The sequence below is a fragment of the Littorina saxatilis genome, linkage group LG9, assembly GCF_037325665.1.
Source record: "Littorina saxatilis isolate snail1 linkage group LG9, US_GU_Lsax_2.0, whole genome shotgun sequence".
Classification (NCBI taxonomy): Eukaryota; Metazoa; Mollusca; class Gastropoda; order Littorinimorpha; family Littorinidae; genus Littorina; species Littorina saxatilis.
This window is the reverse complement of record NC_090253.1, coordinates 62648830-62720918: the sequence shown is the minus strand read 5'-3', so window position 1 is coordinate 62720918 and position 72089 is coordinate 62648830. Positions and strand designations below refer to the sequence as shown.

Sequence of the window (72089 nt, the reverse complement as noted above, 5' to 3'; positions counted from 1 at the left end):
AGAATGTTTGACTTGAAAGTATTGAGTAGTCCTCATGACAATATTATACTATAGATCATTCTAACTGTTGATAACTCTGTTAGTAAAAAAAACACCCAGCAACCCCAGTGTGCATAACATGTGTATGAACGCGGTTTCATTGCAAGTTGATATGGATAGCCTCTGGTGTTGGTTATAACCCCTGCTTTTTATCTAAAAAAAAAAAAAATAAATTTAGTGCGGATCGCGGCTACAACTACAATTTGTACAGGGGTGGCCTCTAACTTCTCAATCACATTTCATCCTTCTCTTCCAAGCTTTGTCAATTTCTTAATTTTCACCAGTTGATTAAATTTCTTCGATTTAGGAGACCACACTATTTTCCTGAGACCAGTGCTTGTTTACATACTCTGACCGGTACTTTTAACAGCCACGCTGCTGACATACTTCAGGCGCCTGTGCGCAGCGAAAGGTACTGAACTCTTGCTGAACTGATTAAAACTGAGGGAGAGTACAGTCCCCTGGTGCTTTCAGCTTCAATGGCGAACGACCGAACTCGGAACTACTTTCGAAGGTAAGTAAGTAAACTAAACTCCAGACTGAGTGCTTCCCCACCAAATTCAACAAGTACGGTTATCTACAGGGAGAAAAGCCACAAGTATAGCAAATTCTGGTTATGTTTAACTTGAGCGTTGTAAATTCGGGGACGTTTTTCTACTGCAGTCGAATCCTCTGCTTTTGCAAACAGAAAAGGCTCTCGTACACACCGTCTAAACGCCATCCCCCCGTATGAACCCATTTCGATCGAAAATAGGGGGTGGGCGTTTACTAGGCACTGTACCATGCGCAGGACCAGTTCTGCATAAGAAATAGCAGTATTTGATCAAATGAAATAAACAATGTTTTAAAATAGTATGTTTCTGTGAAAAGAATGTCTAGTGTACCCTACTTCTCTCTGCCACAAACTTACATGTTCTCTTGCGTACCAGTGCCTTGCCAGAATGGAAACTAGAAACTAAACACAAAAATCCTTTTGTGTCATGGTTTTTGAACAAATGCACATGATGTAGACTCAATTTTAGGATCTTCTTTGTTTAACCATCATTAGCCACTAGCAGCGTATACATGTCTAAACAGAAATCACAAAATGAAACATGATATCTGCAGTCAGTTAATTTGGTCTGACCAGTCATCTAGGGGAAGGGGGGGGGGTATTTACGGTGTATTCAAGCAACTAATTTTTAACTCGATCCCTGTAAATTCCCCAAGGTTGAGCTCTGCAATATCAAATGGATCTCGCAAGAAATCTTCAATTTTAGGCATAGCTATACAGTGACTCATGCAGTTGCAAAGTTAAATCACTGGCATAACTGCAAAGCAGCATCCTGTCATTATTCACTCAAATAATATGTCCCTATTGCGTGCGTATTTAAAAAACAAAACAATTAGGAAAAGCAATTTCTTTTCCACCGTTAGTCCAAATGTTGGGGGTGGGCGTTTAAAAGGCAGGGGTGAGACTTTTCCGCGAATCCGCAGATTTCTGCGGACACAACTTACGAATTCCGCTGGGATAATATATTTTTCAGCGTCCCATTTCATCACAGTATCTTTGACTTGTTGACTGAATGATATGGAGAGAAGTGAAGATGGAACAGAACACTGGAGGCTTGAGAGTTAAATTGTGCTGACTGAAATCTCCTGATAACTAAATAATGTTATTTCAATTAAAACAAGTCTTCTCTTGATATTGTCAACACTGCTGTGGATGTGAAATTTTGTGATGAACAAGGAAGATTTGAAGAACTAAAAACCTGTGGTATACCGCCAGCACTAATCATACACACATGCACATACACACATGCACATACACACAAAAGAAAATTAAATAACAAAATGGTAAATAAAGAAGTAACATTACAAAGCAAAAGTGCTCCAGCATTTCCAGACAACTTCAAAATTGCAAAGATTGCATGCGTTACATCTGTCACTTTCTGTGTGATTTTGTAGAACTGAGAAGGGCTAGGAAATAAAGGACAGTGCACATGTTAATGTGCAGTGTCAACTGCATGTAATTCTCAGATTACTCTCATCACAAAATCCAAATGGTCCTGAAAGGGTAAACACTAAATGGTCCTGAAAGGGTAAACACTAAATGGTCCTGAAAGGGTAAACACTAAATGGTCCTGAAAGGGTAAACACTAAATGGTCCTGAAAGGGTAAACACTAAATGGTCCTGAAAGGGTAAACACTAAATAGTCCTGAAAGGGTAAACACTAAATGGTCCTGAAAGGGTAAACACTAAACACACTGTTCTATTTGGTGCGAGATTTGCACTTTCAGCTGAACTCGCTTACAGCTCGTTGGCTCACTTATAGCGTGCCGCGGCGCGGCCAGTGACCTTGATTCCCTTTCGCGCGCTGTCTCTAGCACACAAAGGCTCTATGGAGCTTGTGTGCGATGGCGCCAGTTTGAACAAAATACGTGATTCTTGGTGTGAAAAAGGGATCGTTTCAGTGACTTACACCTGGGATTATGTTCATCTTGTGTATTTTGTTACTTGAATATACAGGCATTGTGTTGGTGCAAACTGGAGTTTATTTATTCGACTCGTTTTGTTTGATTTTGTGGTAATACTAATATCACTGGCACTCAGCTCTTGTTCTTTGTTCCTGTTAAAAGAAACAGAATTTGCGCGTTGTATATCAGTTTATAATCACACTGAATACTGATAACAGCCCAACCGACTGTGTTTTTATTTTGCCATCAGTAAGTACTTAGTCTTAACTGTGTGATAGAGTGAAAACAAGTTAGGTTAAAGGTGTTTGTGTATGATTTCTGAAGCACTTTTGTGGGGTAAGTTGTGTGAATTAACCCACGCGCAGGTTCTCGGAACAGGCACTCGCTACAGTACGCTATTATATGCAGCTCTGTTGACTGTCGTGCATTTCATCTTGTTTGTTTTGTTTTGTGTTTTCCCCCTTCTTTTTTGTTCTTAAGCATGTGACGTGTTTATTCTTAAATTAATGTTGTGACTGTAGTTGTGCTTATGTTCTTGCCTGTCTGTATGTGTGTACATGGTTTTGCTTGTTTATTTGTGTCATTTTCTTTTAATTTGTAGTCACTCTATTTATTGATTTAAGGTGTCTCAGTTAAGAATGGCGGCAGTGCAACATACGGAAGATCTCCACATATTTAGGCTAAATGCTATGTGCAGAACGTGTGGCAGAAGATCAAAGACAGCGAAGGACAAAAATCATACCATTAGGCATTGCAAAAGCTACGCATCAGTGTTGTTTCAGTTTCACGGTATTCACGTTTCTGAAGAAGCCAATGGCACCACTTTCTCAAGTACACTATGTACATCATGCTTTGCTCGTCTCAGCCAACTAAAAAAAACTAACATTCCAACTCAAGGTGTGTCAAAAGCAATGAATAATAACCTTGAAAAAACAAAGGTGTTGTGGACACAATACAACTCCAAAGTGGAAGTAGCTGACTGTAGTGTGTGTAGAACGTTTGCCGAACAAATGGCTGGTAGTCGTAAGAAACCAAGAAAAGCCAGTGAAAAAGCTGCTAGCCCGCAAAGAAAAGGCACATGTGTTGACAGTATTGATGCCTGTACAAGCAATTCTATTGTTGAAACCTTTCAGCCACAGTGTTCTTCAACACCTGAAACAAAAACCGCAAGCCGTGTCGTCAAAAAACGTCTGTTCGACCTGCTGGCATCTCGCAAGGGTACGACTCAGAGTGATGTAAGTACTAACAATGACTGTAATGTGTGTACAATGTTTGCCGAACAAGTGGCCGGTAGTCGAAAAAAACCAAAAAAAGTCAGAGAGCTGCAACGAGAAGAACAGCGAGTGATTGCCGCACAGCGTCGCCATGACAACCGCCAGGAGAACAGATTACAACATGTATCTCGCGTCCACGTTGAGCCCAGACCTCCACAGCAACCTGTTGGACAAATTGGTCTCACCACCACTACACCTATTGGGCAAATTCTTCAGGACCCTTGTCTCACCACCACCACACCCCATGCTGTAGCCAGGAGTGGGCAAACAGCGTGTGACCCGCCAGTGGGCTATGCACATCTCACCACTACCACACCGCATGCTGTAGCCAGGAGTGTGCAAACAACGTGTGACCCGCCAGTGGGCTATGCACATCTCACCACTACCACACCCCATGCTGTAGCCAGGAGTGGGCAAACAGCGTGTGACCCGCCAGTGGGCTATGCACATCTCACCACTACCACACCCCATGCTGTTGCCAGGAGTGGGCAAACAGCGTGTGACCAGCCAGTGGGCTATGCACATCTCACCACTACCAGTACCCCACACCAGCCTCAAACAGCGTGTGACCCGCCAGTGGGCTATGCACATCTCACCACTACCAGTACCCCACACCAGCCTCAAACAGCGTGTGACCCGCCAGTGGGCTATGCACATCTCACCACTACCACACCCCATGCTGTAGCCAGGAGTGGGCAAACAGCGTGTGACCAGCCAGTGGGCTATGCACATCTCACCACTACCAGTACCCGACACCAGCCTCAAACAGCGTGTGACCCGCCAGTGGGCTATGCACATCTCACCACTACCAGTACCCCACACCAGCCTCAAACAGCGTGTGACCCGCCAGTGGGCTATGCACATCTCACCACTTCCACACCCCATGCTGTAGCCAGGAGTGGGCAAACAGCGTGTGACCAGCCAGTGGGCTATGCACATCTCACCACTACCAGTACCCGACACCAGCCTCAAACAGCGTGTGACCAGCCAGTGGGCTATGCACATCTCACCACTACCAGTACCCCACACCAGCCTCAAACAGCGTGTGACCCGCCAGTGGGCTATGCACATCTCACCACTACCAGTACCACACACCAGCCTCAAACAGCGTGTGACCCGCCAGTGGGCTATGCACATCTCACCACTACCAGTACCCCACACCAGCCTCAACAGCAGGTACAGTGGAACCTCTGCTTCAGTACCTCTGAAAAGGAGGGAGTCTTTGAAATGGGGTAAACTTCCAGCGGTTATGAAAGAAAAGTCTTGAAAGGGAGGGAGACTTAAACGTTGGGGGTCTTAACAGGGGGGGGGGTTCAGTGTACTTTTTGTCACAGGCCCTTCTATGCTGTGTGTCTGTCATGTGAAATCAATGATGACAACCCTTCTTTATGCCATCATACAATTGCTTTTGTCTGCACGTGTACGACTGTCATGAATGGTTAGAAATAGAAAATAGAAATAGCCTCTCGTCGTTTTTTTGTAAACACCTTACAATTCTGAACACAGTCAAAACGTATGTCACCATGTCTGGCTGCAAAGCCATCACAAGACGATGCAGACTTGGCCAGGGAGGTTCTCACTCATACCCTCACCAACGCTCTAGGAGCCTGCCTCTAATCATTTCTCATCGTATTAACTGGCTGAAACAGTCGAACCCCTGTAAACTTACCCCAATTTTTAAGGCTCCCTCATTTTTGACTCACATGCGAAGCAAAAGTGAGTCTATGTACTCACCCGAGTCGTCCGTCCGTCCGTCCGGACGTCCGTCCGTCCGGAAAACTTTAACGTTGGATATTTCTTGGACACTATTCAGTCTATCAGTACCAAATTTGGCAAGATGGTGTATGATGACAAGGCCCCAAAAAACATACATAGCATCTTGACCTTGCTTCAAGGTCAAGGTCGCAGGGGCCATAAATGTTGCCTAAAAAACAGCTATTTTTCACATTTTTCACATTTTCTCTGAAGTTTTTGAGATTCAATACCTCACCTATATATGATATATAGGGCAAAGTAAGCCCCATCTTTTGATACCAGTTTGGTTTACCTTGCTTCAAGGTCAAGGTCACAGGAGCTCTTCAAAGTTGGATTGTATACATATTTTGAAGTGACCTTGACCCTGAACTATGGAAGATAACTGTTTCAAACTTAAAAATTATGTGGGGCACATGTTATGCTTTCATCATGAGACACATTTGGTCACATATGATCAAGGTCAAGGTCACTTTGACCCTTATGAAATGTGACCAAAATAAGGTAGTGAACCACTAAAAGTGACCATATCTCATGGTAGAAAGAGCCAATAAGCACCATTGTACTTCCTATGTCTTGAATTAACAGCTTTGTGTTGCATGACCTTGGATGACCTTGACCTTGGGTCAAGGTCACATGTATTTTGGTAGGAAAAATGTGTAAAGCATGTGAGTCGTATGGGCTTTGCCCTTCTTGTTAAGACCTGATTTTCTCAGCTTTTTTGGAGGTTAAAATGGGGGTTCCACTGTATCTGGAATAATGCCCACCGGTTGAAAATATCCAATAACAGCATATTCCTCAGGGCTCCCCCCATATAATCAACATAGAGGGGGCCTGGACAGGGAGGATCATGTTCTTGCTTTAGGAAGAACGACGGGCGCAGTGGCGTGGTGGTATGACGTCGGCCTCCTAATCGGGAGGTCGTGAGTTCGAATCCCGGTCGCTGCCGCCTGGTGGGTTAAGAGTGGAGTTTTTTCCGATCTCCCAGGTCAACTTATGTGCAGACCTGCTAGTGACTTAACCCCCTTCGTGTGTACACGCAAGCACAAGACCAAGTGCATACGAAAAAGATCCTGTAATCCATGTCAGAGTTCGATGGGTTATGGAAACACGAAAATACCCAGCATGCCTACCCAACGAAAGCGAACTGAAAGATAGACCTGACCAGACTGGTCTGTTAGTGCATGTATTGTTCTGAACTGAAAGACACCAGCATGCTTGTGCGTGTGTGCTGTTGGGGGTTTTGTGTGGGGAATGTATGTGGGCGTGCGTGAGCGTGTGTGTGACTGAGATTGCAAGCGTGCATTTTGCATTTGGAAGGGTGTGTATGGATTGATTGATTGTACTCTGGCCAAAACATGTCCCTAGTGTACTGCACATGGTTGAAATAAAGTCTTATGTCTTATGTCTTATGTTATAGACCTGACCAGGCTGGTCTGTTAGTACATGTATTGGTTTGAACCGATCAAACTCAAAGCTGAGGAAAAAAGGATGATGTTGATGTGTATTTCACACCAGGTACAGGGGGTGACACCCGGCTTGTTTCACTTGTACTTGCAGGTTGTGCTTGGTGCCGAGAGACTGACCACCACCACACCATTCTGCCAGCAGGACAAGCCACACAAGGATCACTGTAAGAGACACTGCTCATTTTCTCATGAGTTCAAGAACAGTGGAACCCCCTTTGTAAGACTAACAAAACATCTGAGAAAATCAAGTCTTAAGAATAAGGGAGTCTTAATATGGAGGTACATTTACATGAGTTATCAATAAAATTAAAAATCAGAAAAATGAAAAGGGGGGTCTTAAAATGGGAGTTCCAGCCAGTGTTGTTGACATCAGGGACTGTAGAGTACACCAGACAGGACACACACTACATCAGGGACTGTAGAGTACACCAGACAGGACACACACTACATCAGGGACTGTAGAGTACACCAGACAGGACACACACTACATCAGGGACTGTAGAGTACACCAGACAGGACACACACTACATCAGGGACTGTAGAGTACACCAGACAGGACACACACTACATCAGGGACTGTAGAGTACACCAGACAGGACACACACTACATCAGGGACTGTAGAGTACACCAGACAGGACACACACTACATCAGGGACTGTAGAGTACACCAGACAGGACACACACTACATCAGGGACTGTAGAGTACATCAGACAGGACACACACTACCTCAGGGACTGTAGAGTACACCAGACAGGACACACACTACATCAGGGACTGTAGAGTACACCAGACAGGACACGCACTACATCAGGGACTGTAGAGTACACCAGACAGGACACACACTACATCAGGGACTGTAGAGTACACCAGACAGGACACACACTACATCAGGGACTGTAGAGTACACCAGACAGGACACACACTACATCAGGGACTGTAGAGTACACCAGACAGGACACACACTACATCAGGGACTGTAGAGTACACCAGACAGGACACACACTACATCAGGGACTGTAGAGTACACCAGACAGGACACACACTACATCAGGGACTGTAGAGTACACCAGACAGGACACACACTACATCAGGGACTGTAGAGTACACCAGACAGGACACACACTACATCAGGGACTGTAGAGTACACCAGACAGGACACACACTACATCAGGGACTGTAGAGTACACCAGACAGGACACACACTGCCTCAGGGACTGTAGAGTACACCAGACAGGACACACACTACATCAGGGACTGTAGAGTACACCAGACAGGACACGCACTACATCAGGGACTGTAGAGTACACCAGACAGGACACACACTACATCAGGGACTGTAGAGTACACCAGACAGGACACACACTACATTGGGGACTGTAGAGTACACCAGACAGGACACACACTACATCAGGGACTGTAGAGTACACCAGACAGGACACACACTACATCAGGGACTGTAGAGTACACCAGACAGGACACACACTACATCAGGGACTGTAGAGTACACCAGACAGGACACACACTACATCAGGGACTGTAGAGTACACCAGACAGGACACACACTACATCAGGGACTGTAGAGTACACCAGACAGGACACACACTACATCAGGGACTGTAGAGTACACCAGACAGGACACACACTACATCAGGGACTGTAGAGTACACCAGACAGGACACACACTACATCAGGGACTGTAGAGTACACCAGACAGGACACACACTACATCAGGGACTGTAGAGTACACCAGACAGGACACACACTACAAAAGGGACTGTAGAGTACACCAGACAGGACACACACTACAAAAGGGACTGTAGAGTACACCGGACAGGACACACACTACATCAGGGACTGTATAGTACACCAGACAGGACACACACTACATCAGGTACTGTAGAGTACACCAGACAGGACACACACTACAAAAGGGACTGTAGAGTACACCAGACAGGACACACACTACATCAGGGACTGTAGAGTACACCAGACAGGACACACACTACATCAGGGACTGTAGAGTACACCAGACAGGACACACACTACAACAGGGACTGTAGAGTACACCAGACAGGACACACACTACATCAGGGACTGTAGAGTACACCAGACAGGACACACACTACATCAGGGACTGTAGAGTACACCAGTCAGGACACACACTACATCAGGGACTGTAGAGTACACCAGACAGGACACACACTACATCAGGGACTGTAGAGTACACCAGACAGGACACACACTACATCAGGGACTGTAGAGTACACCAGACAGGACACACACTACATCAGGGACTGTAGAGTACACCAGACAGGACACACACTACATCAGGGACTGTAGAGTACACCAGACAGGACACACACTACATCAGGGACTGTAGAGTACACCAGACAGGACACACACTACATCAGGGACTGTAGAGTACACCAGACAGGACACACACTACATCAGGGACTGTAGAGTACACCAGACAGGACACACACTACATCAGGGACTGTAGAGTACACCAGACAGGACACACACTGCCTCAGGGACTGTAGAGTACACCAGACAGGACACACACTACATCAGGGACTGTAGAGTACACCAGACAGGACACGCACTACATCAGGGACTGTAGAGTACACCAGACAGGACACACACTACATCAGGGACTGTAGAGTACACCAGACAGGACACACACTACATTGGGGACTGTAGAGTACACCAGACAGGACACACACTACATCAGGGACTGTAGAGTACACCAGACAGGACACACACTACATCAGGGACTGTAGAGTACACCAGACAGGACACACACTACATCAGGGACTGTAGAGTACACCAGACAGGACACACACTACATCAGGGACTGTAGAGTACACCAGACAGGACACACACTACATCAGGGACTGTAGAGTACACCAGACAGGACACACACTACATCAGGGACTGTAGAGTACACCAGACAGGACACACACTACATCAGGGACTGTAGAGTACACCAGACAGGACACACACTACATCAGGGACTGTAGAGTACACCAGACAGGACACACACTACATCAGGGACTGTAGAGTACACCAGACAGGACACACACTACAAAAGGGACTGTAGAGTACACCAGACAGGACACACACTACAAAAGGGACTGTAGAGTACACCGGACAGGACACACACTACATCAGGGACTGTATAGTACACCAGACAGGACACACACTACATCAGGTACTGTAGAGTACACCAGACAGGACACACACTACAAAAGGGACTGTAGAGTACACCAGACAGGACACACACTACATCAGGGACTGTAGAGTACACCAGACAGGACACACACTACATCAGGGACTGTAGAGTACACCAGACAGGACACACTCTACAACAGGGACTGTAGAGTACACCAGACAGGACACACACTACATCAGGGACTGTAGAGTACACCAGACAGGACACACACTACATCAGGGACTGTAGAGTACACCAGTCAGGACACACACTACATCAGGGACTGTAGAGTACACCAGACAGGACACACACTACATCAGGGACTGTAGAGTACACCAGACAGGACACACACTACAAAAGGGCGTTCCAGTGTTGTTGACATCAGGGACTGTAGAGTACACCAGACAGGACACACACTACAAAAGGGCGTTCCAGTGTTGTTGACATCAGGGACTGTAGAGTACACCAGACAGGACACACACTACATCAGGGACTGTAGAGTACACCAGACAGGACACACACTACATCAGGGACTGTAGAGTACACCAGACAGGACACACACTACAAAAGAGAATTCTGAAGTCTGCTTTTATCACCAAGCTGACCGATGTAGACATTTCACTTTCGCTGTGTGAATTTCACGAGTAAATGAAATGAAATGAAATATCCTTTTGTATTTGTGCAGCTGGAGTTGAGTACAACTCCGAAACGGGGCAGGCGGATTTTGCAAGGCTCAGTCCCAGGGTGCAGCAGCAGCGACCAGCAAAAGCGGTACCGGCATCAATACAAGCATCAATACCAGCATCAATATCAGCATCAATATCAGCACAAGCAATAGCAGCTGAAGCAGGGACAAGTTTCGTGCCACTGACAAAGGAAGACCGCATCAAAGTGGCCCAGAAAGTTGCTGACAACATATCCAGCATGGTATGTAACACTCTACAGTTGCTGACAACATATCCAGCATGGTAGGTAACTCTCTAAAGTTGCTGACAACATATCCAGGATGGTAGGTAACTCTCTAAAGTTGCTGACAACATATCCAGCATGGTAGGTAACTCTCTAAAGTTGCTGACAACATATCCAGCATGGTATGTAACTCTCTAAAGTTGCTGACAACATATCCAGCATGGTAGGTAACACTCTAAAGTTGCTGACAACATATCCAGCATGGTCGGTAACTCTCTAAAGTTGCTGACAACATATCCAGCATGGTACCTATCACTCATTATTCAAGTGCTAGCTCGATCAAAGCCATTCTAAAGGCATAGATAAAAAATGTCCACCATGTAAACCATGAAAAGCGTTCCATCTGTCACTATGTACACTGCTATGTAGTGGCTTTTTACTGTAACTAGCTGGGATATCCCATTGATACAAGGGCTACAATCTTGCCAAGAATGCCAATGATACATAGATCAGGGGTCGACACTAACTTATTTGGCCTGGGGCCTGTGGCCCCAGAGATGGAAATTGCTGGGGCGGAAAACAAAAATCTGGGGCCCACTCTCAGTATCCACGTGCAGCAATGCATTGTCTGTTAATGCATTGTCTGTTTTTCTTCATCGTACTGAAGCCAGGGAAATTCTTTCAACCATTTGACATTGAAATTACGACAGCGCTTCGCGCTTTTGGCTGCATCGGTCTCCTTTTTACATTTAGTCAAGTTTTGACTAAATGTTTTAACGTAGAGGGGGGAATCGAGACGAGGGTCGTGGTGTATGTGCGTGTGTGTCTGTCTGTGTGTGTGTGTGTGTGTATAGAGCGATTCAGACTAAACTACTGGACCGATCTTTATGAAATTTGACATGAGAGTTCCTGGGTATGAAATCCCCGAACGTTTTTTTCATTTTTTTGATAAATGTCTTTGATGACGTCATATCCGGCTTTTCGTGAAAGTTGAGGCGGCACTGTCACGCCCTCATTTTTCAACCAAATTGGTTGAAATTTTGGTCAGGTAATGTTCGACGAAGCCCGGACTTCGGTATTGCATTTCAGCGTGGTGGCTTAAAAATTAATTAATGACTTTGGTCATTAAAAATCTGAAAATTGTAAAAAAAATATGTTTTTTATAAAACGATACAAATTTACGTTTATCTTATTCTCCATCATTTGCTGAATCCAAAAACATATAATTATTTTATATTCGGATTAAAAACAAGCTCTGAAAATTAAATATATAAAAATTATTATCAAAATTAAATTTTCCAAATCAATTTAAAAACACTTTCATCTTATTCCTTGTCGGTTCCTGATTCCAAAAACATATGATATGATATGTTTGGATTAAAAACACGCTCAGAAAGTTTAAACGAAGAGAGGTACAGAAAAGCGTGCTATCCTTTCCAGCGCAACTACTACCCCGCTCTTCTTGTCAATTTCACTGCCTATGCCGTGAGCGGTGGACTGACGATGCTACGAGTATACGGTCTTGCTGCGTTGCATTGCGTTCAGTTTCATCCTGTGAGTTCGACAGCTACTTGACTAAATGTTGTATTTTCGCCTTACGCGACTTGTTTCGTTTCTCTCCACCCTGTTCTTCATCTTCATTTCCATGTCTTTTTACACCTGGGATGTGTCGCCACATTTTGCGTTTGGCATTTGAAGGCGGTACTTATCTCTCACGCTAAATAGCACAATCTGGGAGTTATTTCCCTTGCGGCATTGTCCTTCGACGATTTCAATGTTTGTTTTTTTTCTTGACTGCGGCATTGATCGTAACGCAAATTTCAGTGACGACTTTGACTGGCGATTTTTAATGATTGGCTCTGGCATTAGAATTTTCGGTTTGTCATTGTTGGAATTTATCCTGGGGCGGAGTGGGCCCCAAGCTTCGGCAATGTTTGGGGCGGAACACAAAACTCTGGGGCGTTCCGCCCCCTGCCCCCGCTAGTGTCAAACCCTGTAGATTCTTTTTGCGCAGCTATGGTATTGCAATTGTTGCAACATTTTTACCTTTATATCCCCGACACATGGGGCTGACTTAGCAATGAAAAAAACATGTGGAACATGATTGTAAGCTATAAAACAAATTTAAGTCGATGAATTTGGGGATGTTACCTGGACTGTCAACTGTGAGAATACATATGATTATACATTAGCAAACTTTAAAGGGACATTGCAAACATAGCCTGTTCATTTACATACTTGCGTTTGGGTTTAAAAGTTTCAAGATGAGTGTATTCAACACCTTGTACACACTGAACATGCAAGTCTGCTGTTGATTCACAGATCAGACTTGGTTGTGAAAATATTCTGTTGCTTTCTTTTGAAGGATGCTTTGAACATAATTATGTCACATGGCAGGATGCGCATATAAATGCTATATGTCAAATAACATATTGCATTATTTTATAGTCACTAGGCTACTGTGTACCATCATTCAGAAAAGAGGATTATACAAGTTACGTCAGATTTGAGAGAAGTTGCTTGGCAATGTGCTGCAGGTACGCTTGGTTTGGCAGACGGGGGGCCACCTGACCTTTGAACTTGCAATGGAGGGACAGGTGTGGAGAGGAGACAGCAAGCCCACTCTGCCTGGCCCTCAAGAAGAAGGCAGGTGTTTGCCTGCAGACAACAGGAATCGTACAATCAGGACCCTGCTGGAGACAATGTAGGTTGCTTTTTGTTGTTATTTATATTCTTTGTGTCTGTGTTTAAGTTGAAACTTTCCTTTGTTGTTATTTATATTCTTTGTGTCTGTGTTTAAGTTGAAACTTTTCTTTGTTGTTATTTGATACGCGCAATTGTTTATAAAATTATAGGAATTTTCCCGGCAAGAAATGGCCCCAAGAGGTACGAAGTGATCGATTGTTCCGTTATCCCAGGTATAAGCCGTGTTTTAAGATACTCTTCAGAGAGTGGAATGTTGCATATGCATTGGGATTACTGTTGGGTTTCTGACAGTGAAACTTGCTGGTATTATCTAGGATTCGGAATTCATTTCCTAAAATCCACCATGCTTTGTCAGTTAAATGCTAGGATGCTCGGATTCCGACTTAATACTTATGTGAGAACATTTTTAGAAAAACTCGTTGTGAAACTGGTTAGGTCCCAGTCAGCTCTCTATGAGATCTCACATTGCATGTGCTATCACTTTATACAATCTTATGTTAAGTCCCAGTCAGCTCTCTATGAGATCTCACATTGTGTGTGCTATCACTTTATACAATCTTATGTTAGGTCCCAGTCAGCTCTCTATGAGATCTCACATTGTGTGTGCTATCACTTTATACAATCTTATGTTAGGTCCCAGTCAGCTCTCTATGAGATCTCACATTGTGTGTGCTATCACTTTATACAATCTTATGTTAGGTCCCAGTCAGCTCTCTATGAGATCTCACATTGTGTGTGCTATCACTTTATACAATCTTATGTTAGGTCCCAGTCAGCTCTCTATGAGATCTCACATTGTGTGTGCTATCACTTTATACAATCTTATGTTAGGTCCCAGTCAGCTCTTTATGAGGTCTCACATTGCGTGTGCTATCACTTTATACAATCTTATGTTAGGTCCCAGTCAGCTCTCTATGAGGTCTCACATTGCGTGTGCTATCACTTTATACAATCTTATGTTAGGTCCCAGTCAGCTCTCTATGAGGTCTCACATTGCGTGTGCTATCACTTTATACAATCTTATGTTAGGTCCCAGTCAGCTCTCTATGAGGTCTCACATTGCGTGTGCTATCACTTTATACAATCTTATGTTAGGTCCCAGTCAGCTCTCTATGAGGTCTCACATTGCGTGTGCTATCACTTTATACAATCTTATGTTAGGTCCCAGTCAGCTCTCTATGAGGTCTCACATTGCGTGTGCTATCACTTTATACAATCTTATGTTAGTCCGTGACAAATTAGTGTTGGGGAATAGCTGACTAAAACATAATGATAATGTTTTGGAGAGAGACTTGATTGTTGTTTTTCTCAATTGCATGTAAGTTTGGTTCAGTTTTAGCTAAGGATCTTTTGTGGATTTGATTTTCTGAGATGCTACTGGTTGCTAGTTGCCATTCCAATGTAAAGCCACTGGTTAATCAAGTTGTTTGTGTGTGTGTGTGTGTGTGTGTGTTTGTGTGTGTGTGTTTTGTTTTTAAACCTACAGTGGAGAAGTGGGTGGTTTTTAATGCAATAGAATGGGTTTGAGATAAAAAAAACCTCCTCGTCCCAAAGGTCTTTCCAAAATACTCTGCCCTGATTCTTTCAACAAATGATTAACACGGTGACTATCACTTTTTCTCTGCAGCTCCGTGAACACTGAACAGCCAGGAACAGTCAACACCTTGAACAGTGAACAGCCACGAACAGTCAACACCTGTAACAGTGAACAGCCACGAACAGTCATCACCTGTAATAGTGAACAGACACAGACAGTCAACAACTTCAACAGTGAACAGCCACGGACAGTCAGTGCCTTGAACAGTGAACGGCCACGCACAGTCTACATCTTCAACAGTGAACAGTCAGGGAACGCAGGTTCTGACAACAGTATGGAGGAAGGAGACACAGCAGTTGTGCCAGACGTCAAGATAGAGATTGATGTGGCTGAAGAGACACCATTATGCTGGCACATCACGGAACCCCATCCATACAGTAAGTAGAAAAGAACGTATCAGATGTGCGAGAGAATAGATTTGAAATTTGCAAAACTTTGCTAAATAAGCATGGTTGACCCTCGTCAAATGTCAGGGTTATGATGTGGTTGTGATTTTAGATCGGTGAGTAATAATGATGAGCAATGTTTGTCTGCCAGCCATCAGCCCATCCAGTTGTCTGTCCATATGTCTGCACAAATCGCCATAAATTTCGTTTAAAACCACCTTTGAAGATGATTCAAGTACATGCATTAAAATGTAGATCTAAATACACTGTGTGTGTTCGCCTGCAGTCGCCCGAAAGTGGGTAACCTTGTTTTTGATTGGTTGATGTGTGATAGGGTATGAAGCCACACTTTGCAAAACAGCCAATCAGAGCGTGCCTTATATAGTAGATTTGCGGGCTGAATCTAAATATGCCTGGTGGATATCTTGTGCAGTTTTAGATCTGCAAACTTGTTCTACGATTACAGTAAGCTTATTTCAGTAAGAGTAGACCTGTATAGAAACAGATGTTCGTATCAACAGACAAAGCGAAAGCGGCACGGTAACCAGCATACACACCTAAAAAGAAGAAAAGGGATTTTTGAAAAGTATATTGATCCGGCTCGAGCCTCATAAACACAGTGCGGTAGAAAATGAAAACTCTGAACCCCCACCATCGCCTTCGCCATTGCTCGCTTATTTGGGTTTTGTGACTCCTTCAGATAAAAAAAGAAAAAAAGATGAAGAACAAAGTCAAACACAGTTAGACTGAAGACTGGTTTTGACCCTGAAGACGAACTGACAGGTTTCAGATCAGTGTGGACATCGAACTTTTGAGACGTTTTGTAAACAAACTGTTGCGCCCATCATGTAAACAACCTCCCGGCAAGACTCCTTTGTCTCATGTGAAATCAAGCATTTAAAAGCATCAAAGATTATTTTTATATGTCGATGTCTAAGAGAATGAGACTGTTTTTAATTACGTCTAATAAAGTTCGCGGCGTCAAGTTTACAGATTGCTATGTTTGCTCTCGGAAAAGACAACACAGATTTCCTCGGGAATCTACACGCCGCCCATTCGAAAAGATGGACAAATAGAAATCTGTTATGAGTCATTTAATCCTGAGAGCTTTGCAGCGGTATGATTGCACACACAATCTATTGAGCAAAACGAGCAAAGTTTGTTTTCATCTTTTAGTATCAGGCAGTGAAAGTTTGAAGAAATATTTTGACATTGCTTCATGGATCTGGTTTATGTTTGTTTCCAGTGCCAGCCAGGGAGGGTGTGGTCACAGAGAACACAGCTACCATGCCTACAGTGCAGACATTGGAAGCTGCAGTCAGGTCTCACAGGGATACCTGGCTGAAACAAGAGATACAGACACCAGAAACACAGACTGCAGTCAGCACTCACAGAGATACCTGGCTGAAACAAGTGATACAGACACCAGCAACACAGACTGCAGTCAGCACTCACAGTGATACCTGGCTGAAACAAGAGATACAGACACCAGAAACACAGACTGCAGTCAGCACTCACAGTGATACCTGGCTGAAACAAGTGATACAGACACCAGCAACACAGACTGCAGTCAGCACTCACAGTGATACCTGGCTGAAACAAGAGATACAGACACCAGAAACACAGACTGCAGTCAGCACTCACAGGGATACCTGGCTGAAACAAGAGATACAGACACCAGAAACACAGACTGCAGTCAGCACTCACAGTGATACCTGGCTGAAACAAGAGATACAGACACCAGAAACACAGACTGCAGTCAGCACTTACACTCACAGTGATACCTGGCTGAAACATGAGATACAGACACCAGAAACACAGACTGCCGTCAGCACTCACACTCACAGTGATACCTGGCTGAAACATGAGATACAGACACCAGAAACACAGACTGCAGTCAGCACTCACAGTGATACGTGGCTGAAACAAGAGGTACTGTAGTCTCTACAATGTACTGCCCTGGGCTTGAGTGCACACCTGACATGTACGGACAGATTTGCTCAGCACAAAGTTTTTTTCAACGATCACCTACAAATTGTGGATGCGGACACCCATTTTTGGTAAAAACTGTTATTCACACCTGCAATATGCGGACAGATAGTCATCTGAAATTCTAATGTTACAGCATTGGAATTGATCACACAGAGCAGGAGGCTTATTTTCTTTATTATCTCCATAATTGAATGGATATAGACACTATGTTGCTGTATGTTCGTGCTTAAGTACTTTTTAAGGCCCTGTTGTTCCTTAAATTGCTTTAATGTTCGATCAGCTCCGACCCAAACCATCGACGCTATCTGAGTTTTAGCGCCCAGTAGGTGACGTCGGGAATTTCTTTATTATCTCCATAGTTGTTACTTTTTCGTAAATCTAACTTAGTGCACTTCATTTCTTATTCCCTTAAGATACTTTTTGAGTTAAAGTGCATTAATAAATGTTTGGATCAAGTAAATCAAAGGTTTCCTCAGTTTGACCGGTGTTTTCGCCGCGTGACGTCACACGCGTCATTTTGACACCTGTGTTTCTTTGTCAAGTTTTACGTCACATAACTTGTCATAAGTTCCATTTTACCGCAAGTATGACACATGTATGGAAAGTTCAGAAGTTCATTTTGCAATTTAGTGGATTGTGTTTGGTGCAGGAAGTGATAGAGTTTAGCAATCTTTATTTTGCTGGGTTTTGAGCGTTAATCGGTCATTAATTCTGAGTAATTAATCACAATTACTTTTTGGTCTGGACTTGTAAAGTTATATCTTGTAACATGATTGCAAAGTATTTTTCACACTGGTTCTGTAGCAACAAACCAATTTCTAATGTATGCATTTTTCGTAAAGTTATCAGCAGCTGCTGTCAAAGTTTCTAAAGAAACACAGGTCTGGCAATCAGACAGGGATTGAGAGCCGTTTTGATGAGATGAAAAAGGCGCTTTCAGAGCAGTCCGCGCGGACAGTATAAATAGCCTCGGGTACCAGCATAAGTATTCAGTTCATTGTTCGACTCCGCTGACCGCTCGCTGCGATAGACCTAGCCTTGATTCAGAGTATCGTGGTAGACCCAGGAAAAAGAGGCATGTGCCCATTCAGTGAATAGTTGGTTTTTGAGTCACTTGAGAAAAAGTGACTCTATGTAATCGGTCAGTGTTAGTCTGTCCGGCCGGCCGGCCGGCCGTCCGTAGACACCACCTTAACGTTGGACTTTTCTCGGAAACTATCAAAGCGATCGGGCTCATATTTTGTTTAGTCGTGACCTCCAATGACCTCTACACTTTAACGATGGTTTCGTTGACCTTTGACCTTTTTCAAGGTCACAGGTCAGCGTCAAAGGAAAAATTAGACATTTTATATGGACTTTTCTCGGAAACTATCAAAGCGATCGGGCTCATATTTTGTTTAGTCGTGACCTCCAATGACCTCTACACTTTAACGATGGTTTCGTTGACCTTTGACCTTTTTCAAGGTCACAGGTCAGCGTCAAAGGAAAAATTAGACATTTTATATCTTTGACAAGCCTTTTACGAACGTTATCAGAAAAACAAGGGAGATAACTAGCCTTTTCTGTTCGGCAACACACAACTTAACGTTGGGCTTTTCTCGGAAACTATAAAAGTGACCGGGCTCAAATTTTATGTGAACGTGACTCATTGTGTTGTGAATAGCAATTTCTTCCTGTCCATCTGATGCCTCATATAATATTCAGAACTGCGAAAGTGACTCGATCGAGCGTTTGCTCTTCTTGTTATGCACTTGTGTTTGAACCTGTGTTGATGTCGCCAAAGGGTTGAGTTCACTGTAAGTAAACAATGATTTTCTTGTTTTGTTTACTATGCCATTTATTGTGACTTGATCATGATTGTATTACTGCTATGTTTTGTTGACGACTGAAATGATGGAGTATTTGTCTTTCGCTGATAGCTGAGGTTACGTCAGGATGTCTAGATATTACGTCAGTCCGTCAGATCAAACTGTAGACTAAACCATGTTTCGTAGCGACTGTATGGTCAATTGAGCAGTTAGTTTTGGATGCCAAGCTTTCAGTTAAAGATGCTTGGTGAATTTTGTTTAGCATTTGCAAGTTCGTGTAAATCGGCCGAATTGCAGACGCATCATGGGGTATGTTGATATGATGACATTGGTTTCTTTCTGAGCCGGTTAACTGTGTCAATCGAGAGTATGATGTAACTCATCAAGAGTTGTGCCTTTTCTAAATTTACGATTCACTTGGAAGCACTACTGAAAGAAGCTGCTTTTATTCAAAAGAGCTGTTAGCTGTTCATAAAGAGATTCATGTCAGGAACGGATAATGAGATGAAATAATGTGGAACCTGAAGGTTATGGTTATCGGTTTTAAGACTCTCGCTCCATCTAATCAGTGCATTGATTGAATTGTGGTATGATTTCTTATTGTTGTCCCAGAACATCCTTGTCATTTTTATATTCTATTAGTTGTGTGTTCTCTCTCTCTCTCTCTCTCTCTCTCTCTCTCTCTCTCTCTCTCTCTCTCTCTCTCTCTCTCTCTCTCTCTCTCTCTCTCTCTCTCTCTCTCTCTCTCTCTCTCTCTCTCTCTCTCTCTCTCTCTCTCTCTCTCTCTCCACAGATGTTATTCTTCTGGTTGCCAGTTTATTCTTCTTGTCTCAGGCTAGGATTTGAGTTGTTCTCAGTTCAGGTTGATAGAATTGAGTCAGTCCTTGCAAACTTTGGATGTATATTGAATGTAGGTCAAATACCTAGCCTAGCTGCCAGAACTGTATTTGATGTGGCACTAGTGACCTAGTAGTTTCTGTTGCAATGCTGATGCTTGTAACATAACTATGCCCCTGTGTTGTGTGTGTGTGTTTCTTTGTAATTGTTTGTGTGTTTGGTTGTTTATGTGTTTGTTTGTCCTAGTTGTGTGTTTGTCGTGTGCCTGTGTTGTATTTCTGTGTGTGTTCCCATCTCCCACCAATTTTGTGCTTTGAAGAATGATTACCCTCATTTGTTACCTCCCTTGTTGTGGTAGGAAACTGCTGTACAATTTGGTCAGTACACAGTGCCACTTACTGACTTAGTCCATTCAGGACTTTGGATATTTTGCATACATATATTGTCGGTCTTTTGTATTCTTTTTACTAGAATCCTTTTGTGTCATTTACGCGTTGTTGTTTGTTTGTTTGTTAACTGTCAGTTTGTTTGTTTACTTGTTTGTTTTGTCGGTATTTGTATGTTTAGTTGCTGTACTGTTTATTTGTTGTTGTTCGTGTTTGTTTGGTTGGTCATTGTTTGTTCACCGATTAGGCGCTAGAGTATTTGATGTATAACCCATACCCAACAGTCCCTTGTTGATCCTGGCATAAAGTAACTTGTCGGTGATGTTGTGAGGAATGAGATTGAGAGTTTGTACTGTACACGTTGACTTTCTATAAGCTTGTGTTCTGTTGTGCTAGAAACTCTGATAGCGACTTGAACTTACTTGTGTAATTTGCATTTGACTTTCTAGTCATGGTTTGTTCATGTTGTTTTTAGGACTGCGGTATGTTGTGTTTTGTCACTCTTTGCTCGATTACTTATGGTGTTGTGAATAATTATGTAAATATTTCCGCTCTTGTTGTTTACAACATTACTTTGATTTTATTGCCTATTTTCATGACTTGTTGCCTGAAACTTAATAAAAAAAATTTGTATTATGTTTTCAGGTCATTGCGTGTTGTTCCACGTGGGGTTTAAAATAAAACGATGAACCCCGCCATCCAGTCTGTTTGAGTTGAGAGTGAGAGAGAACCTCCCCACACAAGTATGACCGTTTTTACCCCACCATTTAGGCAGCAATACGCCGCTTTCGGGGGAAGCATGCTGGGTATTTTCGTGTTTCTATAACCCATCGAACTCTGACATGCATTACAGGATCTTTTCTGTGCGCACTTGGTCTTGTGCTTGCGTGTGCACACGAAGGGGGCTAAGCCACTAGCAGGTCTGCACATAAGTTGACCTGGGAGATCGGAAAAATCTCCACACTTAACCCACCAGGTGGCCACAGCCGGGATTCGAACTCACTACCTTCCGATTAAGAGGCCGACGTCTTACCACCCCGCCACAGCGCCCGTCTTTTCAACAATTAAATCAGGCTACAGCAACAGTGTCGTACAAATCAAGGGTAATCTAAATATTTTAAATCATACCTCCTCTTGCTCTTCTGAGTTCCAAACTTAGTAAATTTGAAAATTGTAGCCTTATGCTGTAACTTGGTTTTGATGAGATTAACTAAAGAGGTGATTGCTCAAGTAATACAACACCACCCCCACCCCACCCACTTCCTTGTTCTATTTTACTCAAGTGATAGCCTGTTTCGCCTGAAGGAACTGGTAATGGTTTTAAAATATGTATATTTGCATGACTCAAATACCGGTTGTGGACTTGTTCCTGTGAAACAGCCTGACAGCTGACATACTTGAAAACTTCACATGTCGTGTGCAGCGGAAGAGGCTTTAACTCTGTGTCATATTTAGAGCACACCACATAGCATACACATCCGGAGTTGGTTTAACATGCCAATCGCAGGATACAGCCTGTCGGAGGTATGGAGAGTGTTCCGGATGATGTGATATCTGTCTGAAGTTTTGATGGGAACCTTCTCCTCCAGACCGCCGAAAATCCTGACAGAGGTATTTTCGGAAAACGTCAATTATCAGATCATAATCATAATTTCATATACTGTACAGCCTGTATGTTAGATAAGCTTTTTGCCTGCTTTCTGATTTTATCAGTACTTTTTTAAGCACAATTTATTTTTGTGTAGTGTTCAGCATTTTCTGGCATGCTTCCTTATAACTGAAATGAGAGGTTAAATCAACTTCAAACATGAATTGTTTCCAGAGTTTTTCCAGAGAATGTTTGACTTGAAAGTATTGAGTAGTCCTCATGACAATATTGTACTATAAATCATTCTAACTGTTGATAACTCTGTTAGTAAAAAAAACACCCAGCAACCCCAGTGTGCATAAACATGTGTATAAACGCGGTTTCATTGCAAGTTGATATGGATAGCCTCTGGTGTTGGTTATAACCCCTGCTTTTTATCTAAAACAAAAAGAAAATTTTTAGTGCGGATCGCGGCTACAACTACAATTTGTACAGGGGTGGCCTCTAACTTCTCAATCACATTTCATCCTTCTCTTCCAAACTTTGTCAATTTCTTAATTTTCACCAGTTGATTAAATTTCTTCGATTTAGGAGACCACACTATTTTCCTGAGACCAGTGCTTGTTTACATACTCTGACCGGTACTTTTAACAGCCACGCTGCTGACATACTTCAGGCGCCTGTGCGCAGCGAAAGGTACTGAACTCTTGCTGAACTGATTAAAACTGAGGGAGAGTACAGTCCCCTGGTGCTTTCAGCTTCAATGGCGAACGACCGAACTCGGAACTACTTTCGAAGGTAAGTAAGTAAACTAAACTCCAGACTGAGTGCTTCCCCACCAAATTCAACAAGTACGGTTATCTACAGGGAGAAAAGCCACAAGTATAGCAAATTCTGGTTATGTTTAACTTGAGTGTTGTAAATTCGGGGACGTTTTTCTACTGCAGTCGAATCCTCTGCTTTTGCAAACAGAAAAGGCTCTCGTACACACCGTCTAAACGCCATCCCCCCTTATGAACCCATTTCGATCGAAAATAGGGGGTGGGCGTTTACTAGGCACTGTACCATGCGCAGGACCAGTTCTGCATAAGAAATAGCAGTATTTGATCAAATGAAATAAACTATGTTTTAAAATAGTATGTTTCTGTGAAAAGAATGTCTACGTGTACCCTACTTCTCTCTGCCACAAACTTACATGTTCTCTTGCGTACCAGTGCCTTGCCAGAATGGAAACTAGAAACTAAACACAAATACCTTTTGTATCATGGTTTTTGAACAAATGCACATGATGTAGACTCAATTTTAGGATCTTCTTTGTTTAACCATCATTAGCCACTAGCAGCGTATGTCTAAACAGAAATCACAAAATGAAACATGATATCTGCAGTCAGTTAATTTGGTCTGACCAGTCATCTAGGGGAAGGGGGGGGGGGGGAGGGGTATTTACGGTGTATTCAAGCAACCAATTTTTCACTCGATCCCTGTAAATTCCCCAAGGTTGAGCTCTGCAATATATATATCAAATGGATCTCGCAAGAAATCTTCAATTTTAGGCATGGCTATACAGTGACTCATGCAGTTGCAAAGTTAAATCACTGGCATAACTGCAAAGCAGCATCCTGTCATTATTCACTCAAATAATATGTCCCTATTGCGTGCGTATTTAAAAAACAAAACAATTAGGAAAAGCAATTTCTTTTCCACCGTTAGTCCAAATGTTGGGGGTGGGCGTTTAAAAGGCAGGGGTGGGACTTTTCCACCGTTAGTCCAAATGTTGGGGGTGGGCGTTTAAAAGGCAGGGGTGGGACTTTTCCACCGTTAGTCCAAATGTTGGGGGTGGGCGTTTAAAAGGCAGGGGTGAGACTTTTCCGCGAATCCGCAGATTTCTGCGGACACAACTTACGAATTCCGCTGGGGTAATCTATTTTTCAGCGTCCCATTTCATCACAGTATCTTTGACTTGTTGACTGAATGATATGGAGAGAAGTGAAGATGGAACAGAACACTGGAGGCTTGAGAGTTAAATTGTGCTGACTGAAATCTCCTGATAACTAAATAATGTTATTTCAATTAAAACAAGTCTTCTCTTGATATTGTCAACACTGCTGTGGATGTGAAATTTTGTGATGAATAAGGAAGATTTGAAGAACTAAAAACCTGTGGTATATATACCGCCAGCACTAATCATACACACATGCACATACACACATGCACATACACACAAAAGAAAATTAAATAAAAAAATGGTAAATAAAGAAGTAACATTACAAAGCAAAAGTGCTCCAGCATTTCCAGACAACTTCAAAATTGCAAAGATTGCATGCGTTACATCTGTCACTTTCTGTGTGATTTTGTAGAACTGAGAAGGGCTAGGAAATAAAGGAGTGCACATGTTAATGTGCAGTGTCAACTGCATGTAATTCTCAGATTACTCTCATCACAAAATCCAAATGGTCCTGAAAGGGTAAACACTAAATGGTCCTGAAAGGGTAAACAATCTAAATGGTCCTGAAAGGGTAAACACTAAATGGTCCTGAAAGGGTAAACACTAAATGGTCCTGAAAGGGTAAATACTAAATGGTCCTGAAAGGGTAAACACTAAATGGTTCAAACAAGAACAACAAACAAACAAGTCAAATGAACATTGACTTAAATAATTGTTAAGTATCCTACCTGTCAAAGATAACTTACATGCAGTCGGTGATAACTTGCATGCAGTCGGTGATAACTTGCATGCAGTCGTTGATAACTTGCATGCAGTCGGTGAAGTTTGTTCTGTAAGCTCCCAGACTTTTCTGTCATGTTCACCATTCACCTGAAAAAAATTTTTGTTTCAATCAAAACAAGTCTTTTCTCGATATTGACTATTGTCAACTCTACTGTGAGCAATAAGTTTTGTGATGAATAAGAAAGATTTGAACAACTAAAAACCTGTGATATACAGCCAGCACTAACCATACACACCTGCACATAGTTACACATAACAAATGCGAAAAAAAGGTTAAAAGAATAAATAATCTCAATAAATTGTATACCCCCAAAGAAGCAAGAATTCGTGCGGCTGTAAGTTTCCGAATCTTGGGGGGTGGGGGCTGAGAACGCTTCAAGGGAAGCTTTCGTTTCTTTGGTTGATCATTTTCTGATGTACCTGCACTCAATGGGTCAGGGTTCTCCTCACTTGGCCATCCATCTTTAAAATGCTGCAATATAAAAAGGGGTCATTAAAAAAAACCAGTGGAGGCATTTATGATATCTGTCACATAAACTTAGCCAAACAATTATTGCAACAAATTTCAAACCCAAATTAAAGCATTAATCCCCGTGTCATTTCATTAAAACTGTGTATGCCAGTTAAGACCGTTCACTTAACCTCCAGGATCACCTTTTGGATTAAATATTTCTTTTACAGGGATCACGTGACCGCCGCTCAAGTAAGGGCACTGTATTCCATCCGGTGGCGAGTTTTGCAATCTCAGCTGAACTTTTCTTGGAGCTGGCGGGCTAATTTTATAGCCGACCCTGCGCGCGCGGTGATTTCTGGAGCAATTTAATTTGCCCCGTAAATACCCACGCGCTGCACGGTTCATCGGAACAGGCACTCGATACAAGACACTTGTTTTATGGAGTATGTGTGACAATCGCTGTGGCTGTTGACTCCAGTGCATTTCATCTTTTCTGTTTTGTTGTTGCTTGTTTTGCGTCTCCCCCCCCCCCCCCCCTTGTTTTGTGTTCTTAAGCATATGGTGTGTTTATTCTTTACTTAATGTTGTGGCTGTAATTGTGCTTATGTTTTTGCCTGTCTGTTTGTGTGTACATGGTTTAGCTTGTTTATTGGTGTCAAATTCTTTCAATTTATTGATTTAAGGTGTCCCAGTTAAGAATGGCGGCAGTGCAACATACGGAAGATCTCCACATATTTAGGCTAAATGCTATGTGCAGAACTTGTGGCAGAAGATCAAAGGCAGCGAAGGACAAACATAATACCATTAGGCATTGCAAAAACTACGCATCGGTGTTGTTTCAGTTTCACAGTATTCAAGTTTCTGAAGAAGCCAATGGCACCACTTTCTCAAGAACATTGTGTTCAACATGCTCTTCTCGTCTCAGCCAACAAAAAAAAACTAACATTCCATCTCAAGCAATACATAATAACATTGAAAAAACAAAAGTGTTGTGGACACAATACAACTCCAAAGTGGAAGTAGCTGACTGTAATGTGTGTAAAACGTTTGCCGAACAAATGGCCGGTAGTCGTAAGAAACCAAGAAAATCCAGTGAAAAAGCTGCTAGCCCGCAAAGGAAAAGCGCATGTGTTGACAGTACTGATGCCTGTACAAGCAATTCTATTGTTGAAACCTTTCAGCCACAGTGTTCTTCAACACCTGAAACAAAAACCGCAAGCCGTGTGGTCAAAAAACGTCTGTTCGACCTGCTGGCATCTCGCAAGGGTACGACTCAGAGTGATGTAAGTACTAACAATGACTGTAATGTGTGTACAATGTTTGCCGAACAAGTGGCCGGTAGTCGTAAAAAAACAAAAAAAGTCAGAGAGCTGCAACGAGAAGAACAGCGAGTGATTGCCGCACAGCGTCGCCATGACAACCGCCAGGAGAACAGATTACAACATGTATCTCGCGTCCACGTTGAGCCCAGACCTCCACAGCAACCTGTTGGACAAATTGGTCTCACCACCACTACACCTATTGGGCAAATTCTTCAGGACCCTTGTCTCACCACCACCACACCCCATGCTGTAGCCAGGAGTGGGCAAACAACGTGTGACCCGCCAGTGGGCTATGCACATCTCACCACTACCACACCCCATGCTGTAGCCAGGAGTGGGCAAACAGCGTGTGACCCGCCAGTGGGCTATGCACATCTCACCACCACCACACCCCATGCTGTAGCCAGGAGTGGGCAAACAGCGTGTGACCCGCCAGTGGGCTATGCACATCTCACCACTACCACACCCCATGCTGTAGCCAGGAGTGGGCAAACAGCGTGTGACCCGCCAGTGGGCTATGCACATCTCACCACTACCACACCGCATGCTGTAGCCAGGAGTGGACAAACAGCGTGTGACCCGCCAGTGGGCTATGCACATCTCACCACTACCACACCGCATGCTGTAGCCAGGAGTGGGCAAACAGCGTGTGACCAGCCAGTGGGCTATGCACATCTCACCACTACCACACCGCATGCTGTAGCCAGGAGTGGGCAAACAGCGTGTGACCCGCCAGTGGGCTATGCACATCTCACCACCACCACACCCCATGCTGTAGCCAGGAGTGGGCAAACAGCGTGTGACCCGCCAGTGGGCTATGCACATCTCACCACAACCACACCGCATGCTGTAGCCAGGAGTGGGCAAACAGCGTGTGACCCGCCAGTGGGCTATGCACATCTCACCACCACCACACCCCATGCTGTAGCCAGGAGTGGGCAAACAGCGTGTGACCCGCCAGTGGGCTATGCACATCTCACCACTACCACACCGCATGCTGTAGCCAGGAGTGGGCAAACAGCGTGTGACCCGCCAGTGGGCTATGCACATCTCACCACCACCACACCCCATGCTTTAGCCAGGAGTGGGCAAACAGCGTGTGACCCGCCAGTGGGCTATGCACATCTCACCACTACCACACCCCATGCTGTAGCCAGGAGTGGGCAAACAGCGTGTGACCCGCCAGTGGGCTATGCACATCTCACCACTACCACACCCCATGCTGTAGCCAGGAGTGGGCAAACAGCGTGTGACCCGCCAGTGGGCTATGCACATCTCACCACTACCAGTACCCCACACCAGCTTCAAACAGCGTGTGACCCGCCAGTGGGCTATGCACATCTCACCACTACCAGTACCCCACACCAGCCTCAAACAGCGTGTGACCCGCCAGTGGGCTATGCACATCTCACCACTACCAGTACCCCACACCAGCCTCAAACAGCGTGTGACCCGCCAGTAGGCTATGCACATCTCACCACTACCAGTACCACACACCAGCCTCAAACAGCGTGTGACCCGCCAGTGGGCTATGCACATCTCACCACTACCAGTACCCCACACCAGCCTCAACAGCAGGTACAGTGGAACCTCTGCTTCAGTACCTCTGAAAAGGAGGGAGTCTTTGAAATGGGGTAAACTTCCAGCAGTTATGAAAGAAAAGTCTTGAAAGGGAGGGAGACTTAAACATTGGGGGTCTTAACAGGGGGGGTTCAGTACTTTTTGTCACAGGCCCTTCTATGCTGTGTGTCTGTTGTCATGTGAAATCAATGATGACAACCCTTCTTTATGCCATCATACAATTGCTTTTGTCTGCACGTGTACGACTGTCATGAATGGTTAGAAATAAAAAATAGAAATAGCCTCTCGTCGATTATTTTGTAAACACCTTACAATTCTGAACACATTCAAAACGTATGTCACCATGTCTGGCTGCAAAGCCATCACAAGACAATGCAGACTTGGCCAGGGAGGTTCTCACTCATACCCTCACCAACGCTCCAGGAGCCTGCCTCCAATCATTTCTCATCGTATTCACCGGCTGAAACAGTGGAACCCCTGTAAACTTACCCCAATTTTTAAGGCTCCCTCATTTTTAAGACCTGATTTTCTCAGCTTTTTTGGAGGTTAAAAGGGGGGTTCCACTGTATCTGGAATAATGCCCACCGGTTGAAAATATCCAATAACAGCAGATTCCTCAGGGCTCCCCCCATATAATCAACATAGAGGGGGCCTGGACAGGGAGGATCATCAGACCTGGGAACCCATACGATTTTGCCGTATTCTGTACGCATGATTGTCGAGAATACGATCAGTACGGTCAGTGGGAAAAAAATACGACGAGAAAAATTCCTAGACTACTTTTATTCACAAGCCCATCTTGAAGCCGATCCTGTATTTTGACACATGATTACAGTTTTTGTCAGTAAACATTGAAAAAAGGATTTGTTTTAAATGTACATGTATAGGTAAACTTAATTAACGATGTGGCGGACGCGTGTGAAGCATGTTTGAATCATGGATGTTCAAATGCTGTGTGGAGTACGCTCATTTTTCTGAAAATACACCAAGTTTGTTTGAGAATACTCTAAGTGCAAAACAGGGGTTCCCAGGTCTGGATCATGTTCTTGCTTTAGGAAGAACGACGGGCGCAGTGGCGTGGTGGTAAGACGTCGGCCTCCTAATCGGGAGGTCGTGAGTTCGAATCCCGTTCGCTGCCGCCTGGTGGGTTAAGAGTGGAGATTTTTCCGATCTCCCAGGTCAACTTATGTGCAGACCTGCTAGTGACTTAACCCCCTTCGTGTGTACACGCAAGCACAAGACCAAATGCGCACGAAAAAGATCCTGTAATCCATGTCAGAGTTCGGTGGGTTATGGAAACACAAAAATACCCAGCATGCCTACTCAACAAAAGCGGAGTGAAGCTCACTATGCTATTCGAGTATAGTTTGGGGAACCCAAATGGGCAAACAAGCTCACATGTAACCAGAAAATTCTGGAACGCTGAAGAAGAAGAAGCTTTAGGAAGGCACAATATTCCTTGCCAACACTTAACTTTGAGCCTAGGAAGGCACAATATTCCTTGCCAACTTAACTCTCATCCCTTTACAAAAACATTATGGCCATATGGGTTAAATTAACTCTGTAAACTTGCATCGGTATCTTCTTCTTCTTCTTCTGTAGAGGACTGGGTTCTTGCGAACGTCTCAGAGTCCTGCGGTTGAGTCACTGTTACCGCGAGTGGCTAGCTCTGGCAAACAGGGAGATGAAAAAGGTGGGGAGGTTAAAACTATGTACAGGGTGAAAAGTGTAAAGATCTGGTATACTGACACTGACATGATAACCGATATATTGTGCTGCCAGGAACCCACTCTTCTCCAGGGATGGCCAAATTGTCCGCCCCATTGCCAGGGGCGAGTAACAAATCGGCCGGGCTAGTAGAAACCGCCTGGCAACTCGCCCGGCTGGCCTTCGCAAATTCTGGTCAAATACAACACCTTTGGTTGTAATATTTTTAAAGCCATATATATATAAACACTGCAGATCAACTGTGGTATGTACCGGGCCAGTGACATTTCTGCCGGCTGGTGACTTTCTTGAAGTTACTCGCCCGGCTGGCGAGTTAATATTTTGAGATTTGGCCATCCCTGTTCTTATTTTGTTTGCGTCTTGGGACAGTCCCTCCATGAATTTGTAGTATGTGTTTTCTGCTTCTGGTGCGTAAAGGACTCAGGAACACAGAGTTTGAGGAGCCCTTTCCTGACTCTAAATATATAGACCTGACCAGACTGGTCTGTTAGTGCATGTATTGTTCTGAACTGAAAGATAGACCTGACCAGACTGGTCTGTTAGTGCATGTATTGTTCTGAACTGAAAGATAGACCTGACCAGACTGGTCTGTTAGTGCATGTATTGTTCTAAACTGAAAGATAGACCTGACCAGACTGGATTGTTACTGCATGTATTGTTCTGAACTGAAAGATAGACCTGACCAGGCTGGTCTGTTAGTACGTGTATTGGTTTGAACCGATCAAACTCAAAGCTGAGGAAAAAAGGATGATGTTGATGTGTATTTGACACTAGGTACAGGGGGTGACACCCGGCTTGTTTCACTTGTACTTGCAGGTTGTGCTTGGTGCCGAGAGACTGACCACCACCACACCATTCTGCCAGCAGGACAAGCCACACAAGGATCACTGTAAGAGACACTGCTCATTTTCTCATGAGTTCAAGAACAGTGGAACCCCCTTTGTAAGACTAACAAAACATCTGAGAAAATCAAGTCTTAACCTTCTTAGCACGATGGGCCGTTATTGTGGCTCGGTCGGTAGACCACGATGGGCCGTTATTGTGGCTTCGTTTGTATTTCGCGGTAATGCAGCAGACAAGGGCAACCATTGGCTTGCTTGTGTTGACCAATCAGAAGCATCGTTTGTCGAAGCTTTGTCGAAGCTTCCTGCCATGCTTTCGAGGTGAAAATTGCGAAGGTTTATCAGTAATTTTTCGACTTTGTTCAAAGTTTTTGGGCGACGTTGAAACGGAAATCGAAAGTGATCATGACGACGAGAACGTTCCTAACGATACCAGTGATTAGTTCATCGGAGATAGCGATTCTGACGGGGATTATGAAGGTAATTTGATTGTTTACATGTGTAAGAAGTTGACTCGATCCCGACGATCGATCTTTTCCTTGTTTTCAGTATGTTTTGCATGGCATTGTCTCTGATTGTGATTACGATTAGTATTGGAACTAGTGATCTGTTTTGATTCGTGTTTGTTTTTGGATTACCCTCACCATAATAAAGGTAAGAAAACATAATTATTTTAATTGGATTGCTTATCCTTTTCTCTTTTCAACAGTGTATAACTTTACTATGTTAGCATGAAAATCAAAGTTAGGAGGTGCCAATTACTAACCCTACCATGGAATAATCCGGAAGTCTGAAATAAGTGCAGTACTACGAGTGCGCACAAATCAAAAGTGCCGTACTAAGAAGGTTAAGAATAAGGGAGTCTTAATATGGAGGTACATTTACACGAGTTATCAATAAAATTAAAAATCAGAAAAATGAAAAGGGGGTCTTAAAAAGGGAGTTCCAGTGTTGTTGACATCAGGGACTGTAGAGTACACCAGACAGGACACACACTACATCAGGGACTGTAGAGTACACCAGACAGGACACACACTACAAAAGGGAGTTACAGTGTTGTTGACATCAGGGACTGTAGAGTACACCAGACAGGACACACACTACAAAAGGGAGTTACAGTGTTGTTGACATCAGGGACTGTAGAGTACACCAGACAGGACACACACTACATCAGGGACTGTAGAGTACACCAGACAGGACACACACTACATCAGGGACTGTAGAGTACACCAGACAGGACACACACTACATCAGGGACTGTAGAGTACACCAGACAGGACACACACTACATCAGGGACTGTAGAGTACACCAGACAGGACACACACTACATCAGGGACTGTAGAGTACACCAGTCAGGACACACACTACATCAGGGACTGTAGAGTACACCAGACAGGACACACACTACAAAAGGGAGTTCCAGTGTTGTTGACATCAGGGACTGTAGAGTACACCAGACAGGACACACACTACATCAGGGACTGTAGAGTACACCAGACAGGACACACACTACATCAGGGACTGTAGAGTACACCAGACAGGACACACACTACATCAGGGACTGTAGAGAACACCAGACAGGACACACACTACATCAGGGACTGTAGAGAACACCAGACAGGACACACACTACATCAGGGACTGTAGAGTACACCAGACAGGACACACACTACAAAAGGGAGTTACAGTGTTGTTGACATCAGGGACTGTAGAGTACACCAGACAGGACACACACTACATCAGGGACTGTAGAGTACACCAGACAGGACACACACTACATCAGGGACTGTAGAGTACACCAGACAGGACACACACTACATCAGGGACTGTAGAGTACACCAGACAGGACACACACTACAAAAGGGAATTCTGAAGTCTGCTTTTATCACCTAGCTGACCGATGTAGACATTTCACTTTCGCTGTGTGAATTTCACGAGTAAATGAAATATCCTTTTGTATTTGTGCAGCTGGAGTTGAGTACAACTCCGAAACGGGGCAGGAGGATTTTGCAAGGCTCAGTCCCAGGGTGCAGCAGCAGCGACCAGCAAAAGCGGTACCGGCATCAATACAAGCATCAATAGCAGCATCAATATCAGCATCAATATCAGCATCAATATCAGCATCAATATCAGCACAAGCATTATCAGCTGAAGCAGGGACAAGTTTCGTGCCACTGACAAAGGAAGACCGCATCAAAGTGGCCCAGAAAGTTGCTGACAACATATCCAGCATGGTAGGTAACACTCTAAAGTTGCTGACAACATATCCAGCATGGTATGTACCTCTAAAGTTGCTGACAACATATCCAGCATGGTACGTAACACTCTAAAGTTGCTGACAACATATCCAACATGGTATGTAACTCTAAAGTTGCTGACAACATATCCAGCATGGTAGGTAACTCTCTAAAGTTGCTGACAACATATCCAGCATGGTAGGTAACACTCTAAAGTTGCTGACAACATATCCAGCATGGTACGTAACACTCTAAAGTTGCTGACAACATATCCAGCATGGTAAGTAACTCTCTAAAGTTGCTGACAACATATCCAGCATGGTACGTAACACTCTAAAGTTGCTGACAACATATCCAGCATGGTACGTAAGACTCTAAAGTTGCTGACAACATATCCAGCATGGTACGTAACTCTCTAAAGTTGCTGACAACATATCCAGCATGGTATGTAACTCTAAAGTTGCTGACATCATATCCAGCATGGTAGGTAACACTCTAAAGTTGCTGACAACATATCCAGCCTGGAACGTAACTCTCTAAAGTTGCTGACAACATATCCAGCATGGTACATATCACTCATTATTCAAGTGCTAGCTCGATCAAAGCCATACTAAAGGCATACGGTAGATAAAAAATGTCCACCAAATACCCGTGTGACTTGGAATAATAGGCCGTGAGAAGTAAATATTCGCTGTAATGGCTTGAGATTTACTGGCCGATGTGAATGCGTGATATATTGTGTAAAAAATTCCATCTCACACGGCAGAAATTAATATGTAAAGCGCTTAGAGAAGGTCACTATATAAATCTCCCATATAATAAAAATAAATACTAGACTTTGACGCAGTTTGTGTGGGTGTACATCTGTTTTCACATCCTTTTTCAGTAATGAGGTGCTATTGCTGTCACCTTGGGTTATTTGTAAACCATGAAAAGCGTTCCATCTGTCACTATGTACACTGCTATGTAGTGGCTTTTTACTGTAACTAGCTGGGATATCCCATTGATACAAGGGCTACAATCTTGCCAAGAATGCCAATGATACATAGATCAGGGGTCGACACTAACTTATTTGGCCTGGGGCCTGTGGCCCCAGAGATGGAAATTGCTGGGGCGGAAAACAAAAATCTGGGGCCCACTCTCAGTATTCACGTGCGGCAATGCATTGTCTGTTAATGCATTGTCTGTTTTTCTTCATCGTACTGAAGCCAGGGAAATTCTTTCAACCATTTGACATTGAAATTACGACAGCGCTTCGCGCTTTTGGCTGCATCGGTCTCCTTTTTACATTTAGTCAAGTTTTGACTAAATGTTTTAACGTAGAGGGGGGAATCGAGACGAGGGTCGTGGTGTGTGTGTGTGTGTGTGTCTGTCTGTGTGTGTGTAGAGCGATTCAGACTAAACTACTGGACCGATCTTTATGAAATTTGACATGAGAGTTCCTGGGTATGAAATCCTCGAACGTTTTTTTCATTTTTTTGATAAATGTCTTTGATGACGTCATATCCGGCTTTTCGTGAAAGTTGAGGCGGCACTGTCACGCCCTCATTTTTCAACCAAATTGGTTGAAATTTTGGTCAGGTAATGTTCGACGAAGCCCGGACTTCGGTATTGCATTTCAGCGTGGTGGCTTAAAAATTAATTAATGACTTTGGTCATTAGAAATTTGAAAATTGTAAAAAAAATATGTTTTTTATAAAACGATCCAAATTTACTTTTATCTTATTCTCCATCATTTGCTGATTCCAAAAACATATAAATATGTTATATTTGGATTAAAAACAAGCTCTGAAAATTAAATATAAAAATTATTATCAAAATTAAATTTTCGAAATCAATTTAAAAACACTTTCATCTTATTCCTTGTCGGTTCCTGATTCCAAAAACATATAGATATGATATGTTTGGATTAAAAACACGCTCAGAAAGTTAAAACGAAGAGAGGTACAGAAAAGCGTGCTATCCTTTCCAGCGCAACTACTACCCCGCTCTTCTTGTCAATTTCACTGCCTATGCCGTGAGCGGTGGACTGACGATGCTACGAGTATACGGTCTTGCTGCGTTGCATTGCGTTCAGTTTCATTCTGTGAGTTCGACAGCTACTTGACTAAATGTTGTATTTTCGCCTTACGCGACTTGTTTCATTTCTCTCCACCCTGTTCTTCATCTTCATTTCCATGATGTCTTTTTACACCAGGGATGTGTCGCCACATTTTGCGTTTGGCATTTGAAGGCGATACTTATCTCTCACGCTAAAGAGCGCAATCTGGGAGTTATTTCCCTTGCGGCATTGTCCTTGGACGATTTCAATGGTTTTTTTTTTCTTGACTGCGGCATTGATCGTAACGCAAATTTCAGTGACGACTTTGACTGGCGATTTTTAGTGATTGGCTCTGGCATTAGAATTTTCGGTTTGTCATTGTTGGAATTTATCCTGGGGCGGAGTGGGCCCCAAGCTTCGGCAATGTTTGGGGCGGAACACAAAACTCTGGGGCGTTCCGCCCCCTGCCCCCGCTAGTGTCGAACCCTGTAGATTCCTTTTGCGCAGCTATGGTATTGCAATTGTTGCAACATTTTTACCTTTATATCCCCGACACATGGGGATGACTTAGCAATGAAAAAAACATGTGGAACATGATTGTAAGCTATAAAACAAATTTAAGTCGATGAATTTGGGGATGTTACCTGGACTGTCAACTGTGAGAATACATATGATTATACATTAGCAAACTTTAAAGGGACATTGCAAACATAGCCTGTTCATTTACATACTTGCGTTTGGGTTTAAAAGTTTCAAGATGAGTGTATTCAACACCTTGTACACACTGAACATGCAAGTCTGCTGTTGATTCACAGATCAGACTTGGTTGTGAAAATATTCTGTTGCTTTCTTTTGAAGGATGCTTTGAACATATTTATGTTACATGGCAGGATGCGCATATAAATGCTATATGTCAAAAAACATATTGCATTATTTTATAGTCACTAGGCTACTGTGTACCATCATTCAGAAAAGAGGATTATACAAGTTACGTCAGATTTGAGAGAAGTTGCTTGGCAATGTGCTGCAGGTACGCTTGGTTGGTCAGACGGGGGGCCACCTGACCTTTGAACTTGCAATGGAGGGACAGGTGTGGAGAGGAGACAGCAAGCCCACTCTGCCTGGCCCTCAAGAAGAAGGCAGGTGTTTGCCTGCAGACAACAGGAATCGTACAATCAGGACCCTGCTGGAGACAATGTAGGTTGCTTTTTGTTGTTATTTATATTCTTTGTGTCTGTGTTTAAGTTGAAACTTTTCTTTGTTGTTATTTGATACGCGCAATTGTTTATGGGCATTTTCCCGGCAGGAAATGGCCCCAAGAGGTACGCAGTGATCGATTGTTCCGTTATCCCAGGTATAAGCCGTGTTTTAAGATACTCTTCAGAGAGTGGAATGTTGCATATGCATTGGGATTACTGTTGGGTTTCTGACAGTGAAACTTGCTGGTATTATCTAGGATTCGGGATTCATTTTCTAAAATCCATCATGCTTTGTCAGTTAAATGCTAGGATGCTCGGATTCCGACTTAACCCCTTGACTTCCGGAACTATTTGAGGATATTGGTAAAAAAACAGTTTTGATTTGAGAGTGCATAAAAACTGTTAGGATAACAGTAGGGGAAAGAAACATATGTATGTGTAGGTAGGATAACAGTAGGGGAAAGAAACATATATGTATGTGTAGGTATATGATTGGAGATTCCAACAATACCACAAATTACTCAAAAGGGGCAGACAATGTTTTACGCAAGGGGCGGATAATCCAATTTATTCAGTTTATTAGTGAAAATATAGACAAAATGCTATTTTATGCTTGTAAATATTAAAAATATCCAGTCAAAACTAATGTAGACATTTTTATTGGCCTTTTGTCAGCATAGTTGAATGATTTTAGTTTTGAGATATGCCTTATTCATTTTTTTGTTTTTGCAACAGGTTAGCCATAATATGAGATTTTTGACGATATTTCTAAAAATAGGGTGTGTTGAATTGAGATTGCATAAAAACTGTTAGGACAACAGTAGAGGAAAGAAACATCTATGTATAGAATACTCACGTGGAATATCCTGATCAAATGTTGGATCTTCCTGACGAGAATTATCAACTGTGTCGGTTCTTTTCCTACCTGTCCCACCCCTCCCACCCCTGCCTTGTCCCCTTCTGCCACGCCCCCTTCCACGCGACGTGGATGGTTGTACAAAATCATCATTATCACTCTCACTTTCGTCACTTTCAATTTCACTTTGAACAATGTCTCCCTCGCCTCCCACCACATTTTCATCTTCACTTTCATCTCCATTGCCGGGAATATCCATCAAAATACGAACAGCTTCCTCAACAGTATAGCGCCGATTCGCCATGTTAGAGAATCGAACCAAAGATGTCCAGAAAAACGCAATAAAATCCGTCAAAATCAATCGAATTCACTCAAAACTTCACCCACATGGAGGCAGACATCTTGGCTATCGAAAACGAGGCAATTACGGACTCTCGGTTGTTTCCCCTGAACTGTAACAGAGCGTCGACTGCTGTGAGGGTCCGACCGCGCTTAAATGCGAAAGGCTTAATACTTATGTGAGAAAATTTTTTGAAAAACTCGTTGTGAAACTGGTTAGGTCCCAGTCAGCTCTCTATGAGGTCTCACATTGCGTGTGCTATCACTTTATACAATCTTATGTTAGTCCGTGACAAATTAGTGTTGGGGAATAGCTGACTAAAACATAATGATAATGTTTTGGATAGAGACTTGATTGTTGTTTTTTCTCAATTACATGTAAGTTTGGTTCAGTTTTAGCTAAGGATCTTTTGTGGATTTGATTTTGTGAGATGCTACTAGTTGCTAGTTGCCATTCCAATGTAAAGCCACTGGTTAATCAAGTTGTTTGTGTGTGTGTGTGTGTGTTTTGTTTTTAAACCTACAGTGGAGAAATGGGTGGTTTTTAATGCAATATAATGGGTTTGAGATAAAAAAAAAACCTCCTCGTCCCAAAGGTCTTTCCAAAATACTCTGCCCTGATTCTTTCAACAAATGATTAAAACGGTGACTATCACTTTTTCTCTATCTGCAGCTCCGTGAACACTGAACAGACAGGAACAGTCAACACCTTGAACAGTGAACAGCCACGAACAGTCAACACCTGTAACAGTGAACAGCCACGAACAGTCATCACCTGTAATAGTGAACAGACACAGACAGTCAACACCTGTAACAGTGAACAGCCACGAACAGTCAATGCCTTGAACAGTGAACAGCCACGGACAGTCAGTGCCTTGAACAGTGAACGGCCACGAACAGTCATCACCTGTAATAGTGAACAGCCACGAACAGTCAACACCTTGAACAGTGAACAGCCACGAACAGTCAACACCTTGAACAGTGAACAGCCACGAACAGTCATCATTTTGAACAGTGAACAGCCACGAACAGTCAACACCTTGAACAGTGAACAGCCTCGGACAGTCAGTGCCTTGAACAGTGAACGGCCACGAACAGTCTACATCTTCAACAGTGAACAGTCAGGGAACGCAGCTTCTGACAACAGTATGGAGGAAGGAGACACAGCAGTTGTGTCAGACGTCAAGATAGAGATTGATGTCGCGGAAGAGACACCATTATTCTGGCACATCACAGAACCCCACCCATACAGTAAGTAGACAAGAACGCATCAGATGTGTGAGAGAATAGATTTAAAATTTGCAAAACTTTGCTAAATAAGCATGGTTGACCCTGGTCAAATGTCAGGGTTATGATGTGGTTGTGATTTTAGATCGGTGAGTAATAATGATGAGCAATGTGTGTCTGCCAGCCATCAGCCCATCCAGTTGTCTGTCCATATGTCTGCCAGCCATCAGCCCATCCAGTTGTCTGTCCATATGTCTGCACAAATCGCCATAAATTTCGTTTAAAACCACCTTTGAAGATGATTCAAGTACAGTATTAACACTATTGTGACTAGCACTGCCACGGCGTTTACGTCCTGCCTGCCCAAGCTTGCCACCAAGAAACTTCCCAAAAATCAGTAACTGTAAAGAAATCTGTCTAGCAAGCTTGAATTAAGTCCAATCACCACCACATTTTGTGTACTAATTCAAAAATGGATGCCCAGTTCAGTCGTGCTATTCATAAGTTTGTCACGCGATTTGTTTTAGCAAAGGGGGGTGAAAGGGGGATAATTTGTGTTTTTTAACGTTTTTTGTGTGTTTTATTTTCTACTGCTTTTTTTAAAAGTTATTTTTTAACAGAAAGTATTATAAATAATGTTATAACCAAACAAGGTGTAAAACCTATGAATTAGCTGAAATATTGTTAACATTGTACACAGAAATAAGGAGACAGTACAAAGAAAAAAACAAGCAAATCACGCATTCACTCACAGCATCCTGACTCAAATGAAACAAAACTGTAACACTCACCAAATGATGTCTAGGTAATCCATATTGAATATAAGTCACATTTTCACAACAAAGTACCAACTGTACACCTATGAACAATTCCAAAAGGATTTGAAGGCTCCAGCCATCCATTGTTATCAGTGCTGCCACGCCCCCAGAGCTCTTGCACGATTCCGAGATAGATAGATCTACATGTTCGTCTAGCAGTATCACCGCCTACCACGTTTAGTTTGCCGACTCGTACTAGCAACAACGGGACTGTTTCTTCCTCACTTTCACTGCTTGTATCGCTTTCGTGAGGCGAAAACGATACGCCCGAATCATGCTCTACGGAATCCTCTAGGTCCAACATCCGGAGAATCTCCTCCCGAGACAAGGCTCGCCTTTGATTCATTTTTTTTCTCAAAAACGCACACAAATCAGGCGAATTTGCAAATGGCAGAAGGGGACGCCAAGTGTATCAAGGGAAACAACTCAATTTATTTGCAAGCTTCAAAAACCGGGAAGCAATCACGAGTCGTGTACCCTCTATGGCTGGTACTGAAAAATGCGCGTCCCGTCCATGGGCGTGTCAGCGCTGGTACTGATTTATCAGTGTCCCGTCGCGAAAGTGTTAAACTGTAGCTTTAAATACGCTGCTTGTGTTCGTCTGCTGTCGCCCGAAAAGTAGGTAATCGTGTTTCTGATTGGCTGATGTGTGATAGGGTTTGAAGCCACACTTTTCAAAACGGACAATCAGAGCGTGCCTTCTATATTTGCGGGCTGAATCTAAATATGCCTTGTGTATATCTTGAACATGTTTAGATCTGCAAACTGTGCTACGATTACAGTAAGCCTATTTCAGTAAGAGTAGACCTGTATAGAAACAGATGTTCGTATCAACAGACAAAGCGAAAGCGGCACGGTAACCAGCATTATACACACCTAAAAAGAAGAAAAGGGATTTTTGAAAAGTATATTGATCCGGCTCGAGCCTCATAAACACAGTGCGGTGGAAAATGAAAACTCTGAACCCCCACCATCGCCTTCGCCATTGCTCGCTTATTTGGGTTTTGTGACTCCTTCAGATAAAAACAAGTCGCGTAAGACGAAAATACAACATTTAGTCAAGTAGCTGTCAAACTCACAGAATGAAACTAAACGCAATGCAACGCAGCAAGACCGTATACTCGTAACATCATCAGTCCACCGCTCACGGCAAAGGCAGTGAAATTGACAAGAAGAGCGGGGTAGTAGTTGCGCTGAGAACGATAGCACGCTTTTCTGTACCTCTCTTCGTTTTAACTTTCTGAGCGTGTTTTTAATCCAAACATATATCTATATGTTTTTGGAATCAGGAACCGACAAGGAATAAGATGAAAGTGTTTTTAAATTGATTTCGACAATTTAATTTTGATAATAATTTTTATATATTTAATTTTCAGAGCTTGTTTTTAATCCAAATATAACATATTTATATGTTTTTGGAATCAGCAAATGATGGAGAATAAGATGAACGTAAATTTGGATCGTTTTATAAAAGAAATATTTTTTTTACAATTTTCAGATTTTTAATGACCAAAGTCATTAATTAATTTTTAAGCCACCACGCTGAAATGCAATACCGAAGTCCGAGCTTCGTCGAACAATACTTGACCAAAATTTCAACCAATTTGGTTGAAAAATGAGGGCGTGACAGTGCCGCCTCAACTTTCATGAAAAGCCGGATATGACGTCATCAAAGACATTTATCAAAAAAATGAAAAAAACGTCTGGGGATTTCATACCCAGGAACTTTCATGTCAAATTTCATAAAGATCGGTCCAGTAGTTTGGTCTGAATCGCTCTACACGCACGCACACACACAAACACACACACACACATACACACACACATACACCACGACCCTCGTCTCGATTCCCCCCTCGATGTTAAAACATTTAGTCATAACTTGACTAAATGTAAAAAAGATGAAGAACAAAGTCAAACACAGTTAGACTGAAGACTGGTTTTGACCCTGAAGACGAACTGACAGGTTTCAGATCAGTGTGGACATCAAACTTTTGAGACGTTTTGTAAACAACCTCCCGGCAATACTCCTTTGTCTCATTGTGAAATCAAGCATTTAAAAGCATCGAAGATTATTTTTATATGTCGATGTCTGAGAAAATCAGACTGTTTAATTACGTCTAATAAAGTTCGCGGCGTCACAGACAACACAGATTTCCTCGGGAATCTACACGCCGCCACCTCCCTGTTCGAAAAGATGGACAAATAGAAAAGAAAATAACAAAGTTACAAATAAAGTTGCTGTTGCTAGTTGTGAACAAGATGCTGACGAGCTGAAGAAAGGTGATAAGGATCTGAGACACGTCACAGTGTTGTGCGATGACGATATGCTACCTGTCACTTCTTCTTCTTCGTTCATGGGCTTAGACTCCCACGTTCACTCATGTTTTGAGCACAAGTGTATTTTTATGTGTATGACAGTTTTTACCCCGCCATTCAGGCAGCATACGCCGATTTCGGGGGAGGGATGCTGGGTATTTTCGTGTTTCTATAACCCACCGAACTCTGACATGGATTACAGTATCTTTTCCGTGCACACTTGGTCTTGTGTTTGCGTGTACACACGAAGTCACTAGCAGGTCTGCACATAAGTTGACCTGAGAGATCGGAAAAATCTCCACTCTTAACCCACCAGGCGGCAGCGACCGGGATTCGAACTCACGACCTCCTGATTAGGAGGCCGACGTCTTACTACCACGCCACTGCGCCCGTCGCTACCTGTCACTGAAATTACACGCTAAAGTTACGTTCAACTTCAAGCACGATTTTCTTAAAATCGCGTTTTTCGCAGCATGCATTGTGGTTACTTGGATATTTTCAAAACTATTTATTCGATTGTCATAAAATTTGGCACGATGTTTTTTCTCGTATTGGTTTACATTTTGTTCCTCGGAATAAGACTTGCGAAGAAAGTTGTCATTTTTGTGACTGTTATTCTATTTGGTACTTCTTTTGGCTGATCGAAAACAATCTTGTTGTGCATTTGTCAGAAAGCTGGAGGAACAAAACGCAGAGGAGTCATTTTGTGACACTTCGGCCAAATTTGGTGACAATCGGATGAATATATAGTTTTGATCAAATGTGTGTAATGCAACACCGACCTTTCACGTTGGCGTCAAAACACTTGGTCCTAAAAATCTGATATTATGAAATTGTTTCTGCGGATAACATAATAAAATTTGCACCCTGCATTCCTTAATTATTCAGGTATATATCGGGCAAGTTTTGTGCAAATCGGTTTGTATTCAAGTGTGTAGCGCGAACACAAAAAACGCAATTTTGCGCGAAATCTATGGGGTTTCCTTACCTTAATCTTAGTTGCAGAGGGTACTCTGAATATGTTGCATTCAGGTTGTTGTCATTATGGGGTTTCCTTACCTTAATCTTAGTTGCAGAGGGTACTCTGAATATGTTGCATTCAGGTTGTTGTCATTATGGGGTTTCCTTACCTTAATCTTAGTTGCAGAGGGTACTCTGAATATGTTGCATTCAGGTTGTTGTCTGAAACATGTGATTACTTTCTGTGACTCGGAGCACCCAAAAAAACCATGACAGTGGACACAAAAGTTTCTTACATGTAGAAAATCAACACTTGTTACAGCTCATCCAGACAGGAAAAGGATATTCAATTCTGTTATGAGTCATTTAATCCTGAGAGCTTTGCAGCGGTATGATTACCGGCACGGTTGGCCTAGCGACGAGGCGTCCGCCCCGTGATCAGGAGGTCGTGGGTTCGAACCCCGGCCGGGTCATACTTAAGACTTTAAAATTGGCAATCTAGTGGCTGCTCCGCCTTGCGTTTGGCATTATGGTGTTTGTGCTAGGACTGGTTGGTCCGGTGTTAGAATAATGTGACTGGGTGAGACATGAAGCCTGTGCTGCGACTTCTGTCTTGTGTGTGGCGCACGTTATATGTCAAAGCAGCACCGACCTGATATGGCCCTTCGTGGTCGGCTGGGCGTTAAGCAAACAAACAAACAAACAAGCAGCGGTATGATTGCACACACAATCTATAGAGCAAAACGAGCAAAGTTTGTTTTCATCTTTTAGTATCAGGCAGTGAAAGTTTGAAGAAATATTTTGACATTGCTTCATGGATCTGGTTTATTTTTGTTTCCAGTGCCAGCCAGGGAGGGTGTGGTCACAGAGAACACAGCTACCATGCCTACAGTGCAGACATTGGAAGCTGCAGTCAGGTCTCACAGGGATACCTGGCTGAAACAAGAGATACAGACACCAGCAACACAGACTGCAGTCAGCACTCACAGTGATACCTGGCTGAAGCAAGAGATACAGACACCAGAAACACAGACTGCAGTCAGCACTCACAGTGATACCTGGCTGAAGCAAGAGATACAGACACCAGAAACACAGACTGCAGTCAGCACTCACAGTGATACCTGGCTGAAACAAGAGATACAGACACCAGAAACACAGACTGCCGTCAGCACTCACAGTGATACCTGGCTGAAACAAGAGATACAGACACCAGAAACACAGACTGCCGTCAGCACTCACAGTGATACCTGGCTGAAACAAGAGATACAGACACCAGAAACACAGAGTGCCGTCAGCACTCACAGTGATACCTGGCTGAAGCAAGAGATACAGACACCAGCAACACAGACTGCAGTCAGCACTCACAGTGATACCTGGCTGAAGCAAGAGATACAGACACCAGCAACACAGACTGCAGTCAGCACTCACAGTGATATCTGGCTGAAACAAGAGATACAGACACCAGAAACACAGACTGCCGTCAGCACTCACAGGGATACCTGGCTGAAACAAGAGATACAGACACCAGAAACACAGACTGCCGTCAGCACTCACAGGGATACCTGGCTGAAACAAGAGATACAGACACCAGAAACACAGACTGCAGTCAGCACTCACAGTGATACCTGGCTGTTTGTATAAAGAAAGCTGTGAAGGGGAAATATTAGTTACATTTTCCTGCATTTTAATAGTGTGGCTTGTTTTAGATTACGTTTGTATTTCTGACACCATTTATTTAATTTTGTTTCGTGTCACTCGAACCAACGCAATCAGCAATTCAGTTCATTGTGGTAGATGGCAGATACAATGTAAATCAAAACATGTTTACGTATGTTATCTGCTACAGAAAACGGAAGAAGAAAACACGCGAATAAAAAAAATAATCAGTTGTGAAACTATGATAATTGATGATGTTGGTAATGTTGGACACAACAATTCAGGTGTCAAAAATAACTTACGTAATAATTTTCAGACTTTGCCTGTAACTGTGAATATTTGCCATTGCATATATATTCAAGTATGATTTGAAAAAAAATTATGCTTGTGCTTGATGTTTATATTTCTTGAAAGTTGTAAAATCTCTATATTTATGGTGTAGGATAGCCTTTATATAATGTAAGTTAGATGAGACACATTACATTTGTCGTCATGTGTAACTTACACGTTTGAAAGGTCATTTGTCTGGTATACTATAAGGAGAGCCAGATGAGGAACCACATTCTTTTCAAATACAATTGATTTTACTTCCGTTTATGTTTAATCAGAGTAAAAGTCTGGGCTGGTAACTAATTTTGTGTGTGTGTGTGAATGATGTAAGTAATATTTGACACAACATCGCTAGCTTGTTCATTGATGCGTACTGAAACGCAGTTTGTGAGTTCAAACTTATATTGTTGGAAATATATTATCAAGATCATTTAAATCTTTAACCATGAAGATAATCGATTGCTATTTAATCGGTCAATTTTGTTCATACAGTAACAATTGGTAAAGACAAGTCAAACCCACCAAGCTGTACAGTCTGAAAAAAAACCCAGTGACCTGTTTTGTTGTGTAGATAAAAATAATGAAGATATGTGTTGACTTGAAATACTTGAATAAAGTAAAATATTGCATGATTTTGTCCGAAATGGCCATGGCCAATAAAACAGTCTAAGGCAAGAAAAGTGTAACTTCTATTTTAATACTTGTAAGTAACTAAGATATATAATACTAAAAACACTTCTGGAATTGAGTGGAAGGGTTGGTGTCATAGAAAGATCTATATATTAATAATAAAAAAGATGGCGAGTCTGTTGAGGTCCCAATTACTATTTTGAAAGAAAGAAAACGATAAGCCACACATACATAGTTGTTTGGGTTGTGTTCATGTGCAGGATGGTTCGACCTGAAATGCCCGCAATGCGTCGAAGTTTTAGGGTTGCGCTCCGCACACCGCCCGACAGTGGGAAAGAAGAAAGAAAAAAGGGAAAGAAGACGGCCGCAGAGGCGTCGAGAGATTTTCGAATGAGAAGGAAAGAAGATCCTGAAACATACAAATTGCACTGTGAATATGAAAACAATCGAGTGAAGTTGTTGATGGCAACGTTGAGTGATGAGAAGAGGAAGGCGTACAATGAAGTGACGGCAAAACGTGCAAAACGTTGGCGTAATAAACAAAAGGCGAACGGGAACCCTTGCAGTAGTTACATTCCACCGAAAACCCGGAAAGAGAAGGAAGAACAGCGAAAGAAGTGGGCAGAGAGTCAACGCAAGCGGCGAGCAAATATGACTGAAGAAGACAGGGAGCTTGCCAAAAAAATAAGGAGAGCAAACTATGCAGCAAAGCAACAACAGCTGAAAGAGGACTGGAGGCCACATGATCTAATATCCCAGGATTCCCATCAAGCCTCGACTTCGACCCAAGTAGCCAAGCTCTGTGGATATGACCCCATCAAACCTCTCAGACTCGTCCATACAGCCGTCAAGTTGCAAAGAAAAGAATGCAATGTACAAAGCTGTGTCGCGGACACGAAAGTCATTGCCTAAAGACAAGAAAAAGCGTGCTCAGGTCCTGTCGAGTTTGTTGCATCGATCGTCACCGGCCACGAATAAATTTGTTCACGCTCAGAACCCATCAAAGGAAAAGGAATGCGCTGCTCGCAAGGAATTGGATTTTGCCATTGACAGTATCAAAGAATCCATGATCAACTTGCGAAAGAGAAGAAACAAAAAAGACATGAAAGCCAGAAGAACTGTGGCAGCCATGCAGTTTGAAGAGAAAGTACACAGTCGCTGAAAGTACACGACTAGGAATTGGTTACCGTCTGTTTGTCAAGTCATCAAAGGTGAAAGATTTGGATGCACTCGATCTTGACGAAAGGAAGAAACGTAAGGACTGCATCGCACAAGAAGCTGTTGACAAAGTTGAGCAGTTTTACAGGAGGACTGATGTATCCAGGTCATTGCCAGACGCTCGCAGTGCTCGAAAAAAGAAGTCTGGGGAGGCGTTGCTCGCAATGAGGGTCATGGAGAGGTCATCAGAATCAGCTTTCATTGCATTTAAGGAGTACTTTCCAGACGTCAAACTGTCTTTCACAAAGTTCAAGCAACTGCGACCCAAAGATGTGTACCCATCAACAAGTTCAAGCAACTGCGACCCAAAGATGTGTACCCATCAACAAGTTCAAGCAACTGCGACCCAAAGATGTGTACCCATCAACAAGTTCAAGCAACTGCGACCCAAAGATGTGTACCCATCAACAAGTTCAAGCAACTGCGACCCAAAGATGTGTACCCATCAACAAGTTCAAGCAACTGCGACCCAAAGATGTGTACCCATCAACAAGTTCAAGCAACTGCGACCCAAAGATGTGTACCCATCAACAAGTTCAAGCAACTGCGACCCAAAGATGTGTACCCATCAACAAGTTCAAGCAACTGCGACCCAAAGATGTGTACCCATCAACAAGTTCAAGCAACTGCGACCCAAAGATGTGTACCCATCAACAAGTTCAAGCAACTGCGACCCAAAGATGTGTACCCATCAACAAGTTCAAGCAACTGCGACCCAAAGATGTGTACCCATCAACAAGTTCAAGCAACTGCGACCCAAAGATGTGTACCCATCAACAAGTTCAAGCAACTGCGACCCAAAGATGTGTACCCATCAACAAGAATCAAGAAAAGGGACTGCCTGTGCGAATATTGCGAAAATACGGACCTGAAGCTTGATGCACTGCGACGGTTTAGCGTGCAACACAACCTGGACAACATGACGTACAAGGACAGGTATGAGCTGAACAGAGACACACTGTTTAGCGTGCAACACAACCTGGACAACATGACGTACAAGGACAGGTATGAGCTGAACAGAGACACACTGTTTAGCGTGCAACACAACCTGGACAACATGACGTACAAGGACAGGTATGAGCTGAACAGAGACACACTGTTTAGCGTGCAACACAACCTGGACAACATGACGTACAAGGACAGGTATGAGCTGAACAGAGACACACTGTTTAGCGTGCAACACAACCTGGACAACATGACGTACAAGGACAGGTATGAGCTGAACAGAGACACACTGTGCCCCAAAATCCAAGGAGAGTACAAACAGGCTTGTATTGACAGAAAGTGTCTCGAGTGTGGAACATCTTCAGTCGAGGTGAAACTCCGCCCATTGCTTGAGACCCATATTGCTGAGAACGTCACATTTTCAAAATGGGAGTTCATCAATTACGTCCACAATGGAATCAACAAGAAGTTGGGTAAGACCCGAAAAACCGTACCAGCTCCGGAGTTTGTTGCTCAACTTGTCAGTGATGCAACAACACTGTCAAAACACTTGTTTAACGCCCGTTGGCAGGGGAACCAGTATGACTCCATCAGCAAAGATGTGCCTGGGGGATGGGTGGTGTTCTGCCAAGATTTTGCCGAAAACTTTACCTGTTGGGTGCAAGATGAAGCGCAAGGGGCACATTGGGCCCATGACCAAGTTACACTCCATGCAAATGTAGCGTCCTACAGGTGCCCAGTAGACGGATGCGAGCTCATGGTGAACCACACACTCATGGTGGTGAGCAACGACATGAAGCATTGCCATGATGCTGTGCACACATTCAACTCTGTTACTCTGAATTTTCTTGTGCATCAGCAGGTGCCCATGAACAAGATCATCATGTTTTCAGATGGGGCGCCCACCCAATACAAGAACAAGAACTCCTTTTGCGACTTATCGCATTTCTTTGAGGACTATGGGCTGGAAGGTGAGCGTCACTTTTTTGGCACAAGACACGGCAAAGGACCTTGTGATCGAGAGTTTGGCACTTTAAAGAAAGCTGTCAACCGACGCATCAAAGGACGTCAGGCTGAAATCCACACTGCAGCAGATTTCTTTTCCTTCTGTCGTGACCACTACTCGAGAGAAACGGACCACTGTCACTACGAGCGCTCCTTCTTCTACGTGCCCACAGAAGATATTGACAGGCACAGAAACAGAGCACAGAACCTGAAGCCTCTACCACAAACTCGCCAGCAACACTGCCTGAGAAGGGTGGAACCCTTCGTGCTGACCTACAGAGAGAGGAGCTGCTTTTGCCCGATTTGCACAGGAAGGGATGAGGGACGATGCACGAATGCCGACATAACAGGGGAGTGGAACGTCGCCAGTGTGCTCAAATGGAGAGCATGTAGGGTAAGTGCAACTAAACATTGAATTAATGCCAGCCTCACGTTTTACTTGCCCTGATAATGGATAGGAGTATATCAGGACACGGCTTCTGTTCACTGCATAGACAAATGTGGGCTCTGAATATTGTTGGACAGTTAATTTCAGAACATTAATTTTGTATGTTTTTCAACAGTGTAAACAGTAGTTAAGAGCCATATTTTATAAAACTTTCGACACACATGTAATGGCAAAATAGCATGACTGTTCTTACTTACTTATAAATGCACCCCTGAATCGTCCTGCGATTTGACTAAGTACTGATGTTGGCAATTAGTATTTTTGCTTTTCCTAAAAAGTTACCATTTTGGACTAATGCCATTTTTGCGTGTCGACGACGATATATTGCTGGATTTATTTGTGTGTGCACTACATGTTAAGTTGGCTCGTACATTTTCAGAGACCTGCAGCAAACAACAGTCTGCCGGCTTCTCCTGAACACGGTGACGACAACGCCAACCTTGCCCCGCGGATCAACGCACCTGCTCCCCCGGCTGGTGACGACAACGACAACCTTGTCCTGCCGAACAACGAACCTGCTCCTCTGGATGTTGACTTGAGGTAAGCGCGCCAACCCCCACCCCCCCAACAACAACTATATGTATAAAAAAATATTTGGCTAACCTATATTTTTTCCTGCTGACCCTAACCTTTCTTGAAAGACACATTTTGCTTTTATTATTCAATACATATTGAAAACTATTTCGCATGGATTTGACATAAACAGACAGCACATTTCCTGATAAACAGACAGAGTTGAACAAAATGTTATCCCCTTTTGGAAGCCATCATTGTTTCCTCAGTAGGTATGGGGGGAGGTGGAGCTGTCTGCTTGTGAATTTAGGATTCACGCAATAATTAAACCATTGTTATGTGCAGGTTCCCTGATCCTGGAAGTGGAACCAAGATAATCCTGATCGATAGCTTCTACCCAGTGACCTGGAATGGAAAGCCATTCCTCTGTCAGGTTTGTTTCCCCTTTTCAATTTGTCGATTTTGGTGCTTTTGTCTAAGTGTATTTTTGCAAATTACAGATACCGTAAATTCCTGGTCAGAAGCCGCTACTTTTTAAGCGGAATGGAGTGTTAGAAGAATGCGATCGTGACACGTGGATTTTTTTTTTTTAGGGCGGCTACGAAAGTGAATGTATGTTTTGCCCCATTTTTTTTTAAAGGCTTGTAAGACGGTGCGGTTTGGAACCCGGAAAGTACAATATTATTTTCATAAAGTGTTACAGTGTGCGTAGCAGGTTATAATTTCATCCTGTTAAATTTCAGTCTTGTGTTTTTCAGGTGAAAGCTTTTGACGACAACGAGGTGAACAGGACGGCTAAAGTGCACTTTATGCGCCAAGTCAACGAGCTCTACACATGGCCAGCACGCCCTCATATTTCATGGGAACCGTTTTCCTTCTTCCAAGATGCACCTGTCACTCTCCAGCTGGATGAGAACTGTTCAACTCACCGACAACAGTTTTACAGAATACAAGATTAAACGGGCACTCCGGAGGAATACTTTTTGTTTAAAGTCAAAATCCTTGCCTTCCAAAATTTATTCTAACCCCAGTTTTAGTGTCTAAGAAACTCGCAATACGTTACAGATGTTTCATGTGACATGCGACAACAATCTTTGACTTAAATGTCTCTTTACATCAATATTTCAAAATTATCAAAATTTTAGTGTCTCATTACTTACGCTTTACTGTGTATCTGTTTGTGACCAAAGACCAATGAATCGAATGAGTGAGATCATTTCAAACTGTATGAGGAACCTCTTACACACCAGACTAGATTTCAAGAGTACTAGAATTCAAGCATAACAGACTTCACAATTTTGGTGTCTTCATAACTTACGCTTGGTGTCTTCATAACTTACGCTACATCTGATTCACTTGCTATATTATTTTCAGGCCTTCACTTTTGTTTTCAGTTGTGTTGCATGGTCTACCAGAAAGGTGATCAATTAAATCAGCAGCATTACAATGCTGCCTAATCTTGTTCTTGTAAAAAAGTGATGGACTTGCCAAATGATGTAAGTAATGGTGTCTTCACAACAACTATTTCTTGCTCAATTGATTTACACAAAATGTAACTGTCTGGCTGGATTTTATGGATAAAATGTAACTCAAACACTAGACAAAATCAAAGATTCCAAAAGTTTTAACTTGATAGAAATATCTTGCAGTTGGTGTCCACCAAGTACTTACATCATTGTCCATGCATACCTATGATTGACGATCAATAAAGGAAAGAGACATGAAGGCAATTATGTTTTGATTTTTATTTCCGGTAAAGCTGTGTTTTAGCTCCCATTACAATCATAGACTTTTCCATCTGAGCATTTTTTATTTTTGATGCTCATGTCAGAATTTCATTGCTCAGTATTGTGCCTGTCTGTGTTTCGTTGTCAAGTTTTACGTCACATAACTTGTCATAAGTTCCATTTTACCGCAAGTATGACACATGTATGGAAAGTTCAGAAGTTCATTTTGCAATTTAGTGGATTGTGTTTGGTGCAGGAAGTGATAGAGTTTAGCAATCTTTATTTTGCTGGGTTTTGATCGTTAATCGGTCATTAATTCTGAGTAATTAATCATAATTACTTTTTGGTCTGGACTTGTAAAGTTATATCTTGTAACATGATTGCAAAGTATTTTTCACACTGGTTCTGTAGCAACAAACCAATTTCTAATGTATGCATTTTTCGTAAAGTTATCAGCTGTCAAAGTTTGTAAAGAAACACAGGTGTGGCTGTCAGTCAGGGATTGAGAGCCGTTTTGATGAGATGAAAAAGGCGCTTTCAGAGCAGTCCGCACGGACAGTATAAATAGCCTCGGGTACCAGCATAAGTATTCAGTTCATTGTTCGACTCCGCTGACCGCTCGCTGCGTTAGAACCAGCCTCAGAGTATCGTGGTAGACCCAGGGCCCAGAGGCATGTGCCCATTCAGTGAATAGTTGGTTTTTATGCACTTGTGTTTGAACCTGTGTTGATGTCGGCAAAGGGTTGAGTTCACTGTAAGTAAACAATGATTTTCTTGTTTTGTTTACTATGCCATTTATTGTGACTTGATCATGATTGTATTACTGCTATGTTTTGTTGACGACTGAAATGATGGAGTATTTGTCTTTCGCTGATAGCTGAGGTTACGTCAGGTCAGATGTCTAGATATTACGTCATAGTCCGTCAGATCAAACTGTAGACTAAACCATGTTTCGTAGCGACTGTATGGTCCATTGAGCAGTTAGTTTTGGATGCCAAGCTTTCAGTTAAAGATGCTTGGTGAATTTTGTTTAGCATTGGCAAGTTCGTGTAAATCGGCCGAATTGCAGACGCATCATGGGGTATGTTGATACGATAACATTGGTTTCTTTCTGAGCCGGTAAACTGTGTCAATCGAGAGTATGATGTAACTCATCAAGAGTTGTGCCTTTTCTAAATTTACGATTCACTTGGAAGCACTACTGAAAGAAGCTGCTTTTATTCAAAAGAGCTGTTAGCTGTTCATAAAGAGATTCATGTCAGGAACGGATAATGAGATGAAATAATGTGGAACCTGAAGGTTATGGTTATCGGTTTTAAGACTCTCGCTCCATCTAATCAGTGCATTGATTGAATTGTGGTATGATTTCTTATTGTTGTCCCAGAACATCCTTGTCATTTTTATATTCTATTTGTTGTGTGTTCTCTCTCTCTCTCTCTCTCTCTCTCTCTCTCTCTCTCTCTCTCTCTCTCTCTCTCTCTCTCTCTCTCTCTCTCTCTCTCTCTCTCTCTCTCTCTCTCTTCCATCATCCTTTAAGCACCTAAAGTCATTAAAAAGTTTTAAAAAATGTGTTAAAAACCACTTAATGTCTGAGTAGTTTAACGCCTTTTGACTTACCAAACTTAGTATTACGTCAAAAATATGCTGTGCATTGTATATTCTGAACATATTTTTGTTACACTATTGCTACATGTTCGATTGCCACCAGCTTGTATTTATAATTACCTGCATAGTATGCATTTGATTTTATGAATAACCACATATGTATGCTCTTCATGCCTCATCTTTATCATCATCATCATCATCATTATCATCATCATTATTGTCATCATCATCATCGTCATCTTTATTATCACGTTTTCCGACCTCCTTTTGTTGGTTAACTTTTTAACTTTTTAATTTTTAATTTTTTTTAATTATATAATTGTGTGTCTATGCGTCCCAAGGACAGATTGTAAGAAAAGGCGTAGCCTTAAATCTAAATCCTTGTAAAATAAAGTTCAATTCAATTCTCTCTCTCTCTCTCTCTCCATAGATGTTATTCTTCTGGTTGCCAGTTAATTCTTCTTGTCTCAGGCTAGGATTTGAGTTGTTCTTAGTTCACGTTGATAGAATTGAGTCAGTCCTTGCAAACTTTGGATGTATATTGAATGTAGGTCAAATACACAGCCTAGCTGCCAGAACTGTATTTGATGTGGCACTACTAACCTAGTTTCTGTTGCAATGCTGATGCTTGTAACATAACTATGCCCCTGTGTTGTGTGTGTGTGTTTGTTTGTAATTGTTTGGTTGTTTGTGTTTGTTTGTCCTAGTTGTGTGTTTGTCGTGTGCCTGTGTTGTATTTCTGTGTGTGTTCCCATCTCCCACCAATTTTGTGCTTTGAAGAATGATTACCCTCATTTGTTACCTCCCTTGTGGTGGTAGGAAACTGCTGTACAGTTTGGTCAGTACATAGTGCCACTTACTGACTTAGTCCATTCAGGACTTTGGTTATTTTGCATACATATATTGTAGGTCTTTTGTATTCTTTTTACTAGAATCCTTTTGTGTCATTTATGCGTTGTTGTTTGTTTGTTTGTTAACTGTCAGTTTGTTTGTTTACTTATTTGTTTTGTCGGTATTTGTATGTTTAGTTGCTGTACTGTTTATTTGTTGTTGTTCGTGTTTGTTTGGTTGGTCATTGTTTGTTCACCGATTAGGCGCTAGAGTATTTGATGTATAACCCATACCCAACAGTCCCTTGTTGATCCTGGCATAAAGTAACTTGTCGGTGATGTTGTGAGGAATGAGATTGAGAGTTTGTACTGTACACGTTGACTTTCTATAAGCTTGTGTTCTGTTGTGCTAGAAACTCTGATAGCGACTTGAACTTACTTGTGTAATTTGCATTTGACTTTCTAGTCATGGTTTGTTCATGTTGTTTTTAGGACTGCGGTATGTTGTGTTGTGTCACTCTTTGCTCTAGTACTTATGGTGTTGTGAATAATTATGTAAATATTTCCGCTCTTGTTGTTTACAACATTACTTTGATTTTATTGCCTATTTTCATGACTTGTTTCCTGAAAATTAAAGGCACAGTAAGCTTCCCGTAAACCATCACAGAGCTCCCCGAGCGTCTAAATACAGTACAAGCATACTTCCATTTGAACGGGAACATCCTGGCTGCTTTCTGTCGAGCGTGAGACATTTTCCAAGAATTTATTTTCGTGGACTTGGCCCTGAAGAACAATGGCGCCTCGTTTTTGCGCTAGACCTAACTTTTAAAATCTAAATAATAAATTGACAGCTTGTTACACAAACATTCTTTAATCATAAAAGAATTCGTTTTTCATCAAGACAAGATCAGAACAATTCGAAGTTGTGAAAGTTTAAAAAAAGAAAAGCCCGGAAGCAGGGTCACGCAAGGGTCGTAGCAGACGACGGCCAAGTTTATCAGTGCAAATCGCCGTTCCTCTCAACAGTCAAAAGCCATCGCTAGAGTTCTTGAGAACCACAGCCGTTGTTTCGTGCATAAAAAACGTGCTATTGTAGATAAGCTCACGTCGAGTCGCATTCAAATGACTAACTATGACGACTGCATTGTGAAAAGGGGAAAAACTGGATCACACGGGTTCACGATGGCTCAGGGGTAAGATAAACCACGCAATTGGTGAGTGTTTAAATGAAAGGGTGTTTGTACTGTGTGTAAAAGCCTGACCGTATCTGTGATGGTTTACGGGAGGCTTACTCTGCCTTTAATAAAAAATTTTGTATTATGTTTTCAGGTCATTGCGTGTTGTTTCACGTGGGGTTTAAAATAAAACGATGAACCCCGCCATTCAGTCTGTTTGAGTTGAGAGTGAGAGAGAACCTCCCCACACAAGTATGACCGTTTTTACCCCGCCATTTAGGCAGCAAGCTGCTTTCGGGGGAAGCATGCTGGGTATTTTCGTGTTTAACCCACCGAACTCTGACATGCATTACAGGATCTTTTCTGTGCGTACTTGGTCTTGTGCTTGCAAATGCACACGAAGGGGGATAAGCCACTAGCAGGTCTGCACATAAGTTGACCTGGGAGATCGGAAAAATCTCCACATTTAACCCACCAGGTGGCCACAGCCGGGATTCAAACTCACGACCTTCCGATTAAAAGGCCGACGTCTTACCACCCCGCCACAGCGCCCGTCTTTTCAACAATTAAATCAGGCTACAGCAACAGTGTCGTAAAAATCATGGGTAATCTAAATATTTTAAATCATACCTCCTCTTGCTCTTCTGAGTTCCAAACTTTGTAAATTTGAAAATTGTAGCCTTATGCTGTAACTTGGTTTTGATGAGATTAACTAAAGAGGTGATTGCTCAAGTAATACAACACCACCCCCACCCCACCCACCTTGTTCTATTTTACTCAAGTGATAGCCTGTTTCGCCTGAAGGAACTGGTAATGGTTTTAAAATATGTATATTTGCATGACTCAAATACCGGTTGTGGACTTGTTCCTGTGAAACAGCCCGACAGCTGACATACTTGAAAACTTCACATGTCGTGTGCAGCGGAAGAGGCTTTAACTCTGTATCATATTTAGAGCACATTGCATAGCATACACATCCGGAGTTGGTTTATCATGCCAATCGCGGGATACAGCAGCCTGTCGGAGGCGTGAAGAGTGTTCCGGATGGTGTGATATCTGTCTGAAGTTTTGATGGGAACCTTCTCCTCCAGACCGCCGAAAATCCTGACAGAGGTATTTTCGGAAAACGTCATCAGATCATAATCATAATTTCATATGTACAGCCTGTATGTTAGATAAGCTTTTTGCCTGCTTTCTAATTTTATCAGTACTTTTTTTAAGTACAATTTATTTTTGTGTAGTGTTCAGCATTTTCTGGCATGCTTCCTTATAACTGAAATGAGAGGTTAAATCAACTTCAAACATGAATTGTTTCCAGAGTTTTTCCAGAGAATGTTTGACTTGAAGTTGAAAGTACAGTGGTCGCCGCTTAATAAAGCCACTTCTGGACTGATGAAAAATGGCTTTAATAAGCGGCGGATTTATTAACCGGCGGTCCAGGAATACATCATTTTTGAAAGAAAAAAAAATCTTCTCTTTTGTTTACGTCTCTCAGTCACTTTCTTTCGTCATTTACACTTGTTTGAATCTAAACAAAACTTCACGAAGGATGTTGAACTTTTGTTTCAATTATGTACATGTACGTGTACTTTGATCACTTCGGTACATCAATAATTTCACTGTCACCGTCACGAATCATTACTCGGCAGAGAAGAACGATTTTATGAGTGTTTGTTTGTTGGTCGTCTTCCACATCAGAACAAGATAATGTGAGTTTTAGTCACAAACTACGTGATTTCTCTGAGAAAACTGGCTTTAATAAGCGGCGGGTTGGTTTTATTAACCGGCTTTTTCTAATACATAAGATATAGTGATAAATCCGGACCGTCTGAAATTGGCTTTTATAAGCGGCTGGCTCTATTAACCGCGGTTTTATTAAGCGGCGTCCACTGTATTGAGTAGTCCTCATGACAATATTATACTATAAATCTTTCTAACTGTTGATAACTCTGTTAGTAAAAAAAACCACCCAGCAACCCCAGTGTGACGCGGCGGGAGTGTTTCCACAGAGCTACCCCACCCCTTTACTTCTCTTCTTTTGTCTTATTTCTGCCTTACCAGTCCTTTCACCTATATTTCCTTCCAAGAAAACTCTCCCTACTATTCCCTGCAGTTTTCCAATTCTTTTCTTGTTGTCTTATTTCTACCTGACTGGATCCATCACCTTTATTTCACTTACCAAAAGTCTTCTTTTCCACATACTTATTTCTCTGCACCCTGCATGTCGTAAGAGGCGACTAACGGATTCTGTTTCTCCTTTTACCCTTGTTAAGTGGTTCTTGTATAGAATATAGTCAATGTTTGTAAAGATTTTAGTCAAGCAGTATGTAAGAAATGTTTAGTCCTTTGTACTGGAAACTTGCATTCTTCCAGTAAGGTCATATATTGTACTACGTTGCAAGCCCCTGGAGCAATTTTTTGATTAGTGCTTTTGTGAACAAGAAACACTTAACAAGTGGCTCTATCCCATCTCCCCCCTTTCCCCTATCCCATCTCCCCCCTTTCCCTCGTCGCGATATAACCTTTGTGGTTGAAAACGACGTTAAACACCAAATAAAGAAAGAAAGAACCCCAGTGTGCATAAACATGTGTATGAACGCGGTTTCATTGCAAGTTGATATGGATAGCCTCTGGTGTTGGTTATAACCCCTGCTTTTTATCTAAAAAAAAATGTTTAGTGCGGATCGCGGCTACAACTACAATTTGTACAGGGGTGGCATCTAACTTCTCAATCACATTTCATCCTTCTCTTCCAAGCTTTGTCAATTTCTTAATTTTAACCAGTTGATTAAATTTCTTCGATTTAGGAGACCACACTATTTTCCTGAGACCAGTGCTTGTTTACATACTCTGACCGGTACTTTTAACAGCCACGCTGCTCACATAGCCTACTTCAGGCGCCTGTGCGCAGCGAAAGGTACTGAACTCTTGCTGAACTCATTAAAACTGAGGGAGGGTACAGTCCCCTGGTGCTTTCAGCTTCAATGGCGATCGATCGAACTCGGAACTACTTTCGAAGGTAAGTAAGTAAACTAAACTCCAGACTGAGTGCTTCCCCACCAAATTCAACAAGTACGGTTATCTACATGGAGAAAAGCCACAAATATAGAAAATTCTGGTTATGTTTAACTTGAGCGTTGTAAATTCGGGGACATTTTTCTACTGCAGTCGAATCCTCTGCTTTTGCAAACTCTCGTACACGGTAAAATACCGTCTAAACGCCATCCCCCCCTTATGAACCCATTTCGATCGAAAATAGGGGGTGGGGGTTTACTAGGCACTGTACCATGCGCAGGACCAGTTCTGCATAAGAAATAGCAGTATTTGATCAAATGAAATAAACAATGTTTTAAAATAGTATGTTTCTGTGAAAAGAATGTCTTCGTGTACCCTAGCTACTTCTCTCTGACACAAACTTTATATGTTCTCATGTGTACCAGTGCCTTGCCAGAATGGAAACTAGAAACTAAACACAAAGTGTCATGGTTTTTGAACAAATGCACATGTCTCAAATGAAAACTAAAAATGATGTAGACTCAATTTTAAGATCTTCTTTGTTTAACCATCATCAGCCACAGCGTATGTCTAAACAGAAATCACAAAATGAAACATGATGTCTGCAGTCAGTTAATTTGGTCTGACCAGTCATCTAGGGGAAGGGGGGGAGGTATTTACGGTGTATTCAAGCAACCAATTTTTCACTCGATCCCTGTAAATTCCCCAAGGTTGAGCTCTGCAATATATATATCAAATGAATCTCGCAAGAAATCTTCAATTTTAGGCATAGCTATACAGTGACTCATGCAGTTGCAAAGTTAAATCAGCATCCTGTGATTATTCACTCGAATAATATGTCCCTATTGCGTGCGTATTTAAAAAACAAAACAATTAGGAAAAGCAATTTCTTTTCCACCGTTAGTCCAAATGTTGGGGGTGGGCGTTTAAAAGGCAGGGGTGGGACTTTTCCACCGTTAGTCCAAATGTTGGGGGTGGGCGTTTAAAAGGCAGGGGTGGGACTTTTCCACCGTTAGTCCAAATGTTGGGGGTGGGCGTTTAAAAGGCAGGGGTGGGACTTTTCCACCGTTAGTCCAAATGTTGGGGGTGGGCGTTTAAAAGGCAGGGGTGGGACTTTTCCACCGTTAGTCCAAATGTTGGGGGTGGGCGTTTAAAAGGCAGGGGTGGGACTTTTCCACCGTTAGTCCAAATGTTGGGGGTGGGCGTTTAAAAGGCAGGGGTGGGACTTTTCCACCGTTAGTCCAAATGTTGGGGGTGGGCGTTTAAAAGGCAGGGGTGGGACTTTTCCACCGTTAGTCCAAATGTTGGGGGTGGGCGTTTAAAAGGCAGGGGTGGGACTTTTCCACCGTTAGTCCAAATGTTGGGGGTGGGCGTTTAAAAGGTACACCACCCTATACACAGTTTTAGACCCAAAGAATGGGATGGACATTTACTCGATACTGGGCGTTTACAAGGTCGTTTACTGTACAAGCTTAAACTAAAGAGTCATCTTAGCATTCAAGTAAGGAAATGAACTGTGTACACAGGGAGTGTCAACATCTTGAACAGTGAACAGCCAGGGACCAGGGCTTCTCTCAACAGCATGGAGGAAGGAGACACAGGCGTTGTCGTCAAGATAGAGATTGATGTGGCTGAAGACACCCCGCAGTGTTGTTACAGGGCTAAACCACTTCGAAACGGTAAGGTCAATTAGATATATCAGATGTCAAGAAAAAATACAGCAACAAAATACACGATTTGCAGAATATTGCGTTTATTGACTCATGAGAATTTTTTTTTTAAATGAGGTTGTTTTTGAAGCTGCTAGAGCTTTGAAACTTTGTAGGTTTGACAATCTCTCGACATGACCGAAGTCTGGTTGACCCTCTTCAAATTTCAAGGCAAGAGATAGGTAACACTTCTAGATTTTGATGGCCTCCCATCATGTAGCAAACCTGGTTGACCCTCAAATCTTAAACGAAATGAGGCAGAGCGAAAGTCGCTTGTTCATTTCAATGCTTGTTATTCTCTCATGTGCCAGCTAGGAGAAAGGTTCTCGCTTACTCCATTACATATGTCTTATGCATAAAGAGCGATTAGTTCCCTTTGGTTATTTAATATGGTTGACCCTCGTCAAATATGCGGGGTCACTGCAGTGTTGGGTTTGTGTCATAAAAATAAATGTTCTTGAAATTTGTCCATGTTAGACTTGGAGCTGTGAAACTGAACACACTTATAGGGTTTGCTGACCTCCCGACATGACAGCGTTTTGTTGAACCATATCAAATTTCATGGAACTGCGGGGTCTTGTTTGAATCATGAAAACTTTACGATTGTTGTTACGTTTAGTAAAGTTTTGAGAGGAACGCGTATTTCACGCTCAGTTACTGATTTGAAATCACACAAAGAGCTACACAGTTTGATTCGGGGGTGTACATTGTTGTTAAACAGTTGTTTGTTGTATGTTTATCAGGGTTTGCTGGTGTGTGATAGGGTTTGTGTCCGTCTGTAGATGTTAGTTTCTTTGTTAGTCCTGTGTTGACAACTCTTCGACAAGCGCTTAGAACTGTACCCACGGAATACGCGCTATATAAGCTTCCTATTGATTGATTGATTGATTCCTATTGATTGATCAATAAATGACAGAACACAAGAAAATTTCCTCAAAATAGTTTTTGAGCGTTCCGTTTTTAAAATCTGTATGGTATGTTGGGTAGTCCTTTGAAACCGTGTATATTCTCCAATGGACAAAATGTTGTTTACATTATGCAATGCGGTTTAGGCCCACACAGCATGGCATTTGCATGGGTTTGCTAGATAACAAGTAAGACTTCCTGAATCCAACAGTTTTTACCTGCTTCAACAACTGCTATCCCATCAGGACTGAATAAGACATGTATGATAAATAGAATTCAAGAATCCTGACACATGAGAGTGGATTAAAATTCATGTAAATATTTAGCGTAGCTTTGCAGCATTTTCCTTGAAATCTTTACATGCATAGTGGTAGCTAATTACAGAACAGCGAGAGGCCCTTGCATTTTTTTTAACTCATCAGAAAACTGTCTAAAATGGCTACTTAAGTTGTACACTTATATTAAGAAATTCTAATGGGGGGAGGGGGTGGGGCAGGGGAGGTGGGAGGGACATTTGTGAGCTTTTCTGATGTTATACATGGTTACAGTTGATGAAAGTATGTATGCGTGTGGACATTTGCATGGAATAGCAATTGCCATTAACTCAAAGGGAAAAATATACACAGTTCAGTTATAAATTGGCAAACATCAGAGAAAGTTGTAACATTTAATATTGGTAATATGTGGGTTTTTTCTCATAAATCAACACCCCTATGATGGATGGGTCTTGTTTTCTTTTCCAGTGCTGGTCAAGGAGATTGCGGCCACAGACAACACAGCTACTGTGCCTACAGAGCAGTCTTTGGAAGGACAAACTGCAGTCAACACTCACAGTGATACCTGGCTGAAACAAGAGATGCAGACACCAGAAACACAGACTGCAGTCAGCACTCACAGTAATACCAGGCTAAAACATGAGATACAGACACCAGAAACACAGACAGCAGTCAACACTCACAGTTTAGTGTCAGGAACAGATTGCATGGAAAGTTGCACTCCAGTGTGTGAAGCAAAGGTAAAGTTGAAAAAACATGCATGTAGCGAGTGTGATGCTCGATTCACACACTCTATTTATTTGAAGCGACACATGTTGACGCATACAGGAGAGAGAAAACATGCATGTGCTGAGTGTGATGCTAGGTTTGCACAATCTAGTAGTTTGAAGCGACACATGTTGACACATACAGGAGAGAAAAAACATGCATGTACAAGGTGTGATGCTAGGTTTAGTCTGTCTTGTCATTTGAAGCAACACATGTTGACACATACAGGAGAGAAAAAACATGCATGTACAGTATGTGATGCTCGGTTCACACTGTCTGATAATTTGAAGCGACACATTTTGACACATACAGGAGAGAAAAAACATGCATGCACAGAGTGTGATGCTCGTTTCACACACTCTATTTATTTGAAGCGACACATGTTGACACATTCAGGAGAGAAAAAACATGCATGTGCAGAGTGTGATGCTAGGTTTGCACAATCTTGTAGTTTGAAGCGACACATGTTGACACATACAGGAGAGAAAAAACATGCATGTACAGAGTGTGATGCTAGGTTCACACAATCTGGACATTTGAAGCAGCACATGTTGACACATACAGAAGAGAAAAAACTTGCATGTACAGAGTGTGAAGCTAGGTTCACACAGTCCAGCAAATTGAAGCGACACATGTTGACACACTCAGGAGCGAAAAATCATGCATGTTCAGAGTGTGATGCTAGTTTCACACTGAATGATAATTTGAAGCGACACATGTTGACACATTCACCTGAAAAAAACATGCATGCTAGGTTTAGTCTGTCTTGTCATTTGAAACAACAAATGTTGAAACATATAAGAGACAAAAAAATTGCATGTACAACAGACAAAACACATGCATGTACAGAGGTTCACACAGTCCTGTAAATTGAAGCAACACATGTTGACACATACAGGAGAGAAGAAACATGCATGTTCAGAATGTGATGTTAGGTTCACACTGTCTGGTAATTTGAAGCGACACATGTTGACTCATTCAAGAGAGAGAGAAATTACATGTACAGAGTATGATGCCAGGTTTGCACATTCTAGTTGTTTGAAGCGACACATGTTGACACATACCTAAGATTTTTAAATTGGCAATCTAGTGGCTGCTCCGCCTGGCGTCTGGCATTATGGGGTTAGTGCTAGGACTGGTTGGTCCGGTGTCAGAATAATGTGACTGGGTGAGACATGAAGCCTGTGCTGCGACTTCTGTCTTGAGTGTGGCGCACGTTATATGTCAAAGCAGCACCGCCCTGATATGGCTCTTCGTGGTCGGCTGGGCGTTAAGCAAACAAACAAACAACAACATGTTGACACATACAGGAGAGAAAAAACATGCATGTACAGAGTGTGCATGTTGACACATACAGGAGAGAAAAAACATGCATGTACAGAGTGTGATGCTAGGTTTAAACTGTCTGTTTATTTGAAGCGACATATGACAGGCGTGGTGGTGAGAAGTCGGCCTCCTAATCGGGAGGTCGTGAGTTCGAATCCCGGTCGATGCCGCCTGGTGGGTTAAGAGTGGAAGTCAACTTATGTGCAGACCTGCTAGTGACTTAACCCCATTCGTGTGTACACGCAAGCACAAGACCAAGAGCGCACGGAAAAGATCCTGTAATCCATGTCAGAGTTCGGTGGGTTATGGAAACACGAAAATACCAAGCATGCCTACTCAACGAAAGCGGAGTGAAGCTGACTATGCTCTTAGAGTATAGTTTGGGGAACCCAAATGGGCAAACGAGCTCACACGTAACCAGACAATTCTGGAACGCTGAAGAAGAAAAAGAAGAAGCTACACATGCTTACACATACAGGAGAGAAAAAAAAGATGCATGTGTTCTGCGCGAACTTAGAATCCGGTTTCACTCTAGAATGGACCGGGTCCAGGTTGGAATTCTAACCCTGCGCAAGTACAGGGGTGCCATTCTAGAATGAAACCCTTGAATAAAGGGGGCCGTAATGTTTGTAGGTAAGACAGAGTTGTCTTCCCTTGAATTATCTCCACCTGCACCTTCCCTTTGATAAAATGGGGCTGATTTGTCTACCCCTGAAAAAATCCTTTGGCGATCTTGCGATGTCATGTCATGTCAAGAAAGTTGACACTCCTGAGTACGCAATAAACAAAGGCAGACCATAGCAAGGGGAACTACCAGGGCGGTATTGTTTGCAGGGCAGTTGTTTTTGTGATGAGAGCCGGTTGCGGCCGCTTGCAATGTCAGCGCTGTTTCCCTCTCGGAAATGTCCGGTTTTTTGACAATTTTTTTGACAGACAGACGGTCAGACCGACTAACCGACAGACAGACCAACAGAAGGACAGAGTGAGTTATAGAGCTGTTGTCACAGGTTTAAAAAAAAAAAAAGTTGACATTATATCTTCACAATTCAGAAGACCAACTTCATGTATATGAATTCCCGCAGTGGGGCACTGCGGTTATGAAATTAAAGGCCCCTCCTGTTTTTGGAACCGCAGGAGCTTTCTAGTTTGCTGTTAGGTAGATTTTTGGTTCCTCTTTCCTGTCATGCTCTCTTTTTCTTCATGAATTCTTTTTCTTTTCTTTCTTTGCCTTCTTGCTCATTCACCTGTATTTTTTCCAAAAATCTCTTCTCTTGCCGCTTGTCTCGCGATTCATGTATAGTTTAATCTGTTAGTGTTCTGATGTAAGTCCAGCAGTAGATAGGTTAAGCCTATTTTAACATACTGGAAACTGGTAATCTTCCAGTAGGTATTAATTTAGTTTTACTAAAGCCTGCTGGGACACAAGTAATGGGTTAGTGCATTTGTAAACAGGAATCGCTTGACAAGTGGCCCCCTTCATCCCCCCCTTCCTCGTCCTGATATGGCTCTGCGTAGTCGGCTGGACGTTAAGCAACAAATAAATAAATAAATAAATAAATAAATAAATGTATATGAATAAGATTAAAAGTTACAAGCGAGATCGGCAAAACACTGTCAGTCCGGAAATTTCCGTTCGTAGCGATCAGTGCTGAGTGTCTCTCAAAATCGTAATCACTTTCAGAACATCACAATCCCAATTCACGATGTCTTTGAGTAAAGTGTAAAAAAAAAACCCCAAAAAAACCAACCAAACACACAAAAAACAAAAACAAACAGAAAATCCACATTTGTGGCTTTGGCTGTGTGATAGTCTAACTGAAATGACTATTCCAACTTGGACCCAAATTCCAACCTTGCGCACGGCCGATTCTAGAATGGACCAGCAACAAGGGTACCATTCTAGAATGGCACCTCTGTACTTGCGCAGGGTTAGAATTCCAACCTGGACCCGGTCCATTCTAGAATGAAACCGGATTCTAAGTTCGCGCAGAACACATGCACTGAGTGCAATGCTATATCCACAGAGTGTGGAACTTTGAAGCGACACATGTTGACTCATACAGGAGAGAAGAATCATTTATGCAAAGTGTGTTGTGTTAGTTTCACACGGTCTGGTAACTTGAAGCAACACATGTTGGAACATTCAGGTCATTAAAACCATGCACAGTGCAGTGGGATGCTAGTTAAAGGTTTGATAATATGAGAAAACATCTTAGCATGTACAAGAGAAAAAATGCACGAACAGAGTGTGGTGCTTGGTTTACACAGTCTAGAACTTTGAGTTGGCACAAATTCACACATGTATGCTAGTGGTGCTAGGGTTATAGCAACACATGTTGACCACGCAAAGCTCACACATGAAGCAACACATGTTGATACATACAGCCTGTTGTTCGAAGCAACACTTAATAAGAAATGCAGCAAAACATTCAAGTGAGTGCATAATCAGTGATTAAAAGCATCACATCATGAAGAATGCATTCACACAGTGTGACCCTAAGTTAAGAAAGACCAGCACTTTTAAGCAACAGGTGTTATGCACACAGGTAAGAAACTGCATTTGTGCAGCTAGTAAGACAGAAGATACAGGCCGTCTGGTTGTCTGAGGTGAAACCTGGTATCACATACAAATGAGAAACCACATGCATGCCATGGGTTACCATGTACAAAGTAAACAGATCTCGACATGTTCTGAATGTTGCTTCACACATATGGCATGCATTTGTGTTTTTTCAAATTTTGTTGTCACCTCAGACTTTCAGACTGTGATGTAAGATTTTGCTGTGATGTAAGATTCAGGACCATGTGTCCGTCGCGATATAACCTTCGTGGTTGAAAACGACGTTAAACACCAAATAAATAAAGAAAGAAAGGACCATGTGTTGAGACAGACAGCAGGAAACACCACAGGCATGGGTGGTGCTGAGTCGATGTTATCCAGTGGTTTGAATGAACACAGGGAAGATGTTTGTTGTTTAACCTTGATCAGTTCACGCTTTGAACTACACACACTCCGGATGATGTGGTCGTGAATGACCCATACTTTCCAAAGAAGGATCCTCTAATTCAATGAAAAAAGTTTGGGCCATACGTACATGACCCGTGCCATCCGAATAGGAATAATGTTTTTACCGTCTCTTTGAAAAGTATGGGTCGTACACGACCCACGCCATCTGATTAGGTATAAACACCTTACAGTGCCTTCTTTGATTCCATATGGGCCGTCCATAACCCACAACATCGGGATTGTGTAGTTCAAAAGACATCACTGTTCATTTGTTTGTTTACAAAGATACTTTTGGAATTGGTGGATAGGAAGGTTCTATGGTGTAAGTGGATTCTATGGTGTAAATGGATTACATGAAGTCTCAGTCAGAAACTCCCAATAGCTTTAGAGATAGACATTTTTTTGAGGCTCTGGGTCGTCGTCGACCCAGGAAGCACAGTGGTTAAGGTTAATAATTATGTTTATGCTTTCAGTTTCACCTAGCTGATGGTTTTTAGTGGGAAACTTCAGTCACAAAACTTTCCTTGAAAGATTTCACAAGTATGCAAATAACTTGTTTGAATAGACTTGATCAGTGTGGGAGTGAGGTTTCTGTTTTTAGAAGAGTGATAGGACAGCCTAACGTTTAAGATACTGTGTGTTTTTTTGCTTTTGTATTGCAAACATTTCTTCTCACTTATTAACGTTGGTCTGAACAGTGAGATCTCTTAAATATTATTTTATTAAAGTATGCAGTGAAAACCATATTTTGTTGCATGCGTTGAAGCTTAAATGTAATCAGAATGTGTGTGTGTGTGTGTGTGTGTGTGTGTGTGTGTGTGTGTGTGTGTGTGTGTGTGTGTGTGTGAGTATGTCTGTCTGTGAGTCCGAGAATTTTTCTGTCTGTCTGTGTTTGTGGCAAAAATGAAAAATATTTTCCGAATTTGAATGGGACCAAACTGGAAAAGAAACACGTCATTATACAGACGGAAAGACACAGCATGTACTTGAAGACCGGCACGGTTGGCCTAGTGGTAAGGCGTCCGCCCCGTGATCGGGAGGTCGTGGGTTCGAACCCCGGCCGGGTCATACCTCAGACTCTAAAATTGGCAATCTAGTGGCTGCTCCGCCTGGCGTCTGGCATTATGGGGTTAGTGCTAGGACTGGTTGGTCCGGTGTCAGAATAATGTGACTGGGTGAGACATGAAGCCTGTGCTGCGACTTCTGTCTTGTGTGTGGCGCACGTTATATGTCAAAGCACCACCGCCCTGGTCGGCTGGGCGTTAAGCAAACAAACAAACAAACAAACAAATGTACTTGAAGTAGACACCCTTTGATCTGCCATCTTGTGAGCTTTTGCATCCGTGTTGAATAAGTAGCATTCATTGGTTTTGATGAGGTGATTAACCAAAGTGGGAACTGGCCGCGAGCAGTTACCAGTAACTCGCAAAATAGAACTTCCTATTTTTCATGTTTGTAATGATGTTTTCCGAAGCCGAAGAAGAACACAGTCCGGCACTACACACACTGCACTTTTATCACTGAGAATCGCTGTTCACAACACATGTCCTCGGCTCGGATACGTTCTCCGAATAATACACAAAAGTCCTGGAAGACGTATAGTCCGGACGAAGCTGAAACACTTTTTACTATCCTTGGACACAAGTTCTCACCAGCTTCGATAGTCTTCCGTCTTTTACTGCAGGCATTTAAAAAATCAAACCTGAACTCACACACAGAGGTGACAGCACTCCGTACCATTCCTCGCTATAAACAAAGTCCTGATTTTTTTCCCTATGCAAATAGGTCACACGATCGCTCATAGATACCGTAATCATATCGAAACTACATACATTTTTCACTTGACAGAACAGTTAATTGTTGCTAATAACGGCACATGTTGACACATACAGGAGAGAAAAAACATGCATGTACAGAGTGTGATGCTAGATTCACGCTGTCTGGTCATTTAAAGCGACACGTGTTGACTCATACAGGAGAGAAAAAAACATGCTTGTACAGAGTGTGATGCGAGGTTCATACGGTCATCTCAGTTGAAGCAACACATGTTGACTCATTCAGGAGAACTGCATTTGTTGACACATACAGGAGAAAAAATGTGCTTCTACAGAGTGTGACGCAAGGTTTTATCAGTCTAATCATTTCAAAGACCACATGTTGACAATTACAGGAGAGAAAAACATGCATGTACAGAGTGTGATGCTATGTTCACACAGTCTTGTCATTTGAAACTGCACTTGTTGACTCGTAGAGGAGAGAAAAAACATGCATGTACAGAGTGTGATGCTAGGTTGACGCTGTCTGGTCATTTGAAGTGACACATTTTGAAACATTCAGGAGTAAAAAAAAACATGCTTGTACAGAGACTGTGATGCTAGGTTCAAAATGTCTGGTAGTTTGAAGCGGCACATGTTGACACATACAGGAGAGAAAAACATGCATGTACAGAGTGTGATGCAAGGTTCATACGGTCATGTCTGTTGAAGCAACACATGTTGACTCATTCAGGAGAGAAAAAACATGCATGTTCAGAGTGTGATGCTAGGTTCAAAATGTCTAGTGTTTTGAATCGCCATATGTTGACACATACAAGAGAGAAGAATCATGTATGCGAAGTATGTTTTGCGAGGTTCAAACGGTCTAGTACTTTGAAGAAATACATGTGAACAGCTCAGATCATGGGTCATTTTAACACCTTCACATTTAAATGCTTATTTTATAGCCATCCATTGAATTGAGAAGAAAATAAAGCATACTAAACTGCTAAGCATGAATCAAACGATAAGAAAATAAAAAGAACCAACAGCATCGTTTTGTATGTGTGGGTAGTAAACACGTTTTATTTACAAAACACGGCGGAAAATGGCGACAAATTTGTTGCACAGCGACAGGTCACTTTCTTCAACCAAGGCCAGTACTTTCATACATGACAAAGGAAAGCAAATATGGCCTGAATAATAAAGTTATAGTGTTCCTTTGCGTGTCTGAGTGATAAACTGTTTTAACCAACTATCTTCTGAAACGTAATTGCACTCAGCAGATTTTGTCTTCCGCTCATAACTTTCGTGTCACACGGTCTTTGCGACAAACAGATAGATCGCATTCTCGCAGAAAATCATTGACAACACAGACCAGTCATTTTTAGCATTGCATTTGGGAAGGGCTACTATTATAGTGTGTTTTAAGAAAGAAAAACATTACAGTATCGGCAAAACACGACCAAATAAGTTTTCGTGTCACAGCGTTATGGGCGTGAGATTGTGTTCTCACACTGTAGCAAAATCATTGATAACACAGACAAGTCAGTTTTAGCATAGACATTGGAAAAGGCTACTATTATAGTGTGTTTTAGGAAAGAAAAACATTATAGTATCAGCAGAACACGACCAAATCATTTGCGTTTTGGGCGTTATGGGCGTTTTTTCACACTGCAGATCATATCTCAAAAACTACGGAGTGGATCTTTATGAAATTTGATATGGATATTTTTGACTGGATTTTCTCATAGAAGGTTTTCCCGTTTATTGATAGGACAGTTTGATGACGTCATATTTTACCGTTTGCCAAAAGGTCGAGGCAGCACTTTCACAGTTACAGTTTTTCATCAATTTGATCGAATTTCTTATCACACAATCTCAGATCTAGGCCGGATTATGGGATTGCATTTCAGTTTGGTCACTTAAAGTTTTGTTATTGAAATGTTTGTTCGAAATATGTCATTTTTTCAAATTTTTAAAAACTAATATTTGAAACAAAAAAATTATATTGGTGTATTCCCTATTGCGTCATGTATCTAAAACTATATAGTTTTGTTGTTGTGTATTGATAATTATGCTTAAAAATGAAGAAAACCGATAAATAACCACTATCTTTATTTATGAAAAAAGACACTTAAAAACAACTTCTATCTATTCCTTAGCATTTTCTGATTCCAAATATATATAGTTTCATGGTGTTTGACGTTGAAAATAGGCTAAAACTTAACAAACTCGGATCGTTGAATGGAAATTATACTTCCAAGCTCCGTGCAGCTGACAACATGATAAAAACACGTCATTTCAAGTGTGGAACACGCTCATGACGTCAAACTGAAAAGTGATGAATTATGGCTTCCCCTTGCGATGTTTCATTTCAAACATGGTAACATTTTTAAGGTATTAGAACACACCTGAAAGTACGCTGGAGTAGCCTCCCTTCCCGGATTTAGAACGCGTTTCGTGTCGTAACAGATTATCCACTTATTAGCCATATCCGTATGCAAAATAATGAAATAAACATTAGGAAATGGCAGAAGTTTACAACTATCGACATTTTCTATCAGTGCAATAAAAAACAATCGTTAGAATTTGCATTTACGACATGTCGTGCGTGAGAACGTGTCAGTAAACAAGCACTTCTTGCCTGGCTGAAGAACCCTACGAGTCAATCTAAAACAGACGACAAGTAATGGAAAGCAGTCTGCGGATAAACATACCAAACTGCTGATGAAAAAGTGTGTTCATCCCTGCCCTGGATAAATGACATCGGACTGATGATGACAGCGTGGCAGCGTTCACGCGAAAAGAATTTTTTCAGATTATCGCTTCTACATTTTATTGCACGTAGGCTACTTGCCACTTGGGGCAGATCTGAATTTCACACTGGAAGATGACAAATCGGTCTTGTGAGTTGAGAACCACATGTTCTTTGCCGACAGAAATCACGATGGGACAAGATGCAGATTGTGTTGAAGAGATGTTTGCAGATTATCGCATCTAAATTTTATTGCTCAGATCAATGCACGTAGTTGGGGTAGATCTGAATTTCGCAAGGGAATGACACATCGGTCTTGTGAGTTGAGAACCACATGTTCTTTGGCGGCAGAAATCACTATGGGACAAGATGAGGATTGTGTTGAGGAGGTTAATACTGACTGACTTTAGATGAAGAGTTTCTAGACCTGGTTTTTGTAGAGAGGCATCATGATGATATCTTGTGGTTTTTTTTAACGTTCTTGGTGACAACGCACCAGAATCGCACGAAGATCGAACTCTCGAAGAAAACAAGTTTATCGCTGAACATCGGAATTGTGGAAGTATTGCTCTTCCTGTCTGATCAGTCTCCCCATTAAATCTATAGGCTACATTATTTATCAGGTAACTTACCAAACCGGAGTGTGTGTGTGTGTGTGTGTGTGTGTGTGTGTGTGTGTGTGTGTCAGTGTGTGTGTGTGTGTCCGTGTGTTATGGTGTGTGTGTGTGTATGTGTTTGTGTGTGTGCCGGATTACCACCATTAACGCATCCTTTTGGACTTTTCTACGTAACCTTACTATGCCCGCTGTGACATTCACGAGGATTATTGTGATTCTTGGACAATCGTGTGCCTGTGCTGGACTTGCAGGAAGACAAACGGAGTCGGAACGGTATACGTGCTGCCAAGTGTGCACGCCCAGAGCGCAGTGTGAACCGAGAGTGAGTGTGTCATTGTGTGGAAGTTTTGCTTGATTGATTTATTCATGATTTAATTTGCTTTTTGGTTCAATAGAAAAATCTGTGTACGTTATACTTTGTATTTTGTGGTGTGATTCGCCCGAGTGCGAGACCCCCATCCCCGAACGCCTCTGTGGCAGGGCCGGATCTGGGGGGGGGGGGGGGGGGGTCCTGGGTTCCGGACCCTCCCCCCCCCTCCTCCACCACCCCCTGGCCATCTGATGTACCTCTCAGAGAAAAAAATAAAAAAATATGTGGACTTTTTAAGCTCTTCCCCCAACTCCCTTAGTTTATTTGGTCTTCTAAAACTATTTCAAATTATGAACAACATCAATTTTGATTCCCAGTTGCAAGGAAAGACCAAAAAATGACCTCACAAATGCAACATTTCCTCGGCTTCTGGGAGGTTTTGCCGCCCAGACCCCCCAAAGGGGCGTTTCCCCTGCACCCCACCGGGGCCTCAGCGG

The 72089-nt window shown here is 42.4% G+C and overlaps 3 protein-coding genes and 2 long non-coding RNA genes across 6 annotated transcripts in view; 4 read left to right on the top strand and 1 right to left on the bottom strand.

The window, feature by feature from the left end:
• Positions 1-2417, bottom strand: part of LOC138976765 (uncharacterized) — a 103708-nt gene extending 101291 nt beyond the window's left edge. The window contains exon 1 of the long non-coding RNA XR_011459141.1: positions 2284-2417. This is a non-coding gene — a long non-coding RNA (uncharacterized lncRNA). The remainder of the gene's footprint in view (positions 1-2283) is intronic.
• LOC138976753 (uncharacterized) lies at positions 2291-21523 on the top strand. Its single transcript, XM_070349642.1, has 6 exons — positions 2291-4946; positions 7083-7155; positions 10890-11131; positions 13651-13817; positions 15447-15793; positions 17049-21523. The coding sequence occupies exons 1-6, from the start codon at positions 3135-3137 to the stop codon at positions 17741-17743; spliced, it is 3336 nt and encodes a 1111-aa protein (XP_070205743.1). The 5' UTR covers positions 2291-3134; the 3' UTR covers positions 17744-21523.
• A 9448-nt stretch (positions 21524-30971) lies between these two features.
• On the top strand, positions 30972-44712 carry LOC138976729 (uncharacterized). The gene is made up of 5 exons (XM_070349612.1): positions 30972-31115; positions 33038-33303; positions 36378-36544; positions 38415-38992; positions 43907-44712. The coding sequence occupies exons 2-5, from the start codon at positions 33301-33303 to the stop codon at positions 44704-44706; spliced, it is 1548 nt and encodes a 515-aa protein (XP_070205713.1). The 5' UTR covers positions 30972-31115; positions 33038-33300; the 3' UTR covers positions 44707-44712.
• A 33-nt stretch (positions 44713-44745) lies between these two features.
• LOC138976728 (uncharacterized) lies at positions 44746-55179 on the top strand. 2 transcript variants are annotated; one of them, XM_070349611.1, is made up of 5 exons: positions 44746-47835; positions 48112-49243; positions 49677-49837; positions 50156-50243; positions 50569-55179. In XM_070349611.1, the coding sequence occupies exons 1-5, from the start codon at positions 47252-47254 to the stop codon at positions 50767-50769; spliced, it is 2166 nt and encodes a 721-aa protein (XP_070205712.1). In that variant the 5' UTR covers positions 44746-47251; the 3' UTR covers positions 50770-55179. The 2 variants fall into 2 exon arrangements, with proteins under 2 accessions (XP_070205712.1, XP_070205711.1); XM_070349610.1 differs by having other exon boundaries at positions 44746-49243.
• Positions 55180-58042: 2863 nt separating this feature from the next.
• On the top strand, positions 58043-63155 carry LOC138976730 (uncharacterized). The gene is made up of 3 exons (XR_011459130.1): positions 58043-58166; positions 59689-59841; positions 61521-63155. It is a non-coding gene; the product is annotated as an uncharacterized lncRNA (long non-coding RNA).
• Positions 63156-72089: the final 8934 nt, after the last annotated feature.

Excerpts from the sequence above, each read along its gene's own strand:
- LOC138976753 (XM_070349642.1), top strand. The coding sequence starts at position 3,135 with ATGGCGGCAGTGCAACATACGGAAGATCTCCACATATTTAGGCTAAAT. Across the intron at positions 7,156-10,889 it reads CAAGCCACACAAGGATCACT|CTGGAGTTGAGTACAACTCC; the intron begins GTAAGAGACACT and ends GTATTTGTGCAG. Across the intron at positions 15,794-17,048 it reads CACGGAACCCCATCCATACA|TGCCAGCCAGGGAGGGTGTG; the intron begins GTAAGTAGAAAA and ends GTTTGTTTCCAG.
- LOC138976729 (XM_070349612.1), top strand. Across the intron at positions 36,545-38,414 it reads AGGACCCTGCTGGAGACAAT|CTCCGTGAACACTGAACAGA; the intron begins GTAGGTTGCTTT and ends CTCTATCTGCAG. Across the intron at positions 38,993-43,906 it reads CACAGAACCCCACCCATACA|TGCCAGCCAGGGAGGGTGTG; the intron begins GTAAGTAGACAA and ends TTTTGTTTCCAG.
- LOC138976728 (XM_070349610.1), top strand. The coding sequence starts at position 47,252 with ATGTGTACCCATCAACAAGTTCAAGCAACTGCGACCCAAAGATGTGTA. Across the intron at positions 49,838-50,155 it reads CCTCTGGATGTTGACTTGAG|GTTCCCTGATCCTGGAAGTG; the intron begins GTAAGCGCGCCA and ends TGTTATGTGCAG. Across the intron at positions 50,244-50,568 it reads GAAAGCCATTCCTCTGTCAG|GTGAAAGCTTTTGACGACAA; the intron begins GTTTGTTTCCCC and ends TGTGTTTTTCAG.